Source organism: Ahaetulla prasina, chromosome 2, assembly GCF_028640845.1.
Source record: "Ahaetulla prasina isolate Xishuangbanna chromosome 2, ASM2864084v1, whole genome shotgun sequence".
Lineage (NCBI taxonomy): Eukaryota > Metazoa > Chordata > Lepidosauria > Squamata > Colubridae > Ahaetulla > Ahaetulla prasina.
Window position 1 is genome coordinate 158,401,566 of NC_080540.1, and position 60,948 is coordinate 158,462,513.

The window sequence follows — 60,948 nt, forward strand, 5'->3', positions numbered from 1 at the left end:
CACTAAAGTGGTCTGTTCCCAGCCCAGCAGCAGCCTACGAACTGAATTTAGTAAGATTTCAAAATTATTACAGCATTCCTATTGTACTTGCTGGGTAAGATCCAAGGACCTACTGGGCTTTCTGTTCTCTTTCTCTATTATTTTCTTTCTTTCCTTATCCCTATCTCATTTATTTCTCCTCTCACCACCTCTCCAGCCTCCTTCCTTCCCTTTTTTTCTTCCTCATTTTGGACCTGCCTTATTTTGAAATGTGGCCTCTAGCCAGTATGTGCACACATACTGTACATGCGCAAATGCACAAACATCTACAGTACAAAAGTAATGGAGGAGGAAGCATCTGTTTCATTTGAAGCCGGCAATCGTGGTTTGAAAATGGACACCACAGAGAGCTTTAGTATATGTTTAAATATATTTTTTGTCTAATTCTACTTATTTTTTTTCCCAAAGGATCATCTTAAATCCAAGATTGTCTTCCTTTTAAGTAAATATGATATGTGAAACTTGATGCAATGACTGAATAAGTAAAGCTAAAGATGATTTGCAAAACAATAGCTAAGAATTTAAGTTCATGAGGATGAACTGAGACTTGAGTCAGTTTATTTTTACTTAGAATCATTTTTTGAATGACCTATCAATTAATTCATCATGTGAATTACATTTTCAAAGTACCTAGAATTTGCATTTAAATCCAATTCAAACTATGAATTAGTTCAATCAGTTTACTGCTGATCCATGTTTGTTAGTATTAGTTAATTAAATTTCCCAATAGTCAATTCACTTGCATGTATTCAACTCTAAATTTATTTCCTCCTATATCTGTATCAGCTGCACATTAACATAATGCATCTAATTTACATGCAGTTTCCCTAGTGTATGGATCAATGTGGACTTAGGCATTAAAAAAATTGGATTAAAAAGTTTCATTGAAAATTTAATTAACTTTTTTTAAAAAAAATGCAGAACCAATAAAATTCTTATATTCAATCTCTCTTAAAATACATATTCTGATATCTACCTAGGAATATATGTTTTGATACCTTTTTAAGACAAGAGGTTTTATAGAACAGTAGCAACTGTGAAACAGCTCCAGCTGTCCTAGTAGACCACCCCACATAAGTATGAGCCAGAAGTGTGCTGCAACTACAAAAAAAGCTAATGCAGTTCTAGGTTGCATCAACAGAGGGATAGCTTCAAGATCACATGAAGTGATAGTACTGTTTTATACTGCACTGGTGAGACCAGGGGTGAAATCCAGCAGGTTCTGACAGGTTCTGGAGAACCGGTAGCGGAAATTTTGAGTAGTTCGGAGAACCGGCAAATACCACTTCTGGCTGGCCCCAGAATGGGGTGGGAATGGAGATTTTGCAGTGTCCTTCCCCTGCCATGCCTACCAAGCCACGCCCAAAGAACCAGCAGTAAAAAAAATTGGATTTCACCACTGGGTGAGGCCACACTTGGAATACTGTATCCAGTTTTGGTCACCACTACACAAAAAAGTGCTGAGACTTAGAAAGAACACAGAGAAGAGCAATAAAGATGATTTAGAGTCTGGAATCTAAATCATATGGTTTTCAATTCAGGGAACTAGGTTTGTCTAGTGTTAATGAAGAGAAGGATTAAGGTTGATATGATAGCAGTGGTCCAGTACTTGTGGGGCTGTCACAGAGAGGAAGGGGTCAACCTATTTTTTAAAACAACTGAGGGCAGAATGAGAAGTAAAGGATGGAAGTTCATTAAAGAGAGATCCAACCTAGAACTAAAGAGAAATTTCCTGACAGAACAATTAATCAGTGGATTAATTACCAATGGAGGTTGTGAGTGCTCCATCATTGGAGGTTTTCAAGGAGGGAGTGGACAATCATTTGGCTAGGATGGTATAAGTTCTCCTGCCTTGGGCAGGGGGTAGGGCTAGAAGACCTCCAAGGTCTCTTCCGGCCCTATAATTCTATTCAATTCTTAGTTAGTTGACCAAACCACGCAGCCTACTGACAATAAAACAATGAAACCAAGTAGGCCTGTGATGGCGAACCTATGACACGCGTGCCCAAGGTGGCACACAGAGCCATCATTCTGGGCACATGAGCTGTCGCCCAACTCACTTGCAGCTATGCATGCATGCAACCCCCAGCTGGTGTTCGGGCCTCCGGTGCACATTTGCACAATTCAGGGGACCCAGCTGGTCTTTGAAGCTCTCCTGGGCATGAGCGCGCATTTGCGCATGTGCATGATAGTACTTGCTTGCAGTGTGCACATGCATAGGCACGTTTGTGCACATGAATCATACACAAAAACCACGTTCATGTGCAGATGGTGTGATTGTACGCAAAGCACACGGGGGAGCTGCGTGAAACCTGCACACATTGCAGATGGTGTAATTGCGTGTGCAGCGCATGGGTGAGCCATGTGAAATTCGTGCACATGTTCAGATGGTGTGGTTGAATGCACAGCACATGGGGGCATGTACGAAAGCCGTATGCATGCACAGATGGTGCAGTTGCGTGCGCAGCGCAAGGGGAGGAGCTGTGCGTCAGTGCGGATGGCCTGCCCGCAAAGCACACGAAGCGCATACCTGTTCGGCAGTCAATGAGTAAAAGATTTGCCACCACTGAAGTAGGCCAATCAGTCTGGCTTAACACATAAATTGAAAGGACTTTAATCTTCATAGTCTAGCTCAGGGCTGTCAAACTCATGGCGTCATGTAGTTGTCAGGTGACGTATTGCTACTTTCCCCCCATCGCTAAAATGGGAGTGGGGTGGCCAGCGCGTGATGCATCCAGCCTGTGGCCGGCGGGTTTGACACCCCTGGTAACTGGTGAAGACCTCCAAGGTCTCTTCCAACCCTATTACTCTATTTTCTGTGTTCTACTAGAAAGCATTTCTTATTTCTATTTCAAGGAAGCATATTAAAAACTGTTTGTTTATATTCCAATATGATCTGAGAGTTGCAAGCCAAGCCAGCTCATGTCAGTTTGTATCATATCCAGTCCTTAAGAATTGGATGGAGTATGGATACTGTAGAACATATTCTGTTTTATTAGTGTGACCTATATACATACCAAATCTTCTGTGTGAACCTTCTGGGAGAAAATAGATTGTGGTATGAAGCCTTTTTCTGCAATACATACACCCACTGAATGATTTGGATACAATTCCTTTGAAGCCTGATATATTAATTATAGGGTTTTGTGATGCCCACGGGCATTTATTAATTAATTGTTTTTATCCTTGTTTGTACACCGCCCAAAGTCATTTCTTCGTAAGATGGGCAGGTACATACATTTGATAAATAAATAATAAATCTATATGGTATTCATCAATGATACGCAAGTACTCCCAAGATATTAGTTCTGCCAAACCACTGGAATTAAAAACTTACCTAAGGAACTGAGGTTTTCTTCCATTTGGCCCATGGTCAATTTGGGAGCTGCTGAAAGGAAGACATTCAGGTCATGGAAGTTTAACAGGAAATCCAGCTGAATTGGTATTCAATTTCTATGTCCGAAGAGCTTGTGAATGAGCTGTAGCTTCATCAGCAAAATGTGAAGGGCCACCGGTTCCCTTTCTCTTGAATGAATGCCCTGGGACAGATAATTTAATATTAGTTATGGTCAGTGGTGGGATTCAAGTAATTTAACAACCGGTTCTCTGCCTTAATGATTTCTTCCAACAACCAGTTTGCCAAACTGCTCAGAAAGTTAACAACCGGTTCTCCCGAAGTGGTGCGAACTGGCTGAATCCCACCACTGGTTATGGTTCAGCCAAAGGTTCACGTCCTCCTTCATAAACCTGTGCCATGTAGGTTTCGTAGCTATCTGTAAATTGAAAAATGTCCGTAATAAATGTCATGCCAAATATTTAAATAAAAGCATATTTGAAAAACAAAATCCAAGCATAATTTTCTTTTTTTAAAAAAGCATTGGTATATTTTGGAGCCATCAAGTACTGTGCTCACACATTCAGAAGTTGCAAGTATGAACTCTGCATAGCCTGAGAAATGCAGGACTAGATTGTGTCTAAATGATATCACGTGTTTCCCCGAAAAGAAGACCTGTCTTATATTTTTTTGAACCCAGAAATAAGCGCTTGGCCTTATTTTCGGGGAGGTCTTATTATTTTGGGGTGGGTGGAGCTCCTCTTGCCATCTTACCTGAATTCCAACTCTGTGTTTAAATATATTCAGGGAGGGCTTATTTTTGAGGGGAGGCTTATTTTAGGGCATGCGCTCAAAAGCCTGATTGAGCTTATTATCAGGGGATGTCTTATTTTGGGGGAAACAGGGTACACAGATATCTGATTTCTCAATTAGAGAAACAACATGCAACCATTAAAAATGAGGAAGTCCTGCTTTTAGAAGAATCTATAATCTTTCTCAAGTAGCTTCTACTTTTTTGGGGGGAATCTTACTGAGGAACTATGTTATGAATGGGAAAAAAAGCATCAAGATCCAGTTTGACTCAATTACCTGGGCCAAATGTTTTTTCTTCCAAACTTTCAGGCTCATGCTGGAGCCCATCATCAGAGAACTTCTCTCTCTCTCTCTAGATTTGGTTCCTGGCTGGGTCTGGCTTTTAGTTGTTAATTAGGATGTTGAGGGGAAAAAAAGCACCATTTTATATTTGTTTGTTGTTTGTTTGTTTATATATCAAATTTACAGGCTGCCTATCTCACTCAGAATGTCTAATCTAGTGATTACCTCACATATTCATAAACTCCCAAATCCTAGTCTTAAATACAGCACAAAGTCTGTATTCTATAGCCCACTCCTCTGCCATGATACTGTTCCAGTTCATTAGAAAGAGATTTACACCAGAGAGCAATTAGAGATGGGCAGAAAAGAGTAGACTTAGGGCAAGAAGAAACTCTACTTGAAAGGAAAAGGAAACAAAAGGAGGGAACAAAATAGAACGGAGATGGGATGAAGGAAAGAAATTACCAAATAGGGAAGCATTAAGGTTCATTGAGGAAGTGATTTTTCAAAGCTTTGACTAATGTTTATAAAACTATTGAACAGATTGATTGAATGATTGAATGAATGATAGTGTGCTGTTGAGTATTTTTTTTTTGACTCCTGGTGGTCAGACAGATGTATTTTCTCCATAATAATGCAAATTGATAAATGCAAGAAGCTTTGTAAACAAATTGCCTGAATTTATCCTCTTGTTAAACAATGGTACATTTGATATTATATTTGTTTGCGAAACATGGCTAAACTCATCCCTCCCTGACTCCATTATTTCAGATCGTGATAGCAGAGGAGGTGGATGGCTATCTTTTACAAAAAGTCACTGAATCTAAAAAATATTCAAGTTCCACATAAACTTGCTCTTCCTGAAACTATTGTATGTGACCTGTCCCTTGACATCACACTTCGATTTTTACTATGCTACAGAGCCCCTGACTACGACATCGCTCATGTGAACATGTTAACCACACTACTAACATGGGCTACCTCTTACCCATATCCTCTCATCTTCCTGGGTGACCTTAATCTACCTTTTATTAACTGGATAACAAATGAATGTACAACTGAACCCATCCATACTACTCTATACAATGCCTTTACAAACCTAGGTCTTGAACAACTAGTAACTAACAATACAAGACTCAACAACTGCCTTGATCTCATCTTCTGCAACAACAAAAACTCAATTTATAGACTACAAATAAAAGAACCGTTTTCCAACAGCGATCACAACATGATAGACTTTTGTCTCAATATATGCCCTTACAAAAATCGTCATAAGGGGAGGTTGAATGCCACCACATGTTTATTGGACCCGTGTCCCTCCTGGCTGGTACTGGCCACCCAGGAGGTTACAGGAGGCTGGCTCCAGGGAATTACCGGTGCCTCTTTGACAGAGGGAGTCTTCCCAGCCGCCTTGAAAGAGGCGGTGGTGAGGCCCCACCTTAAGAAGCCTTCCCTGGACCCGGTTATTTTGGTTAATTATCGTCCCATCTCCAACCCCCGCTTTTTGGCGAAGGTTGTTGAGAGTGTGGTGGCATGGCAGTTTCCCCGGTACCTGGAGGAAACTGTTTATCTAGACCCGTGCCAGTCCGGTTTCAGGCCTGGGTACAGCACAGAGATGGCTTTGGTCACATTGGTTGATGATCTCTGGAGGGCACGGGACAGAGGCTGTTCCTCTGTTCTTGTCCTGTTAGATTTGTCAGCGGCATTTGATACCATTGACCATGGTATCTTGCTGCGACGGTTGGGGGGCTTGGGGGTGGGAGGCACTGTTTTGCGGTGGTTCTCCTCCTACCTCTTTGACTGTTCGCAGACGGTGTTGACAGGGGGGCAGAGATCGACCGCTAGGCAACTCACTTGTGGGGTGCCGCAGGGGTCGATTCTCTCGCCTCTCCTGTTCAACATCTATATGAAGCCACTGGGGGAGATCATTCATGGTTTCAGGGTGAGTTGTCAGCTGTACGCTGACAATACTCAGCTGTACATTTCCACCCTGAACCACCCCAACGAAGCCCTTGATGTGATGACTTGGTGTCTTGAGGCTGTTCGGGTCTGGATGGGGACAAACAGACTCCGACTCAACCCATCCAAGACAGAGTGGCTGTGGATACCAGCGTCCCGACACAGTCAGCTTACCCCATTGCTGACTGTGGGGAGCGAATCGTTACCCCCAAGGGAATCGGTGCGCAATTTAGGCATTCTCCTGGACGCACGGCTGTCTTTAGAAGACCATCTGACGGCCATCGCCAGGGGAGCTTTTTATCAGGTCTGCCTGATTCGCCAATTGCGCCCTTTCCTGGATCGGGACTTGTTATGCACAGTCACTCATGCCCTCGTCACTTCCCGTCTGGATTACTGTAATGCTCTCTACATGGGGCTCCCCATGAAGAGCACCCGGAGGCTCCAACTGGTACAGAATGCAGCCGCGCGGGGGATTGAGGGAGCACCTCGTAGCTCCCATGTAACACCTCTCCTGCGCAGGCTGCACTGGTTGCCGGTGTGCTTCAAGGTGTTGGTCATCAACTTTAAAGCGCTCCATTGGCATGGGACCGGGATATTTACGGGACCACCTGCTGCCACCAGTTATCTCCCATCGTCTGGTGCGTCCAGTGCGCTCTCACAGGGAGGGCCTCCTTAGGGTGCCGTCGGCCAACCAATGTCGGCTGGTGGCCCCCAGGGGAAGAGCGTTCTCTATGGGGGGGCCGGCCCTGTGGAACGAGTTGCCGGTGGGACTCCGTCTTCTCCCTGATCTTCGGACCTTTAAACGCGAGCTCAAGACCTTCTTTTTTCACCAAGCGGGGCTGGCCTGATTGATTTTAATATTGTGGGCTTTTAACAGGGGTTTTTATCTTTTGTAATTTTCTTATTTAATATTTTTAATCATACAGCGTTTAAATTAGATTTTTAAACTTGTTATTGTATTTTAAAAATTTTTGGATTATTGTTGTTTTATCTGCTGTACACCGCCCTGAGTCTTCGGAGAAGGGCGGTATAAAAATGTGAAAAAATAAATAAATAATAATGGTATTCCAAACTACAATTTCAAAAAAGCCAACTATGACCTTATAAACATTGACCTCTCATCTCTTGACTGGCAAAATCTATTCTCAACCTGTATCACTACTGAAGACCACTACAGAGTTTTCCTACTTGAAATCAATAGAGTCATTAAACTGTACATACCACAAATCACCACCAAAATCAGAAAAAATAATTTACCCATATCAATAAAAAAGCTCCAATCAAAAAAAAATCCCTCTGGAGAAGAAACAAAAAGGGCTATGTAGCGAATTTCAAAAACCGCTACAAAAATATATGCAACCAAATAAAAATTGAATGCGCCAATTACCACACCAAGCAAGAAGAAGACCTTCTGCGCACAAATTCCAATCGTGCTTTTTATAATTTTGTAAACAACAAACTTAAAGACTCGAGATCTATCCCACCACTAAAAGAATCTAACGGCAAAGAATATAATGATGAAACAGCTAAAGCAAACATCTTTAACACATTCTTTGGCTCAGTCTTTGTTAACAGTAATGGCTCATACCCGACATTCCCCTGTCGTACCAACAATGAGTACAACGACGTAACACAAATAGATTTCACAGAAGATAATGTTGAAAAAGCTCTTCGCAAACTGAAACCATCCCTATCTATTGGACCTGATGGCCTATGTGCATACTTCTTAAAAAAGCTTTCCACTAATATAGAGAATCTCTGAAAAAGCTTTCATGACTAGTTCCCTTCCCAAACTTTGGTCACTAGCCACGGTCATCCCAGTCTTCAAAAAAGGAGACTCAGCCTAGTTGAAAATTATAGACCTATCTCTCTATGTTGCATCACCTGCAAAGTAATGGAATCAATCATCAATCAATCCATTACCCACCACCTAGAAACAAAGAACCTACTCTCTAATAAACAATTTGGTTTCAGAAAAAAAATATCATGTAATTTACAACTTCTCCACTGTAAAAACATATGGACTACAAATCCTGATCAAGGCAAAGCAATAGATGCAATTTACATAGATTTCTGTAAAGTTTTTGGCATCTCAGGACCCCTCCACAATTGGATAACAGCTTTCCTGTCAAACAGACAACAAGTGGTCAAAATTAGCAATGCTCTATCAAATCCTGTTCCTGTCAAAAGTGGCATTCCCCAAGGCAGCGTTCTTGGACCAACACTCTTCATATTATATATTAATGATCTCTGTAACCTTATTACAAGTAATTGTGTTCTCTTTGCTGACGATGTCAAACTATTTAACACCACCAACAATACAGCTACGCTTCAGAAAGACCTTGACTTTGTATCTGAATAGTCTAAAACTTGGCAACTCCAAATCTCAACCAGCAAATGCTCAGTCTTACATATTGGAAAAAAGAACCTAAACACTAAATACAAGCTTGATGGACATTACCTTACTGATGACCCCCCACCCTATTAAAGACCTTGGAATTTTCATATCCAATGATCTAAGTGCCAAAGCCCACTGCAACTACATCACAAAAAAGACTTTAAGAGTTGTAAACCTAATCTTGCGTAGCTTCTTCTCCAAAAACACTACACTACTAACCAGAGCATATAAAACATTTGCTAGACCAATTCTTGAATACAGCTTGACTGTCTGGAACCCATACTACATTTCTGACATCAATACAATTAAACGTGTCCAGAAATATTTTACAAGAAGAGTTCTCCACTCCTCTGAATACAACAAAATACTTTATGCCACCAGACTTGAAATCCTGGGTTTAGAAAATTTAGAACTCCGCCGCCTTCGACATAACCTGAGTTTAACTCATAGAATCATCTATTACAATGTCCTTCTTGTCGAAGACTACTTCAGCTTCAATTGCAACAATACATGAGCACACAATAGATTTAAGCTTAATGTTAACCGCTCCAATCTTGATTGCAGAAAATATGACATCAGTAACAGAGTTGTTAATGCTTGGAATACACTACCTGACTCTGTGGTGTCTTCCCAAAATCCCCAAAGCTTCAACCAAAAATTGTCTACTATTGACCTCACCCCATTCCTAAGAGGTCTGTAAGGGGCGTGCATAAGAGCACAAGCGTGCCTACTGTTCCTGTCCTATTGTTTCCTTTCGTTATATCCAATTAATATAGTTATTACATACTCATGTTTATATATATGCTTATATATTGTTTAGTTATTTCATGCTTATGCTTATATATACTGTGTGACAAAATAAATAAGTAAATAAAATAAAATAATAAGCAGTCCCTAGCTTGGAGTCATTCATGTCTTCCAACAGTGCTCCCATCATCATCTGATACAGTGGGTAGTAATCTTTGATGATTAATAGAGTGATAAATATACCCTGTTTTCCCTAAAATAAGACACCCCCTGATAATAAGCTCAATCGGGCTTTTGAGCACATGGCAATAAGGCCAAGTGTTTATTTCAGGGTTCGAAAAAATATAAGACAGGGTCTTATTTTCGAGGAAACACGGTATTAGACTTCAAACTAGTCCTTCTGATACTCCTTAGAGCAGGGGTCTCCAACCTTTGCAACTTTAAGACTTGTAAACTTCAACTCCCAGAATTCCTCTGGGGGAAAGCTGTCTGAGGAATTCTGGGAAATGGAGTCCACAAGTCTTAAAGTTGCCAAAGTTAAAGATCCCTGCCTTAGAGTATATCTGAAGAGATTTGAATCAGCTTGTTGACTGGGATTACTAGCATATTTTGAAACAAAGGCCGGTGATGCCTGCTTTCAGGTGTCAGAAAACTCAGTTTTGTTTCTGGTGTAGGAGTCTGACATAACTGCCATACTCAGAAAGTCCTCCTCCATAATTTAATTTCCAGCATCAGCATGAGGGAATCATATCGCCCTCCCATTAAGCTTATTTTCATTTCCATGTTTTTAAAAATGGCACTACCATTTGTCTGCAGTTGGTAATTTGCATGTTACTTGCTGCTTTTACTCTTTAACTCTTTGCTGCCTGCTAATAGAATCTAGGGGAGATTTTTAAATACTGCTTTAAAAGACTGTGTTTCTTAGAGGTTAAGAAGATTTAAAGTGAATATTAAGTTGGAAATAAATAAATAAATAATTTTATAGAAGATGGCAGCCAAACAATTAAAGTCTACTGTAACAAAGAGCTCTGGAACTTTATCAGCTGGTGCCTCTCCGGCTCATACAGCAGAGACTAGAACATTGAATTTAGAGGCGTTACAAGAGAACTTAAAAGGCTTTATAGAAGAAAAATTTAAAGTAATAACTGATGAGATGTCTGAAATGAAAGAGCAGATATCAGAAATTCAAGTGGGAAATAAAGAAGTTAAAGAAGGATTTGTAATGGCAGTACGAAGTTTGGCAACGAATGTGATTTTATTGGAAGAGGAGGTTGAAGAAATTAAGCAACATAATTTAAAATTAGAAAATAAAATGGATGAATTTCAAAGTAAAATGGAAAAAACAGAGGATGAAATAGTTTTGATACAATATAGAAATATGGAATTTGCTCTTAGAATTCGAGGTTTGAAAGAAAATAAGGAAGAGAATTTAAGGGAAATTTTTTCTGAAGTATTTGCTGAGATATTAGCAGCTTGTCCAGCAGATGTGGCTTATCAAATTGATAAAATATATCGTGTGAACTCTTGGATAGCAAGGCAAAAAAAGTTGCCAAGGGATGTTGTTATTTATTTTACAAACAGAACAGTGAGAAATCAGAAAAATATATTTTAGAATGGAAAATGTGGATTGATTATATTTAAAATAAGTATCAGATAAAAAAAAATATCGAATAGCATATGAGTAAATTTAGGAAATATTTTGTATTAGATATATTTTTGAAGGAGAGGGGAATTGAGAGTGTGACTAAGTGTGGTGTGACTAGAGATTATAATTTAGGAATTATTTTGGATTATGATTGTTAGTTTTGATACCCTGCATTTTGTTCTGGGAAATCGGGGTGGGGGTGGGGGTAAGGGAGGGAATTGGGGGTTTGGTAGAGAAGGAGTGATGGTTAATGTACAGGGATTATTGAAGAAATATAATTAATGTAGGGTCGGGTCTGCATAGTTACCATTTTAGAACGGTGAGGAGGGAGAAAAGAGAGAGTAGGAGGTAGGAAAGAGGAAAAGAGGAAGGAAGAGGGATAGTAGAGGAGAAGGAAGGTGTAGGGTGGAGGGAGGAGCGGATGTAGATAAGAGAAGGAGAGGAAGGTTTGGAAAGTAAAAGAAGGTAGAAGAGGAAGAGTGTTAAAAGGGTGGTGGTGACTGAGCAAGCCCGACTAATTGTATATAACTGTACATTGGATGAATTATTTGATATGATTGTAAAATAAAACTTTTATAAAAAAATATCGAATAGCATATGAGTAAATTTAGGTATTATTTTGTATTAGATATATTTTTGAAGGAGAGGGGAATTGAGAGTGTGACTAAGTGTGGTGTGACTAGAGATTATAATTTAGGAATTATTTTGGATTATGATTGTTAGTTTTGATACCCTGCATTTTGTTCTGGGAAGTCGGGGTGGGGGTGGGGGTAAGGGAGGGAATTGGGGGTTTGGTAGAGATGGAGTGATGGTTAATGTACAGGGATTATTGAAGAAATATAATTAATGTAGGGTCGGGTCTGCATAGTTACCATTTTAGAACGGTGAGGAGGGAGAAAAGAGAGAGTAGGAGGTAGGAAAGAGGAAAAGAGGAAGGAAGAGGGATAGTAGAGGGAGAAGGAAGGTGTAGGGTGGAGGGAGGAGCGGATGTAGATAAGAGAAGGAGAGGAAGGTTTGGAAAGTAAAAGAAGGTAGAAGAGGGAAGAGTGTTAAAAAGGGTGGTGGTGACTGAGCAAGCCCGACTAATTGTATATAACTGTACATTGGATGAATTATTTGATATGATTGTAAAAATAAAACTTTTTATAAAAAAAAAAAAATGGCACTACCACCATTTTTGACAGACCAGAACTTCTCCAGCAGTAAAATATTGGGTTGTTGTTGTGTTTCCCTGTGGCATATTGGCTTCTCTCTGATTGCAATCTGCCTCAGTTCACAAGAATAGGATAGCACCTAGTTTTGTTTTAAGGGGTGCAACAAACCTGAAATGAATAGGAGTTACTTTTTTTTCTTTCCTCACATGATTATGTCCCTACTTCAGGGGTGCTATTCAGCAGGTTCTGACAGGTTCTGGAGAACCAGTAGCGGAAATTTTGAGTAGTTCGAAGAACTGGCAAATACCACCTCTGGCTGGCCCCAGAGTGGGGTGGGAATGGAGATTTTGCAATATCCTTCCCCCAGGAATGGAGATTTGCAGTATCCTTCCCCTGCCATGGCCACTAAGCCACGCCCACCAAGCCACACCACGCCCACAGAACCGGTAGTAAAAAAATTTGAATTCCACCACTGCCCTACTTCAAGCAGGGGTGTCAAACTCACAGCCCATGTGCTGGCCACGCCCACTCCCGGTTTAGTGAAGAGAAAAAATGTCACGATACGTCAGGCGATGACAACATCTGGCTTATAATGTGTGAAGGTAGCCAACTGTACCAAACAGCTTGTGATGCAATCTGAACAACTGCAATTTATCCATTCTTGCTTATTAAAGTTGTTCATATTGTGAGCATCCACATAGTACATCAACAAAGAGCAGCACAAACAGACTAACATTACAGAGGAGATTGCTTTAGTAGGTGCCAAATTATGTCAGGTGCTCCTGGATGCCAAGTAGCTGATAATTACCCTGGGACAGTTGATAATTAATGTGTGTTGCACTGCTGGCATTCCCAAACTGTTATGACCTCTGAGTTTGACAAGGATGAGGCAGTATCTTCTTTGATCTGAGATGCCAATTTATTTTTAAATTTTTTTTAAAAAAAGGTTGTGTTTTTTTTAAAGCCTTGGTGTCTTAGCCTTGTTACACCACTGCTATCCTGGACACTGGATGCTTGCAGCGTAGAGTTCACTGCAACTCAAGACTCTCCTCTCTTTTGTTTTGTTGGCCAGAGATAGAATATCTGTTTCTTCTGCAGGCATCATAGACACCGTCACTTCTCAATGGAAGAGTATTAGAAACCCAGAGGGGCCCTGGCCAAAGGTGACTTATTGGGCATAAACCCCTATGGCCTTACAAGCAAGGATGAAATGCTCCCGGTTCAGACCGGATCACCCAATCTGGTAGCAATCTTGGCCAGTAGTTCGGAGAACCGGTAGCAATCGTGGTGTGAGGCTCCTCCCACCGGCCCGGCTGTCGTTTCTTCCTGGTTTTAACCAGGAAGTAATTGTTTTGTACCCTCTGTGCATGCGCAGAAAGTTTTACGCATGCGCAGAGGGTATGCGCATGCATGTGATGTGCGCACACGAAGAAGCGCCCCTGCACTTCCGAACCAGTAAGGAAGGTAAGTAGATTTCACCCCTGCTTACAAGAGAGCCCTAACCCTTATAAGATACTAGGCAGGACTGCAGCACATGGAACTCAAGCAAAGTAATTGACAATGACATTTGTTTCTCAATGTCTCAAGCAAATAAGTCCTTACTAAGCGGAGATACTACAGTGGAGTCTTAGAAGTTGTCTGTGCTGCACACTAAGATGTAAGCTATTCTTTTCCAGAAAGCAGAAACCCCTTAGGAGAAGATTTTTTTTCTCCATATGATGTTAACTCACTCGATTTTTTTCTAAGTGAAACTAATAACTCTTAGATCAGGGATAGGCAGCCTGAAACTCTCAGGCTTCATGCAATTTTCTGGGACTGTTTCAATTACAACTCCTGCAGATTTTTTTTTTTTAATCACCCAGTTTCTGCAAAGACTAGTAGGAACCACAGATCTTTCCAGATGCAAAATCTGGGTGGTTGCAGAAAGCACACAATCAGTGCAATGTCGATAAGTAATTTTTAGGGATGTTCCTTTTTTCTACATATTGTAGTAGATGGCAGTCAAAGGCTCTTCTTTTATTTTTCTAATTTTAATGTGCTTATTGCTCCTGCTAAGCCACTGAAATTCTGAACACTGTTAAGAGAAGCAGGCAACAATAACAGAATGATTGAATAACAGACTTGGAAGGGACCTTGGAGGTCTGCTAGTCCAACCCCCTGCTCAGGCAGGAAACGATAGACAAACAGTTGTCCAAACTCTTCTTAAAACTTCCAGTAAGGGAGCACCCACAATTTCTGGAGGCAAGCTATTCCACTGATTCATTGTTCTAACTGTCAGGAAATTTCTCCTTACTTCTAGGTTGCTTCTCTCTTTGATTAGTTTCCATCCATTGCTTCTTGTCCTGCCTTCAGGTGCTTTGCAGAATAGGTTGGCCTGCTCCTCTTTCTGGCAGCCCCTCAAATATGGAACCATGTTGCCATGTCACTCCTAGTGACATGATAGAAGAAAAGACCTATCCTTCCTCCATAACATTCTCAGCTAATTTAGATCCAGGGTCTCCAACCTTGATCCCTTTAAGACTTGTGGACTTCAACTCCCAGAGTTCCTCAGACACCTTTGCTGGCTGAGGGACTCTGGGAGTTGAAGTCCACAAATCTTAAAGGGACCAAGGTTGGAGATCCCTGATTTAGATCACTGAGCAATTTGTGGGGCTTGGGCTTCAAAGAAAGCACTTAAGTGTAAATAACACCGATATGATACCCCAGCCCACCATCCAACATTGCAGGAGGCTCTTTGTCCATCCCTGACCTAAATTAGCAAACTACACCTTAGCGGTTGTGTGTTCTGCAGCCCAATTGTAGGATGGACTTGTTTCGTCATCCTTCTATGGAGAAACACTGTGACTTTTGGCCCGACCTTGGCACCACACAGTGAAACACCGCCGTATCTATCTTGGAGTCAAACATGTACAGGCATGGCCAGGAAGGAGTTTCAGGCTTGAAAGATTTGATGCTATCAGGGGAGCACTTCTTTTTGCTCAATCATGTTCAGTCCTGTATTATTAAGCAGTAGCTGCCTATTAAGCTGGCCAAGGGTGGCTGAGAATGCTCCTATTCGCAGAAGAAAGAGAGATGCCAGTTCCCGTCCAGCCACCATAGATTTGTCATTATGACAAATAGTTCCACGGCTTTTGACCAGAACTGTAGCTCCAGATATAGCTTAATGAAAAGAGGGGTTCCCCCCCCCGCTACCTTAAGGATTCTATTCTGTAATATATTCTGCCTTCTCCTAATAGGCACATGAGGGATGCGATGGCTCTGTGGCTAAGATGCTGAGCTTGTCGATAGAAAGGGCGGCAGTTCAGCAGTTCGAGTCCCTAGTGCTGCATAACGGGGTGAGCAGTTCAATGCACAAACCTAGTTAGTTCAAAAGCATGTAAAAAATGCAAATAGAAAAATAGGGACCACCTTTGGTGGGAAGGTAACAGCATTCTGTGTGCCTTTGGTGTTTAGTCATGCTGGCCACATGACCACGGAGACATCTTCAGACAGCGCTGGCTCTTCGGCTTTGAAACAGAGATGAGCACTGCCCCCTAGAGTTGGGAACGACCAGCACGTATACGCGAGGGGAACCTTTACCTTTATCTTTAATATGCACATATCAATGGTAACAGCAGTGGGTCCAGTCTTGATACGACATCCTTCTACAGGCAGGCCTCAACTTGCAACCATTTGTTTAGTGACCCAAATTACAATGGTGTTACAAAGGTGATTTACAACCAGTCCTCGCACTTATGGCCATTGCAATATCCCTATGGTCATGTAATCAAAATTCGAGTGCTTGGCAAGGGGCATGAATTTGCAGCATTCCGGGAGCACGTGATCACCATCTGTGACCTTCCCTACTGATTTCCAACTAGTAAAAGTCAATGGGGAAAGCTGGATTCACTTAACATTGCATGATTCACTTAAAAACCGCTGTGATTTGCTTAGCACCTGGGGGAAAAAAACGGTTGTAAAGTCAGGCACAGCTCATTTAATAGCCACCTTGCTTAACAGCAGACTTCTTACTTGAGGCACCAACAACCAGGCTCAAATTATTTTTCTTTTATCTTGTGCAAAGGCCAAGCTGTCTGGAAAAGGTTCTAATGCTTGGGAAAGGTGAAAGAGGCCCATCACCAGCAAGGTGGATAGTCTCCGTTCCAGTGGTGATGAAAGCACCATTGGGAGACCTGAAGGATTAGGTTAGGAATAGATTATCATGGAAAGAAATCTATCTATGTGGTTACTAGGTGTCGAAAATGACTTGATGGCACATAATCAATCAGTCAGACAGTCAGTCAATCAATCAATCAGTCAGTCAATCAGTCAATCAGTCAGTCAATCAATCAATCAATCAATCAGTCTTTCAATTAAGCCAATAACAGTTTGAGAGATGTTTTGATATTCAGAAAAAGGCTGGGATGCATTTCTCTTGAACTTTTCATGGAGAAAGTTCTTCCTAATAAGTGGTTTGGGGGATTTCCCTCCTCTGTTGGGAAGGGGCACAGACTTGCAAAAATATGGAATAAATTATTTTTAGCCTGTATTGAAAGTATTCAAGCATGAGATTCTCCCACTTAATATTTGGAAGTGGAATAACTTAGATCAGAGGCAGAGTTTATGAGCCCCAAGGATCCTATTGGGCAGTGTATGGGATTGTGCAGTTCAAAAAGTGGGTGGGATAAGGAGAAAGGTATCAGAAGTGAGGCCAGAAGAAAAGCTAAACTTGATTTAATTGAAATGTAAATAACATTAACTCCATAATTATCCTTTTTTTAAAAAACCTGATCATCTGTTAGTAGACTACATCTCTAAAAGAAGCTGTCTGCAAGGAGTATAAATCCTTCCATTCCCCACCATCCAGTCAGAGCTGAAGAAGCTTCTTGGATATGAGAAGCGAAACATCTTCAAAGAAAAACCAGAAAGTCCAATTGCCTCTTGAAAAAAGCACCTTCTTAGCTGGTGGGATTGCAGCAATCGTATGCTGGCTTGCAAGATAGTTTTTAGTGTGCTTCTGGCCTACTGGTCAAAATGAGTGCAAATTGACCTCATTGTAGGGAATCGTGCACATGGCATGGATGTGACTAAGGTTGGTTCCCTAATGCTTCATAAAAGCTTCAGTTGACCAAGCCCATCAGGAGCAGTGGAGATCAACATTTATAGGGCCATTTGATGATGACTTGGAATTTGAAAGAATGCAACTCGGAATGTAAGAAAAGAGGAAGGATGTAATAAACTTGAATGAAGGTGGACTGCTCTTGTGAACGGGAGTTGATTAATACATGAAGGGAAGGTATAATTATAATTAAAAGAGCTGAAATGGATGTAAAATTGATTGAATTGGTGTCATCTAATGTATTATAGATTCTTCTGAAAGTAGGACTTCCTCATTTATAATAGTTGCATATATATTTTTTAACCAAATGTCTAGGGAGATTCTCAATCATCCAGGTCATGGTTGTCCCAAAGGTGCTTTTTCCAAAAGGCAACTAGACTTTATTGTTTTTTTTCTCTGAAAATGTTTCGCTTCTCATCCCAGAAGCTTTTTCAGTTCCAACCGACTGATTCTCACCTTCCATTCCCCATGAGACAGGTAGAACTGAAAGAGCTTCTGGGATGAGAAGCGAAACATTTTCAGAGAAAAACCCAAGAAAGTCCAGTTGCCTATTGAAAAAAAGCACCTTTAGGATTTTCACTGAATGGTGATAATGATAGAACCAAGAATGAGCTGGGATAAATTGCACAACTGTCAGGGTTCCAAGTAATACATCCACAGCAAGCAAAACTCCGAGGCAGGTAGATTCCTCAAAGTATAGTTTTATTGGATATGTCACATTGGCACAGTTAACCTAATTAAAAGTAAAAGTCGCCCCCCACTTTCCCAAACAATCAGTCACACGGTCCAATCAAAGTGCTTTCCAGTTGCCTGGTAACTTCACTCCTCTCTCTCTGGCCACCTATGGGAATGTCCTTGGTTCCAAGGAGAAAGTCTTTTGTTTTGTCTATAAAACCTCAGGTATCTCTATTCCGCCCCTCCCTATCCCACAGTGGCAACACTGAAGCTTCAAAATGGCTCCAGTCAGGTCAGCTTCAGAGTTGACAGCAACATTGTGAATGAAGCCAATCTCTGGGAAAAATTATGATGTCAAGCAAAGTGAATGGATGAATCTGGGAACAAAGAACAAAAAATACAGGGGAAAAAGTGCCCATTGGGCCACCGGGAATGACAAAAAGGAATGACACTTGTAACTGTCAGTGGGCAACTAAGATACATGGGGTAATTATACATCTCCTTGTCTGTATGCACAAATACGGTGCTAATGAAGAAAAATAGGTTTAATCTGAAATTTATTACGAGGGTTGAGAGAACTAATGAAGGATACAAGAGCGAGGAGAAATTTTGAATGTGGGACAAACAAATTTTTGGTACTATCAAGACAGGACAGTTCCTATCTTGGGGGAAATGGGCATATAGGAAGAGGAAGGGTAGGAGGAAGGGAAAATTTAGAGTGAAAGTAGGATAAATGGATTATAATCTTATACAGGCAGTCCTTGGTTTATGACCACAATTTAGCCCAAAATTTATGTGGCCCAGTGAGATATTTGTTAAGTGAGTTTTGCCCCATTTTACAACTTTTCTTGCCACAGTTGTTAAGTGAATCACCATAGTTGTTAAATTAGCAACACGGTTGTTAAGTGAATCTGGCTTCCCCATTGACTTTGCTTGTCAGAAGGTTACAAAAAGTGATGACATAACCCCAGGACACTGTAACCGTCATAAATACGAGACAGTTGCCAAGCGTCTGAATTTTGATCGCATGACCATGGGGATGCTGCAATGGTCATAAGTGTGAAAAACGATCATAAGTCACTTTTTTCTTGTAACTTTGAACAGTCACTACATATGATTTCTGTAACAGAATTATCTGTGCTTGGAATGCATTACCTGACTCTGTGGTCTCTTCTTATAACCCCAAAAGCTTTAACCAAAATCTATCCACGGTTGACCTCACCACTTTCCTAAGAGGACTCTAAGGGGAGTGCATAAGAGCACAAAGGTGCCTACCGTTCCTGTCCTATTGTTTCTTCCCCTATATATATATATATGTTTATACTACCTTGTTTCTCCTCATATATATGTTTATATATTATATAATCTTCTATGTTATGCTTGTATATATTGTTATGACAAAAATAAATAAATAAAATAAATAAATAAATAAAAAAGAACTGTTGTAAATCGAGGACTGCCTGTATAACATTTACAGATGGGATCTGAAATTCATACGAATGCCAGGGCCACATTACCAATATATATATATATATATATATATATATATATATATATATATATATATATATATATATATATATATATATATATATATATATATATATATATATATATATTAATACTAATCCACAAATAAAAGAATTACGAAAAACAATTCAGTAATGTTTATAGTGAATCATAATTCAACAATTAAATTAAAATTGTTGCTTTTATTCTTGGTGGTTTCATAAAAGCAAGAATGTATTGCCTCCCATAAAACCCTAATATATTTTATAGCTGTGGGTTCTCGAGGGAAACAAAAACTAAACTGAGGCATGTTTGATATTTCCTGGTTGCTTTTACAAAAGGCAACTGGACTGTTTTGTTTTGTTTTTCCTTGAGGAAGAAGAAGAAAACGTTTTGCTTCTCATCCAAGAAACTTTATCAGTTGTAAGCTTCTTGGATGAGAAGCGAAACATTTCTTCTTATAATAATAACAGTAACAGAGTTGGAAGGGACCTTGGAGGTCATCTAGTCCAACCCCCTGCTCACCCAGGAGACCTGTACTAGGGATTCAAACCGCCAAACTGCTGGCCTGTCTGATCAACAAGCTCAGTGTCTTAGCCACTGAGCCACCTAGTCATTCTTTCTCAAGGAAAAAAACTAGTCCAATTGCCTTTTGAAAAAGCACCTTTATTTATTTATTTATTTATTTATTTATTTATTTATTTATTTATTTATTATTTACATTTTTATACCGCCCTTCTCTGAAGACTCAGGGCGGTGTACAGCAGATAAAACAACAATAATCCAGAAATTTTTTTAAAATACAGTACCAAATTTAAAAATCTAATTTAAATGCCGTATGTTAAAAATAGTTAAATAAGAAAATTAAAAAAAGATAAAAACCCCTGTTAAAAGCCCACTAAAACCCCACAATATTTAAAATCAATCAGGCCAGCCCCGCTTGGTGAAAAAAGAAAGTCTTGAGCTCGCGCTTAAAGGTCTGAAGATCAGGGAGAAGACGGAGTCCCACCGGCAGCTCGTTCCACAGGGCAGGGCCCCCCACAGAGAACGCTCTTCCCCTGGAGGCCGCCAGCCGACATTGGTTGGCCGACGGCACCCTAAGGAGGCCCTCCCTGTGGGAGCGCACTGGACGCACCGGACGATGGGAGGTAACTGGCGGCACCAGGCGGTCCCGTAGATATCCCGGTCCCATTCCATGGAGCGCTTTAAAGGTGATGACCAACACCTTGAAGCGCACCCGGAAGACCACCAGCAACCAGTGCAGCCTGCGCAGGAGAGGTGTTACATGGGAGCTACACGGTGCTCCCTCAATCCCCCGCGCAGCCGCATTCTGTACCAGTTGGAGCCTCCAGGTGCTCTTCAAGGGGAGCCCCATGTAGAGAGCATTGCAGTAATTCAGACAGGAAATGACGAGGGCATGAGTGACTGTGTATAATGAGTCCTGGTCCAGACAAGGGCACAATTGGCGAATCAGGCGAACCTGATAAAAAGCTCCCCTGGCGACGGCTGTCAAATGGTCTTCTAAAGACAGCCATGCGTCCAGGAGAACGCCTAAATTGTGCACCGATTCCCTGGGGGCTAACAATTTGCCCCCCACAGTCAGCAATGGGGTAACTTGACTGTGCCGGGACGCTGGCATCCACAGCCACTCCGTCTTGGATGGGTTGAGTCGGAGTCTGTTCATCCCCATCCAGACCCAAACGGCCTCAAGACACCGAGTCATCACATCGAGGGCTTCGTTGGGGTGGTTTGGGGTGGAAATGTACAGCTGAGTATCGTCAGCGTACAGCTGACAACTCACCCCGAAACCACGGATGATCTCCCCAGCGGCTTCATATAAATGTTGAACAGGAGAGGCGAGAGAATCAACCCCTGTGGCACCCCACAAGTGAGTTGCCTAGCGGTCGATCTCTGTCCCCCTGTCAACACCGTCTGCGAACGGTCAGAGAGGTAGGAGGAGAACCACCGCAAAACGGTGCCTCCCACCCCCAAACCCCCCAACCGTCACAGCAAGATACCATGGTCGATGGTATCAAATGCCGCTGACAAATCTAACAGGACAAGAACAGAGGAACAGCCTCTGTCCCGTGCCCTCCAGAGATCATCAACCAACGCGACCAAAGCTGTCTCTGTGCTGTACCCAGGCCTGAAGCCGGACTGACACGGGTCTAGATAAACAGCTTCCTCCAGGTACCAGGGAAGCTGCCAAGCCACCACACTCTCGACAACCTTCGCCAAAAAGCGGAGGTTGGAGACGGGACGATAATTAGCCAAAATAGCTGGGTCCAGGGAAGACTTCTTAAGGAGGGGCCTCACCACCGCCTCTTTCAAGGCGGCTGGGAAGACTCCCTCCATCAAAGAAGCACTGGTAATTCTCTGGAGCCAGCCTCGTGTAACCTCCTGAGTGGCCAGTACCAGCCAGGAGGGACACGGGTCCAATAAACATGTGGTGGTATTCAGCCTCCCCAGTATCCTGTCCATGTCATCGGGAGTCACAGAGTCGAACTCAGCCCAAACAATATTCTCAAGACTTTGAGATAACTATGACCTGGATGACTAAGAATCTCCAGAGACATTCTCCTGGTTGCAAGCCCCAACTTGTGTATTATTGTATTTTTCAGCCACTTTCAGGTTCTTCATATACACCTTGGTTCCAGCACAATCATGCCTGTGCACAAGATCTGATCTTCTAACATAGATGTCCCTGTCTAAAAACATGAACAGAGAACAGAAAAGGCAGCCAGTCAGTAAAGAAAAGACCAAGATAGAAAAATCAAGGCAAGACCATAATGGAAAGCAGGGATCTCCAAAGAATAGAATAGAATAGAATAGAATAGAATAGAATAGAATAGAATAGAATAGAATAGAATAGAATAGAATAGAATAGAATTTTTATTGGCCAAGTGTGATTGGACGCACAAGGAATTTGTCTTGGCAAACAGAAATGGAAAACTCAGTGTGCTTGACTCTGCCTGCCCAACGTAACCCAACAGTGCATTTAAATGAAGATTAAAATAGGCAGAGAAACTGCAGAATGATGTTGATTGAAAAAACGTGGTTCTGGAAATGGGAGAAGAGAGTTCGATAGCCCTTGAGCAGAGTAAATGGGATTAAAAATTTAAGCCATGAAAATGAGATGAGGGAAGATCTTAAGACCTTGGAAAATTGCTTAGAAACTGACATGGGAGTGATCATGTTATATTTAAGTGTGGAATTGAAGCAAAAGCTGGTATCCCACCCACCCACCCCACAAAAGATGAAAAAATAGAAATGTTGGAAGAGGGCTGCAAAACGGAAAGGTTGCAGATACAGAATGACAAAGTGGAGAAATGTTAAATTTGATGTGATTGGCTGAGGAGTGGCTATGCAACTTTTTAAAAACATGTAGGTGAAGTCCACATCTGTGTTGATGATGGGAAGAAAAATCATTATCTTTCTGAATGAGAGGAAAAATAGCGAAGAGTGAAAGGAAAAAAAAAAGATGAATTTCTTAAGTATGCTTGGGAAGGTGTTTGGTTGAATTCTGATCCAAGTAATAAAGAGTAAAATTTGAGAAATTGCAATCTGGCCTTATGCTAGGATAGGCAGTTTAGATTTCTATTTTTCAGCAGGTTAGTAAAGAATGCATGAACATATTTTGAGCGGTGTGGTGGCCTAGTGATGAAGATGCTCACCTCCCACTCGGAAGGTCGAGAGTTCAATCCTCGGTAACGGCAGATATTTCTCTCCTAGGGCGCAAAGAAAAAATATCACACTCAACACCATCCAGTTGTGCCTTGACTCTATCATGAATTAAAGGATTAAGGGTCATAAAAGGGAATTCAGTAAAGAATGCATGAATGCAAGAAATAAATGAATAGGCTTGAATTATGGAATGTTCTGTACAAATATGAAATAAAAATTTGGATGCCAAATGTGATTGGGCTAATATATGATGGAAGAAAAGCATGTGTGAGAATAACTAGAATGTTTAATGAATGATTTAGCACAGAACAGAATACAAGACAGGGTAAGTTATGACTCCTTGGTTGTTATATGTATTAATGGAATGTTTGTGGTGACATTAAAATTTGGCTGGGGTCATGTGGATTTTATATGCTGATAATGCCATGTTGTTGGCTGAGAATATGATTGACTTTCAGCAAATATTAAATAGATTATAATATTCTTAGTGTAGATCTGAAAAATAATGTACAAGAAGCAAGGTAATTGTGTTTCACAGGAAAAATGGAGAGAATGTGATAACAAATTATACATAAATGATAAAAAAATCAAAACAAGTTATCTTTTTTGTACCTTTGTAATACCTTTAATAAGTATTAAAGGTAAATTATTAAATTAACCAGAGGGCCTCTGGTGGCTCAGGCTATTAAGACAGTCTGTTATTAACACAGCTGCTTGCAATTACTGCAAGTTCAAGTCCCACCAGGCCCAAGGTTGACTCAGCCTTCCATCCTTTATAAGGTAGGTAAAATGAGGACCCAGATTGTTGGGGGCAATAAGTTGACTTTGTATATAATATACAAATGGATGAAGACTATTGCTTAACACAGTGTAAGCCGCCCTGAGTCTTCGGAGAAGGGTGGGATATAAATACAAATAAAAAAAAAAGTACCGATAATAAAAAGATGGTGAACTGGATGGAGACATTTCAAAATTATATTAATGGTAGTAGGAAAGTATTAGTAGTCTATACTCTACTGTTTGTCACCAGAAATTAAAACGGCATTGCATAAGAGTATGCCTTGCCCATTTTGTCATATGGAATAGAGAGTTGAATACATTAGGAGAAATGTAAGAAAAGTTCAATGCATAGAAATAGGTTACCTAATAAGTCTACACAATAAAACATACAGAGATAGAGTTAACAAAAATGGTCAGAAAAATGTGCTGCTTACATACTTGAGTCAGAGATAACAATGCAAGTATGTAATTGTGTCATTTCTATCAAAATTCTATTATGTACGTGTCATCATTTTGTGGTTTGTTATGGATGCTGCTGAGGGGAAAGACAGATGTCACGTAGAGTTGACAAGATCTTCAAAATGATAAATGTTAAAAAGGAGTAGGAGAAAATTGGCCTCCTGTGAACTTTTTCTACTCATGCTTGGAGGTTCTGCAGAATTTTCTGAAACACAGAACTACCCTTCTTCTCTTCTGTTTTCCTAGTACCATTTGGGCTGTATAAATATGACAACATCTATCCCTTTAAATCTGGAAGTACAGGAACAGCATGTCCCCACTGGATGTGTTTAATCCCTCTCATCAAAGGTGACACTTTAGAAGGGAAGATCTATCTTCAAAACAGAAATTCATGCAAGGTATCTTTTTCTAGGCCATTGGTGCAGGAACTTTGTGGTTGAGAAAGAAATGAGACCTTTGAGATGCACACGAGCAATTGAGTTTCACAGTACTTGAGAGGATACTAGTCAAAGCTCAGCTCCTGGTCAAATTGTTCTTCAAGTTTAAACATTCATCAATTAACATAAACATCCATAATTTGCCCACCCAGATAATGGCTACTCTGAAAATGTGCAGGGCCTATGGGGAAAGGTGTGAAAAGCAAGTGCACACTTGTAATGTGTGCAGTTATGAAAGACTAGTTAAGAAAGACATTTTAATAGATCTGGTTCTGAACAGGACGTGTTACATTTTTCATTTTGTTTTCCCACTTTTAGCTTCTCCCTGAGATTAGAAGACCACCAAGGTCCCTCTCTTAATTATGTTGGGAAGAGTTAATGGTAAAAGGAAACCAGGCCACCAAAGAACACAGTGACTGGACACCATCAAAGTGGACACCAGCCAGAGTATAGAAAAACTCGAAGAGGTAGTGGAGAGATTCTGGTCCATAGAATTGCTAAGTGCCAGACACGACTGAATGGATAACATCATCTTCATCCATCATTATGATGATCAGCATCATCAATTCATTATTACCCTTAACAGCAAATGTTAAATAATATGAGAATTAGCAGAAGGCAGAAATACCTACAGTAGAATTCTAAAGAAGAATTCAGAAAAAAATAATTGCTACCAACCTACCTTCCATTGAGGACCTATATACTGCACGAATCAAGAAGAGGGCCGTGAAAATATTTACAGATCCCTCACATCCAGGACATAAACTGTTTCAACTCCTACCCTCAAAAGGACGCTATAGAGCACTGCACACCAGAATAACAAGACACAAGAACAGTTTTTTCCCGAAGGCCATCACTCTGCTAAACAATTAATTCCCTCAACACTGTCAAACTATTTACTAAATCTGCACTACTATTAATCTTCTCATCGTTCCCATCACCAATCTCTTTCCACTTATGACTGTATGACTGTAACTTTGTTGCTGGCAATCCTTATGATTTATATTGATATATTGACCATCAATTGTGTTGTAAATGTTGTACCTTGATGAACGTATCTTTTCTTTTATGTACACTGAGAGCATATGCACCAAGACAAATTCCTTGTGTGTCCAATCACACTTGGCCAATAAAATTCTATTCTATTCTATTCTATTCTATTCTATTCTATTCTATTCTATTCTATTCTATTCTATTCTATTCTATTAAGTTCCATAAGTGAAATATGGTCTTGATTTTTTAAAAAATATATTCAGGTCAGATAGCTTGAAGCTTTCCAAATATTCCCCCACTGGTTGAATTAAATTACTAGTAGAATGTCATCCCTTGATCAGAGGAGAAAGTTGGGGGTTGGATGGAATTGCTTGGGATTATTAATTTGCTTAGCATACTTGCAGTATAAGGCTATCGGACTCTGGTCACCATAAAACATTGAAAATATCAGGAACATTTTAACAACACAAAGAATTATATGTATTCAGAAGGGAAGACCACATGGAAAGTAGCATGAACAATCAAATAAAGAGGTTTGCTTTCTCCATTGCAACATGCCTGGGGAAAAAGCCAGAATATAGATCATATTGTGCACATTTTTTCCAGCTTTTCTAATGATGCATTATGTTGGCTGCGCTTGTTTCTATGCAAGCTTGGGAAATGTTTCTTATAAAGATCTCTGCTCCTTGCAAGTTGTGCCCAGGCAGGCAAGGATCATTATTTAAATACATAATATTTCAGGTGCAAGACATTTTTGCCCTGAAGTTTCTTTGCAATTAAGGAAACTTTTATTACTTGTTGTGGTTTAGCAGAGTATTTAGTATTGCTTGAATAGAAGCTGGAAACATTTAGGTGAAGATGGTTTTCCAAACCACCCCAAAGTCCTAAAATCACCCTTGAAAACAACTTGTTATTTAAATTGAACTTGTTGATAGTATTTCTTAAACCAAGGTGCCCACATTGTAGTGTTACACGCAATCTTCTTAGATGGCCATAGCTCTAGATAAAAGATTGTACAGCTCCAATTATGCTGTAGCCCTAAGAAAATCATGGTGTCACTCAATTGGCTCAATTTCTGAGCCGTTTACATGGATTCGTAGAAAATCAGTCATTCTCACCTTGATGCTCTTCAAGTATTTAGCCTAAGACTCGTCTCTGAACATTGTGTGTGGTAGTGGCAGCTTCTGGAAATTGCAGGTGAACACATCCAAAGAAACTAACGTTAGGAAAAACTGGCATGGAGTTGCAGCACGGTTAATTCTTCTTTTGTAGATTCCTCATGACACCATTTATGTGATTCATAATAAATACACACATACACAAATACACAAAATGGTCTTAAGAGGTTCCCCTCTAAAATGAACTTTTGAAGAGTTTTCTAGAGCCGAACGTTTCCTTAGAACTCTCTCTATGCAATCTTGCTGATTGGCTCCGAAGACTTCAACAAACTTCTGCAGAGCATCACACACCCAGATCTGTGTCTTGTTCTTTATGTGCAACAGTATTTGTTGGCACAGAGGAAGGTATCCTCAGTTGTACCCCCCTTGCATTAATCTTTGGTTGTGTACCATAGCTTAAAGCTCTTTGAAGAAAGCAAACATGATAATGGTGAACATGAAAGGAATGCAAATAAGCTGGTATTGCAAGGCAAGCAATTTGGACAAATTAAAGTTATCGGATAGGTGTGTTGCACTTGATGTTGGGCCGTTACTGTAGAACTCATTGCTTGAAGGCAAGCCAAGCCCTTGAATATCTGCCTTCCTCTTCTCATTCCCATGCAGCCAAGCCCAAGATTTCAAATGCATATAAGGAGACATCTCCCATTTCCACATCACAGGGGGGCTCTTGGTCTCCTCTAATCTCTACTCTTCTGTTTCTGCTTCACAACCTTGCCGTTCTCCCTCTCACAGACGCACCATGAACCGGCAATTCAGTTCCAGATCATTTTCAGCGGGGGGAAGGAGAAACTACTCAGTCTCCAACAGCGGCTTCCGAGTGGGCAACAGCTCGACCTCTGTCATCGGAGGAGTGGGATCTTTTGGTGGTGGCTTTGGCAGCAGAAGTCTCTACAACACTGGAGGAAGCAAGAGGATTTCTATGGGCCTAGCTTCCGGTGGTGGTGGAGGAGCTCACTTTGCAAGAAGCTTGGGTGGTGGTCTGGGATATAGCAGTTATAACACAGGATATGGAGGTTTTGGTGGCGGGGTAGCCCTTGGCGGTGGCATTGGCCTAGGTAGTCATGTTGGAGGCTTTGGTGGCGGTGGTGGAGGATATGCACTTTCAGGCTCAATGCCTTGCCCACCACCTGGGCGAATCCACAACGTTATCGTGAATAAGAACTTACTGACTCCTCTGCACGTGGAGGTGGATCCTGAGATTCAGAGGGTCCGGGTGCAAGAGAGGGAACAGATTAAGACCCTCAACAACAAGTTTGCCTCTTTCATTGACAAGGTAAGATGGAGGGCAGGGAGAACGTTGTATTACACAAAGAAACACTAGGAAGATGTGAGGGGTTCAAGACTATTCTGAAAATAAGAAAAAAAAGGAGTTTTTCTTTTAGAACCTGGAGATAGAATGCTGCTGCTCAGGATTTGTATAGCTTATGAAAATCTGATTTCATAAAGATGACAAAGAGACTGAAACTATAATGATGAGAGTTTCTGCTGTTTTAATCCTAGGGCAACGTTCCTCAATCAGGTTTCCTTCATGTATTTTGGGCAGTAATTTCTATTCATCCCTTTGTCTATGTTGGCTGGGAATGATGACATTCGTAATCGAAACCTACCTGGAGAGCACCAGATGGTGGGAAGCTACACTTGAGAAAAGAACTAGTAACTTTATTTAAACTGTACATTTAAATTAAGCCCTAGGAAGAAATTATTAGGTTGTTTCAGTAATGAAGTTAACTATAAATGTGAAAGTTTTATAGTTTTCCTTGGAAATTGCCAAAGAAGGTTGGTCAGACATTTGTAATGATACTAGATTAAAAGATATTTTGTCAGGGAATACATGGTCATTTAAGATGTATGGACTTCAACACCCAGAATTCCTTAGTTAACTCCCAGGATTCTGGGAGTTGAAGTCTACATATCTTAAAGTTGCTGAGGTTGAGATACACTGATCTAAAGATTAGTGTCTGGTATAGTATCCACCCCCACAATACTTGTTAAATTCATTGCTGGCTTCACTTAGTATATATGGCAGCTTCTTTCAAATAAAATGTTATAGTGACATTGATATAAATCTAGTAAATAAACCTGCTTAATTCCTGAAAAGCTAATTGTCTCCAGAATGAATAGGTTGATCATCACTATTTCAAAGAACTGGATTTTCTTTGCAATGTGTGTCTAAACATAGCTTGAAATGGCATCTTTTTTCATAAGAGGAAAGCTGAATTTTAGTGACGCAAACCTGCAACGTTTTTGAGACAGAGATTACTTTCTACATGTAAAAGAAATATAAAAGCTTTTAAAGAAAGGCTGCATTGCATGCATTTCAGCTGGGGTGGAAGCAAACTATTGTGACTTTTTAAAAGATTTTTAGAATTTGAAAGTTAAAATGCAGAACTGTTGAAATTGGTGGAATTTAGGGGTGAGAGAAGTAGGCATGCTACATTTTATTGCACATTTTGGATTAATTTGATAGCAGTAATTTGAAGACTCATTTGGTTAATATAAATGGTTCTTGTAAGGAATTATGCAGTTAATAATATATTCCTAATAACATATACAACTTCATTCTTCGGTGATTCTCAATCACAGGTTTGTTATGAACCACGTGCATGTGAAAATCATGTTTCATGTTTGTCTTCATAACGTCTTTTATGCAACATTTATTGCTAGTATTTACAAACTACTTCCCCACAGTATTATTATTATGATGTAATAGAAATAAATAAAAATAAACTTGGTGTAGTGACTAAGAGGCATCATGCTAGATATTGGGAAGCCTTGAATTTTAGTCCTGTCTTGGGTATGAAAGTAGCTAAGTGACCCGGAGCTCATTATCTGTTTCTTAGCCCTTGGACAACAGCAACCGGAAAATTGCAGGGATTAGTCTAGGCAGTCACCATGACTCAAGTTTGTCTTGAAATGCGCACACGTGCACACGATATAGAACATATTTAAAAATTAAATTGCTTTAATGACCTACACTTTGCAAACTGGAATCAAGTGTCCTACATGAAGGAGCTTTCAAAATATGCTATTCCTTCCCTTAGCCCTGCATTAAAATGGAACAGGTCAGGAAGGGCTGTGTGTACAATACAATGTTCTGAAAATGTAGTCTAGCCCTATGCAAATCTAATTAATATTTTGAGCTTTTCCTCATTGGGTTTTCTATATAGCTGTCTTCTAAACCAGGGGTCTCCAACCTTAGCAACTTTAAGGCTTGTGGACTTCAACTCCCAGAATTCCTCAGCCAGCTTTGCTGGCTGAGGAACTCTGGAAGTTGAAGTCCACAAGCCTTAAAGTTGCCAAGGTTGGAGACCCCTGTTCTAAACCTTTGTATCAATCAATATAATCTACAGGGGCATACCGCAGTAACAGCTAAACAGCTGTATATCATCCCTTCATTAAATCTATACTTGACACGTGCCTAGTAAATTTTCTGCCAAGCACTCATTCATTGCGTTCCTAAAAAAACCTGGCAGATGTCTTTGTGCAAGTCATGGTATGGTATAGAATTATAGAGTTGGATGAGGTTATTTAGATCAAGTCCATTCGTCTGCCTATTGCAGAAATCCAAATTTATTATGAAGAATATGTCTGAAGGTTACCATTCTGGAGGGAGCTTGGGGGTAGGGAACCCTGTGTGCCTGGTGAATTTAACCCTTCCCTGTCTAATGATCTTTTCGCTTCACTTCAACACAGTTCAGTTTTGTTTCCCCTTCTTTTTCCTTTTCTTTCTCAGTCCAGTTACCTTTTCCCCATTGCTGAATTACTCAATTGTCAAACCATTCTTATTGTCATAGGTCTTCCCCCACCCAATTCATGACTTACTTTCTTATACTTTAAATCAATTTTTTTTCATGTTCTGCATTCTGAGTTGATGGATAATAGGTCCTGATCTTCTCCAATTACATTTCTTCAGGTACTTGTACAATATTAATCTATTCTATCTCAGCCCTCTGTTCACAAGATTAAATGCAACCCATTCCTTCATTCCCCTTACAGAATAAAAGAGTTGGAAGGGACCTTGGAGTTCTTCTAGTCCAACCCCCTGCTCAGACAGAACACCCTATACCATTTAAGACAAATGATTGTCCAATCTCTTCTTAAAAACTTCCAATGTTGGAGCATTCACAATTTCTTGAGGCAAGTTGTGCCACTGGTTAATTGTTCTAACTGTCAGGAAATTTCTCCTTAGTCCTAAGTTGCTCCTCTCCTTGATTAGTTTCCACCCATTGCTTCTTGTTTTACCCTCAGGTGCTTTGGAGAATAGCTTGACTCCCTCTTCTTTGTGGCAACCCCTGAGATATTGGAACATTTCTATCATGTCAACCCCTTCTTTTCATTAAGCTAGACATACCCAATTCCAGCAACCGTTCTTTATATGCATTCTTTCCAGAGTCTCAACATCTTTTTTACATTGTGGCGATCAAAGCTGGATGCATAAGATACAATTCTCTTAATAAGATCTCATTTATAGCGGCCTCGTCACTCTTATTGCCTTCCTTGAATCTGTTTCAAATTGTCTGAATCCTTCTTAATGGCTGCTGTCCATAACTGGATACAACAGTCACCCTTGAATCTCACCTGTACAGCATATATTTATTAGAAATAATGACAATGTTTTTAAATCGTTCAAATTCCATTTGAGGGAAATCTTTCATTTATACACAATTCTTGTTTCAGCCTTTTGAGGTGCTTCCACTGTTGAGGAACAAGATGATGGAGACAATATTCTCTATTGGGATTTTCATATTGAGGATAAAGTGAATGAAAATGCATACCAAGTGCTGCCAATCATATGTAGTTTTGTATTTCCAAGTAGCAGTATATATCTCTCACTGCTGAGTTCTCAATGAATAGTTCTGAAGAAAAAAGATAAATGCAACTATTATTGAAAAATATCGCTTGGAAACCCATTCTGGATTTGCATATATCAAAATGTATATATATTGTCCTTGTGAACTGGTCGTGCTTAATCCACGATGATCTAAAATGTGGCTTCAGAGTTTCCTGAGAAATTACTTCCTTACTTTCCACAAAGGATGCTCTGTCCTTTCACTCAGGATGAACCAGAATTTAGGTGGGGCAGACTTATCTGCTTCACTTTCTCTAGCTTATGATTTTTAAAAAATGTTTAATGCATCCTGTTTCCGCATCAGTCCATCAAAATTAATACACACTTGTGTATTACAGTATAAGCATGTTTGCACTTAGTTTCTGCAAACAGGACCCATTTTTGTAAAGCAAAAAAATGTTTGTTTATTTTGCTTCTTCCTCTCCCGTTCCTTCTCCCTCTTTCTCTTACCTTTGAATAGCCAAACAGGAGAAATGCAAAGGCTGTAGTTCAGTTTATTACTATGGAATAAATTTATTTATTTTATTTTATTAAGTTTGTCCATCATGTACTAGATAACAGGTATAAGTATAAACGTGGACATAAACGAAGGAAATGAATAAAAAATAAATGGGGGCAGTAGGCATGCTGGTGCGCTTATGCACACCCCCTTTATGGACCGCTTAGGAATGAGGTGAGGTCCACAGTAGACAGTTTAAGGTTGAAACTGTGGTGTGTGTGTGTGTTAGCGGATGTAACAAAGGAGTCAGGTAGATCATTCTAGGCATTGACCACTCTGTTGCTGAAGGCAAAACTGATAGAATTTGTTCACAATTTCTTCAGTACGTTTAACTTCTAATTTACCTCACAGCTGAGTATCTAATGGGCTGTTTGATTTTTCCAGTTATTTATCCGTACTTGTGTGTTTTCAAGAGTGCTGCTTTCTGATCCCAAATTTCCCTGTTAAGAGACATGTGGCTTTTCCTTCTGGCTAACTAAGAAATATAATATTTTCCCATGCGAAATCCAAAGGTTTATGGGCACCGTGTACAGTATCATCTGGCAACTACACTACATTCTGGTGCCAAGTTTGAAAACCATTATCTCGTTAATTATTACGACATCCCTCAAAGCTAAGTTCCTTATTATCTATTAGCCTTGTTTCAGAGAGCTGCTCTGATGAGATAAATAGTCAATTGCCCAAGGCCACCCAGGAAATCTGGCAGAATCACAACGAACATTTTGTTCTCACAGTTTAAAAGCCTGAATTCTGGAGAGGGTGGAGGAGGGGAGAACATGTCAATTAGAGCATTGGATGACTATAAAGATATGTTATTCTTTAATCCACATTAGTAAATACTCCCTTTCAAATAATAAGCCATTCTAATTTTATTCTAAGAGGTTTTAAATATGAATAAGAAAGGTAAGAGCTACTTTGATCTTTCATCTTTTTTTTTTCTTTCCCAAATTTATTCCGAGTACATCTTCATTAAACATGGTTTTCCATATTTATTCAGCACCAATCCAACCTTAAAGTACAATTGAAAAACTTTCCTATGCTTTGGCTACTGAGTGGATTTATTAAAGGAGCCACATCTTTAGTGTGACTTTTAAAGCAGCCACATCCCCCACCCCTTTTAGTCTGGGTAGAAGTTGGGGGGGTGGAAATCATAGCTGATTTAATGAATTGGGGAGGGGTATAGGTTTGCTTTTGAAGCCCTTCTGAATAATTTTTGAAGCACGTGCAGCTCCAAAGCATAACGTACCCCAAACACAACTTCTTTAGATTTACTTTAAAGGTTTATAGATTTTGTAGCAAAATAATAAGCTTTTGTCTGTTAATTATGTCAGATCATAGGATAAAACGAAGTGATTTCAGACAGTGTACAAGCTACTTGTTTGCTTTTATAGGAATTATGGTTTTCTGACTAAAGTGAAGTAAAAATACAAACAAAAAATGAACATTGATAAACCTGTTTTAAAATCTTTAAAAATGAATGAAAAGCAGCAAAGGCAATTCTAAAATACCCAGTGCCACTAAAAATGTAGGGATCATATGAGGTTTCCACTACTGGAAACAAAACACACTATAGGTGTAAAATGCAACATCCTATTTATTTATTTATTTTTAAAAAAAGGATACTTGCATCTTCAATCAATTTTAATTAACCAATGATTTACAATTTCGCAATGCGACCATAAGTATCTATGTGCACTTATGTAAAATATTGATGCTGTGAATTTGTGTGTGAAAATTCATTTCAACACTGTTTGGATTTTTAAAATTAGAGACAGGATGGATGGTGGGTTAAGGAAGGATGTTTTCCTTCCGGAGGACAAAACAGTTAAAAGAATTAATCAATGAAATGGCTTCCCTTCAGAAGTTGTGGGTGCTCCATCACTGGAGGTTTTTAAGAAGAGATTGGACAACCATTTGTCTGAAATGGTATTGGGTTTCCTGCTTGAGCAGGAGTTTGGACTAGTCCAGGGGTCTCCAACCTTGGTCCCTTTAAGACTTGTGGACTTCAACTCCCAGAGTCCCTCAGCCAGCAAAGCTGGCTGAGGAACTCTGGGAGTTGAAGTCCACAAGTCTTAAAGGGACCAAGGTTGGAGACCCCTGGACTAGAAGACCTCCAAGGTCCCTTCCACCTCTGTTATTCTATCTCAGAAGCGACTTGGAGAATATTGTCACATGAGGAAATCAGCAGGGATTCAGTGGGGCCTTTCCACCTAATCTGATAAAGAATGATGAAAGAATTGCATTGGCATCAGGGAAATCCATGTTTAGCTTCCAGCTTTAGCCATGGAAGTTAACTTGGTATCTTAGTCCAGTCATTTTCTCTGAGCCCTGCCTATTTTATGCCTTATTGCAGGGAATAGTGGAAGAGAGAGGGCTATATAGACAGGATAAGAACTAATCTGCAAAATGAACATATGGATTTTAGCCAATTCTTCAGGAAAGATAACAAGGTCCCTCTTCTCTCTCTCTCTCCTTTCCTTGTCGGGTTTTAGGTGCGATTCCTTGAGCAACAGAATAAAGTCCTGGAAACCAAATGGGATCTTCTGTACCAACAAGGATCTCCAGCACTAAGGGACAATCTTGAACCTATTTATGAGGCTTACATTGAAACTCTTCGAAGGCAGCTTGACAGCCTCAACAATGATAAAAACCATTTCGACATAGAACTGAAGAACACACAAGAGCTTGTGGAAGATTTCAAGAACAAGTAAGTAAAAGTGAAGAGAAGAAGTAAAAGATGTTGGGTGGATGATGTTGGGTGGATGACATGGACTTCTGTCAAGAAGCCAAAGCAGTGTGTGATGTCTTCCTCCCAATTACTGCAGCTGCTCTTGCGTTATTTTTTTTCACCATAGTTTCATGATTTGCTTTCCCTTCTCATTATTTGGAGCTGAGCAGTCTTTTTTCAATTTGTACGTAGTTAATTTGCCATGTATGGTCCTGCGCATAGCATCTGGCCAGGTATAATAGTCTCATATGGCAGAGGTCTCCAACCTTGGCAACTTTATGACTTGTGGACTTCAACTCCCAGAGTTCCTCAGCCAGCATGCCAAGGTTGGAGACCCCGTCATATGGTATAGAACTTCTGCTGATACTTAGGGCAAGTATGAGCCTCGGTGGCGCAGTGGTTAGAGTACAGTACTGCAGGCTACTTCTGCTGGCTGCCAGCTGCCTGCAATTTGGCAGTTCAAATCTCACCAGGCTCACCAGGTTGACTCAGCCTTCCAACCTTCCGAGGTGGGTAAAATGAGGACCCAAAATTGTTGGGGGCAATAGGCTGACTCTGTAAACTGCTTAAAGAGGGCTGTAAAGCACTGTAAAGTGGTATATAAGTCTAAGTGCTATTGCTATTGCTAATGATCTCCTGGTTTCATTTACCATAGAAAATGGTCATAAAGTTATATATTCAGTAAGGCTTGTAAAGATTTTGAATACATCTGAACAAGAGGTTGAATAAAGCTAATATTACCAGTACTAGTAATAATTTATTCCTGTTGCAGATATGAGGATGAAATTAACAAACGGACAGCTTGTGAAAATGATTTTGTGGTGCTCAAAAAGGTAAATGGTCCATATTAACATATTGACACATGGAAATGTAAAGCTGCAATCATATTTTTTATTTCTTATACATCCCCACTCATAAACATTTGCTCTTACACATCTATCTGCAGTGCTAATGTTAATAGTTTTACATGCCTGACATTCACAATTGCCACATTACCTGTGTTAAATCCAATGCCAACATTTTTGAACCGTCAACATGCCATTTAGTTTAGGACAGAGATGCAGATTGTTGCTATTAGCACATTTTTTCAAAACTCTCTTGCAAAAGTTCACATATCTATGTTGGTTTTTAACCTCGGTGTTTTTATTTTCTAAAAGTTCAGCTTAATTATAGGGATGTATTCTTGCAATGTCTGCCATAGTTGATATCACTAGAGATTGTGAATGAGTGTGGGGTAATGGTTAAGTTATTGGGCTAAAAGTGAGGAGAGCCAGGTTGCAGTCCACCCACAGCCATTCAAGCTCACAAGATAAATTCGGGCCTTTGGCTCTCTAGCAACCTAATCTACCATATAGGCTGATTCTTGTGTGGAATGCTAAGAAGCTCAAGCACTATAAATGCCGGCTTGAGCTCCAGAAAGCAAGCTCTTCATCGAACAAATAAATAAGTAATACTTTGTTCTATATTATATACCAGGTATATTACTTGCACAGAATATTGCTTCCTTAAAAAGCCTTAAAGCAGGAATTTCTGTGTTAAAGCTCTGACCCCATCATTGCCTGCTCTGTCCAGATTATGATAGTATTCATGTTTCTTCCTAAGGATGTGGACGGCTCATATATGCACAAGATTGATCTGGGATCCAAGTCTGACTCCTTGACTCAGCATATCCAGTTCTTAAGAGCACTCTTTGATGCGGTAAGGGTCATTTCTGCCTTATTATACCTATTAGCACCTAAAACAAATTCATTTTCCAATATGTGACCAATAAAAGCATTTTAAACGCATGTAAGGCATCCCTGCTAGAGCAATGCATGCCATCCAACGTATAGCTTTCTGACTGTGTTTTACTGCCTGCATAAACCTGTCTTTTACCTGTTATAAAAGCTGTCCTAAGACCTATGAATTCATTAACCCTGAATAAAGGTAAAGATAAAGGTTCCTGTCGTGTCCCACTCCTCCGCTGACGGCTGCGGGGAAAGCGAGCGAGACACAACAGTTCCCCTCGCACATATGTGCTAGTTGTTCCCGACTCTAAGGGGCGCTGTTTCAAAGCCGAAGAGCCAGCATTGTCCGAAGACGTCTCTGTGGTCATGTGGTCGACATGACTAAATACCAAAGGCGCACAGAACACTGTTACCTTCCCACCCTATTTTTCTACTTTGCATTTTTTACATGCTTTCGAAATGCCAGGTTGGCAGAATCTGGGACAAGTAACGGGAGCTCACCCCCTTTACGCGGCTCTAGGGATTCGAACTGTTGAACTGCCCAACCTTTCGATCGACAAGCTCAGAGTCTTAGCCACTGAGCCACTGCATCCCTGCTAACCCTAAATAGCTCCTTTCAAATCAATTATTATTTTAGTCCTAGGTAAAATAAAGCCATCCTTATCAGATTGTTTGGTGTGGGGTGAGCTCAGAAGAGACCTTTTTATGTTGCAAGGATACCTGAAAAGGTGGGCATCTTAATGGGCTTTCAGAAAGAGATTCACATCTCCTATGCCATGTGAGGCCAACAAGCATCACATCTTTTCCCCATGGAACTAAATGGCGGTTGTTGTTGGCACTTTTACTTTGAAAGCTATGAACAAAGTGACACTGAGAATTCCAAATCATACCGTTTCCCCCCAAAAATAAGACCAGGTCTTATATTAATTTTTGCTCCAAAAGATGCATTAGGACTTATTTTCTGGTTAGGTCTTATTTTGGGAAAAATACGGTACTAAATGCATCCATCTGGCTGTCAATCTTAACTGGGGCTTCTTTTGGGGGAAGAGCTTATATTACAAGAATCCTGAAAAATCATGCTAGGACTTATTTTCCAGTTGGGTCTTATTTTTGGGTAAACAGAAATCCCATCTGTAAAGGATTTCAAACTTTGGCAGTTCTGCTTTGATAGAGGATCTGGAATTTTTATTTGAAAGTCATTCATATAATTATGTTCCTGTGAGCTCCTTTCAATGTAGACACATGTCTAACAAGTTAATCTAAAGGCATGAATACACTCTGTCATGGTTCCACATCAGGGCTTTTCCCTTAATGATTGCGTTGTTTGCAACCCCCACAGGAGCTGGCTCAGCTGCACTCGCAGGTTAAGGAGACAAATGTTATTCTGCAAATGGACAACAACCGAGATCTGGATCTTGACAGCATCATTGCTGAAGTCAAAGCTCAGTATGAAGACATTGCCAATCGGAGCAGAGCTGAGGCCGAGGCATGGTACCAAACTAAGGTGAGGATCTTTGGCAAAAACAGATGCAATTTCAACTCAACTTGAATGACAAAAAAGTCCCCTCAATTATAAAGCAAATCTCTGAGGGGTTTCAATATTTACACTGGAACGAAACTGAATCCAATGCTATCTGAAGCTCCTGAATTAAGAACTGCTAAAATCTGAAAGAACCAATGAGCAGTTTGTCCAGAAAGTTAGTCTTTTGAAAGAAAACCAAACAACAGTCTTTAAGGCAGCCCCTGTAAGAGGTTAACAAGATCACTATATCATATCATACATTTTAAAGATCTAATCTATTCTACAAGATACAGGGAGCACTATCTTTACGTCATACACATAGGGCATATTACACCCAAAAATTTGGTGAATGACCACTATTAATAATTAGTTATCACCATCCCTTCCATTTGTATTTCATTTTTTTAAAACGTAACCTTTCCCATCTTGGGTATATTTATGAGATGTTTCAGCAATTAGAAAATATTGTATGGCATGGCATCCAATGTACTATACCTTGCCCTTTTGCCTCAAGTGGAAAAGTGATTAGAGGACTGGAGGCTAAAACATATGAAGAACGGTTGCAGGAACTGGGTATGTCTAGTTTAATAAAAAGAAGGACTAGGGGAGACATGATAGCTGTGTTCCAATATCTCAGGGGTTGCCACAAAGAAGAGGGAGTCGGGCTGTTCTCCAAAGCACCTGAGGGTAGAACAAGAAGCAATGGGTGGAAACTGATCAAGGAAAGAAGCAACTTAGAACTAAGGAGAAATTTCCTGACAGTTAGAACAATTAATAAGTGGAACGACTTGCCTGCAGAAGTTGTGAATGCTCCAACACTGGAAATTTTTAAGAAAATGTTGGATAACCATCTGACTGAGATGGTGTAGGGTTCCTGCCTAGGCAGGGGGTTGGACTAGAAGGCCTCCAAGGTCCCTTCCAACTCTGTTGTTATGTTATGTTATGTTAGTTTCTGCTCATTTTTTAAGTGGGCTCTTTTGACTTTGAGAGTCTTCCAGCTTCCTGGACTGGTTCCGAAGAATCTGCTTTTGCCCTGAGAGCACATCTGCATAAAAATTTATATTCAGCATATGCATTCCTTTATTGAAAATATATTTCTGTTCCTGTAGCTAAATTTTGACTCTTTGTCTATAGAAAAACTAGACCTTTCTGTACCAATGTACAGCTAATGCAATTCAAAATTTTCTTTTTCAAGTACTTTGAATGCTCAACTTTCCCCCCCATACTTTTCCAACCAATACCAACTATTTTATGCATGTGAATAAAGGACATTTTGTGAATAGGACTTTTTAAAGATGCACAAGATGATCATTACGTTCCCTTTTGACTTTCAGTTCCAAGAATTGCAAAGTACAGCTTTCAAACATGGAGATGACTTGAAATCAACCAAAGATGAGATTGCAGATCTGAGCCGGATTGTCCAAAGACTTCGCTCCGAAATTGAAAATTTGAAGAAAATAGTAAGGCATATCTTTTTTCCCCCCTTTTTCTCCTCCCCTCTCTTTATTTCTTTTTCTAAGGAGAAATTAATTGCTTTATGATGGTCAAAGATTCAGCTGCCTAGGTTCACCCCTCCCCCTTAAATAGGATTTATGCAATTCATAAGATATTTCAGTAATTCCTTAGATTCTTTCTTATTTAGTTTTTAAAAACTTTCTATGGTTCTTGGGGAGAAAGGGCGATGGAGCATCTTCCATTTAGGTGGCTGATGGCTTCTCCAGATTTCCTTAGTTCCATTTGTAATTGCTTTCAAAACGTATCTTCAAGGCTGCTAAGGGTTTCAGCTTCAGAATCCCATATCCACTTTCACTGGCCACTGGTTTGGTATTCTCTTATTTTCCCACCTAAATGCTTTCACTTCATCCAGTTCATATACAAACCCCTGGGGGACAGGGGGAAGACATATTTTAACTGGAGTAAAAATAACAAGACCATAAAATTTTTAAAGAAACAGTGGCTTACTATGAATAAAGCGCAAGAAACAAAGCAGATACCTTACACCCAACAGCAACAGAAAGAAATGAATTCCCTTAACTAGTGATGGAATTCTTTCTCCAAAGTCTTACGTTCTTCTCTAAGAAACAAATAAAAGTAAAGATGGGAGCTGGAAAGAATACTCAGTTAATGTTGGTGCTTCAACTAAAAAGTCCCTGCCGCTTTGAATTAATGAATTAATTGATTAATTTGTATTGGCAATTTTATTTATTTATTTATTTATTTATTTATTAAATTTTTATACCGCCCTTCTCCCGAAGGACTCAGGGCGGTTCACAGCCAGATAAAACAATAAATAAATACATAGTAAAAACAATAATTAAAAAACTTATTAAATATAGGCCCAAATTAAAATAAATTTAAAACAATAAAACCCATTAAATGAAATTTAAAATCCAATATTAAAACTTCTAAAAATTCTATGCCAGTCCTGCGCGAATAAATAGATATGTCTTCAGCTCGCGGCGAAAGGTCCGAAGGTCGGGAAGTTGACGGAGTCCTGGGGGAAATTCGTTCCAGAGGGTGGGAACCCCCACAGAGAAGGCCCTGACCCTGGGGGCAGCCAGCCGACATTGCTTGGCTGACGGCACCCTGAGGAGTCCCTCTCTGTGAGAGCACACGGGTCGGTTGCATCCCTGTACACAAAAAGTGATATCTACCGGAACATTTCTTTCTTTCTTTCTTTCTTTCTTTCTTTCTTTCTTTCTTTCTTTCTTTCTTTCTTTCTTTCTTTCTTTCTTTCTTTCTCAGATTTCCAACCTGCAGTCCACCTTAGCGGAAGCTGAACAACGTGGGGAGTTAGCCCTGAAAGATGCTCGGACAAAGTTGCTTGACCTCCAGGCTGCCCTATCAACGGCAAAGGACGAGCTGGCTCGCCTGCTGCGGGATTATCAAGAACTGATGAATGTGAAGCTGGCCCTGGATGTTGAGATTGCTACATACAGGACCCTGCTAGAGGGAGAAGAGTGCCGGTAAGTACTGACCAGGATATCAGACTCTTTTGCCTATTTTCATGTGCCAAAGACCAACTGCCAAGATTTGAGTTTTGAAGGTGGCTGTCTATTCTGGTCAGATACAGAATAGACCACAAGACCACTTAGTGCAAAAGACATGGCTGGGGACTTGGACAATCCCTTGAGCCAATAATGTCGGTAGAATTTTTTTTTTAAAAAAAAAGAACCAATAATGCATAGTTCCAGAGCAAATTATTTGGAATAGCAGAAAGAGAAATATGTTGATACAAAACTAAAGCCAAGAAGGAGATAGCTTAAATGCTACTATAGGACTGGTTAGAAAACCATGATTTATGGAAATACTACTGTACAGAGCTGTGTGGTTGAATCTCATTATCCCGAGAATATCCAGCTCATAGTTAATAACCTGATGCTCTGGCCCTGAATGATAAATTTTGCAGGATTCAGGAAAGACTCCTTGAAGCAGTGGTGAAGTTTAATTTTTTTTACTACCGGGCGTGGCTTGGTGGGCATGGCAGGGGAAGGATATTGTAAAATCCCCATTCCCTCCCCAATCCTCAGGGAAGGATATTGCAAAATCTCCATTCCCACCCCAATCTGGGGCCAGCCAGAGGTGGTATTTGCTGCTTCTCTGAACTACTCAAAATTTCCACTACCAGTTCTCCAAACTACTCAAAATTTCCGCTACCGGTTCTCCAGAACCTGTCAGAACCTGCTGGATTTCACCCCTGTCTTGAAGCTATTTTGAAGCAGATTTGATGCTATTATGAAAGCCCTGAAAATGCTGGGATCTATAGAATTTTCTGGACAGTAAAATTTGTTCTTTGTTTCAACGCTTTCTTTTTCTTTTCTCTCTTAGGATGTCTGGCGAGTTTGAAACCCCTGTCAATATCTGTAAGTACACAATCTAGCATTGAGTTAAATTAGAGAGTGCCTTCATCATCTTGAGTGGCCAAGTCTGATTCCCTGTATCATTTTCCAATCCACAGCTGTGATCAGCAGTTCGAGCACCGTGAGTGGTGCAGCAGGAGGAGGATACGGTGTCGGTGGGGGATCTGGCTACGGAGCTGGAGGAGGAGCAGGCTATAGTATCGGTGGAGGAACCAGTGGATTAAGCCTTGGTGGTGGCGGCGGCGGTCACAGCCACATTAGCGTTGGAGGAGGAAAAGTGAGCCGATTTAGTAGCGGGGGCAGCTTAAGTGGATCTGGAAGCATCACAGGGGGCGGATACACCTACGGTGGGGGGAGTTCAAGCATGAAGATCGTATCGTCCTCAAGCTCCTCGAGCAAGAGAATAATCAGCTAAGGTTTCCAAAAGCAGAGGTCACTTCCTGCTTCAAGAAACAGAAGAATCTCTTGTTATCACATACCCCCACCAACACAACATACAGTACTTTCTGAAAATCTAGTGTGCCCACAATTTCCCATACTTTCTCTACATTGATCATACAATCCTCTATGTTTACAGGGTAAATGGCCTGTTGGGATGGCGCTTGTAAGCCTAAGTTATGATTAGGAGGTTGATCTACTATCGCAACCCTTCCAGGATCCAGGTGGATGATCACATACTTGGAAACTTCCTCTCTCTTTTGCTTTCTAAAAGGATGTATGTATGCATGTACAAGACCAGTGTGTGAGGGCTTCGGGCCCAGTTTTCTCCCTGGCATGCTACTTTTTCCATGAACAGGCATGTTTTCTGATCAATGACAGGAGCATTTCAATCATGTAATCATCCACCTGCAGGCTCAGAAGTGGCCCATCCCAGAAAGGCAGAAAATGCACGTTGATGTGATTGTTCTGATTATATGTCTTTCACCACATCTGTCTCTTTACATGCTCTGCTGAATAGACCATTGTAATTTCCCTGCACCCTCCCTTTGTTGGGTTAGTGCTTCTGTGAATGGAATGGTGCTTCCCATATTGCCTTCCTCCATGTGGTCAGCTGTACTGTTGCATAATTCTGTAGGAAGCAGGAAACATAGCTTGTCTCTTGGCTTCTCTGCTTCGGTGGCTTTGCATAAGCCCACCTTGTCACAAAGAGAATACACTGAATTGCAGATGAAGAACAGGAGCACCAAACCAGACATCTTACTTTTATAAGCTGTGTTTAAGGGATCACTTTATTGTACATCCTGTTTTTAAATTCTAATGTACAGTAGTTCATGTGACTATACCATCCTCTAATGTTGTTAACGAAAAGCAAAATGCAAGCCTTCCGGCAATTTCCTCATTCACAGTGCAATTCACGGAATAATCTCTTGTCAATAAAGTCTTGTGCTGAAATAAATACTGTCATTTTTTTACATTAGCTCAAAACCCTCTCTTTTGTTTTGTAGCTCAAATCATGGCACTGCTTCAACCTGTGATTTAGAACCAAATGTGACTTTTGAGCCTAATTTCACTTGGGATTCCCAGTTCTGATGCCTGGTAACATCTATCCCATTTATCCCATTCCTGCAGCTTCTGCTTACCAGAGAAAAATAAGAATTAGAAAAACAATAAAAGGAAGAGAGAGGACAGGTAGTGCCAGAAAGGCCAAAATGGGATACACTTGACTTCTGCTCTACCTATTAATTTCTGCAGTGCTTTTCTCCATTAGCCAACGTCCCTCAAGAGATGGTCTCTGAGGGAACTTGGCCCTGGACAAAAATAAAATTGCCTATCTTCGCAACCATCCCAATAATTATCCAGGGAAAGCTCATAAAACAGGCCCAAAGCTAAACTCAAGATAGATCAGTTTGGGAGTTGTCACCTTCCAGCCTCGTGTATTTGTGCTTTCAAACTGCCCTCGTGGCAGGAAGGGGAGAAAAAATAAAATAAAAATAAAAGCTTTGCTTGAAACTTTGTCCCCTCTTCTCCCTTTCAAATATACTATGAGAAAAGTCAGGGTTTTATTATTTTGCATTACCTTTTTACAAATGAAGGAGCCTATAATTAGTTCTTCATGCTTTTAGACACACCATGAGTATCCAAGGCTATTGCTTTCAAGAGAAGTAGAAACACTGGAGCATTGGCTTTGTTTTTGTGGAGGACATAAGCCGTTCTTTTGGCAAACTTTTTTTTTTTATTTGCATTTATATCCCGCCCTTTTCCGAAGACTCAGGGCGGCTTACACTATGTCAAGCAATAGTCTTCATCCATTTGTATATTATATACAAAGTCAATTTATTGCCCCCAACAATCTGGGTCCTCATTTTACCTACCTTATAAAGGATGGAAGGCTGAGTCAACCTTGGGCCTGGTGGGGCTTGAACCTGCAGTAATTGCAAACAGCTGCTGTTAATAACAGACTGCATTAGTCTGTTGAGCCACCAGAGGCCCAACTTCACTATTTCTGGTCAATTCACCTTTGCAAGTTTTTGAAGCACAATCAAGGTTGTAGAATCTGTTTACCAGCAACAAAAGCAACAGGACCAGATCCATATCAGGCAGGTGCCTACTCATTCTAACAGCTACAGCAGGACAGTGGTGGGTTGCTACTGGTTCTCTCCGATTCGGGAGAGCCGGTAGTGGAAATCCTGATGTATGAGCGAATTTGTTTGCTCCACCCATCAATTGGGCCCTCCCACCTGCCCCCGCGCTATACCTACCTTTATTCCTTTGTTTTTAGCCCAGCTGTAAGGCGCAGTAGAGTGGATTGCCGTGCCTCTGCTGTATTTGTATTAAATGTGCTTGCATGAAACGAACCCGTGGTAAAATCAGTTAGAACCCACCACTGCAACAGGACCATCGATATCTAAGCAAACATTCCTGGGATTACCTATTTTGAAATTACGATGCAAACATAATTCAACATTGATGCAAACATAACTCAACATTCTTTGGGAATTATTGTGTTCTCAGGATTCAGTGAATACTGTGGAGGAATGCAGACATTCTCTCTTCATATATATTGACTCTAATTACCTACATCCTTACCCACATTTTAAAGCAATAGAAGCTGTTTTTCCCTAGCAATGTATTCAAATGAGTAAATATATCTGTTGCGGAGATGCCCAAGGGGTGCGACTAAAAAAAATAAATTAATATGGTACTTGTGACGATGCACTTGTAGCCAACCAACTTGATTTTTTAAAATCTGTGTCACATGTAGAACACACAAACACGATTGTACTGTTGCTGTCACCACCTTGATTTTAAAACCATATTTTGGGAACGCTCCTGGTCTGTTGCAGTAGCTGTTTGCTTGACTGTGTCTACTTCTGTATGCAGATGGAAGTATTTCCCCCCCACCCTATTCTGATGCTGGTGGTATGTAAAAAAATAAATAAATACACAAAGTCTTTGTATATTTCCTTACATCTCTTGGAGAGTTCTAACATTTCCGGCGTCTTCAATAAAACTGCCTTGTGTACAAACTTTTCCTCCCATGTCCTGCTTCTTTAATACTAGCTGCAGGAGCAATTTGTATCTGCAAACTTTTTAAAGCCTTGAATTAACAACCAGCCCTTGCTCTGTTGAGAGGGGCTGGCCTTCCTTGAGCTGAGGCTGTGATATCTGGTCCTCAGTGTCTATGGAGCTCAGGAGTCCACACCTCCAGGGGCAACTTTGGTGCCGGGTCTAAACAAGATGGCCAATCAGTGCCAGGCTTGCCAGGGGGCTAGGGGGGATTTAACTGGAATGCCTCCTATCCTCCATTCTTTGAATTAAAACATGGGGTTGGACTAGAAGACCTCCAACTCTGTTATTCTATGAAATATGATTTCTCTTTTTCTTTTCTTTAGAAAATGACATTGTTTTGAGTCAGAGTACGACTATTTTTTTAAAAAAAATTTGTCACAACATTATATACAAGCACATACAATGAAAGGAAACAATAGGACAGGAACGGTAGGCCCTTTTGTGCACTTATGCACGCCCCTTAATTTTTAAAATTTGTAAGGGGCAATGGAGAATAAGGTGATTGAGCCTTTTATTTTCTTCACAGAGGTTAACCCTGTGGTCAGATCTATTTCATCAACTTATACTTAAAAAAAAAATCATTTGGCTAATCTTCCTCTAAAGGATTCAGACTCTGAATTTCAGAGTACCATATTAATACAGTTTTATTTGATGGCCAGGTTGCCAAATGCTCCCCCATCCCTACCACTCTTGGCTTAGAGATTTCTCTTGATTCCCTACGGAGAAAAAACCTTCAGCTAGGGGTGAAATCCAGCAGGTTCTGACAGGTTCTGGAGAACTGGTAGTGGAAATTTTGAGTAGTTCAGAGAACCAGTAGCGGAAATTTTGAGTAGTTCAGAGAACCGGCAAATACCACCTCTGGCTGGCCCCAGAGTGGGGTGGGAATGGAGATTTTGCAATATCCTTCCCCTGCCATGCCTACCAAGCCATGCCCACAGAACCAGTAAAAAAAAATTGGATTTCACTACTGCCTTCAGACATTCAACAAATACAAGCACAACTCTTTCAGTCTCCCCCCCCCCCACAATATTTCCATTAGATAACAAAGATCTGAGGGAAAGTTCTAATTATGTGCAACTATGTACAGGATGGATGACTAAGAATCTCCATAGATATTTAGCTATGCACTTTGGGATGAACATCCTTCAAATGGTGCGGGAGCATGAACAGATTTCCAGAAAAATTGCAGACTACAGGAACCATTTGCGCTTCAGTTTGAGATGCAGACAACACAGACTCATCCCTAACAGCCTGTATCTGTGTTCAACAGTGAAGGGTTACAGGACAGAAAACATCCTACAGCCAAGAAGGCTCCACACACATTTGCACTACTCTGGTGATCCTGAGGACACAGATAAACCTCCAAGTGGCCTCAACTCTAACAGACCAGCTGTCTGCAAGGAATATGAATCCTTCCATTCCCCACCACCATCCAGTCAGAACTGAAGAAGCTTCTTCGATGAGGAGTGAAATGTCTTCAAAGAAAAAAACAAGGAAGTCCAGTTGCCTCCTGAAAAAGCACCTTTGGGATTCAAACTTCCCAATTCATTTCCAAAGATCAGGGTGGAGAGTGCAGCAATGTGCTTTCATGTACTCTTTCATGACTCCACTGCACGAAGACTAGAAAATAATACCAAATTAGATATCTCTGCAATCAGATGTGGATCAAATCGAATCTGTACTACTTACACATCCAAACTCTTCAAAGCAACATTTTCTGTCATATATATACTCTTCACAATATATACAAAAGAAACTTCTCGTGCTCAGTTTTTGGGAATATTTAATCAAAAATAACTAGACTGCGGTTACCTTCCCACCAAAGGTGGTCCCTATTTTTTCTACTTGCATTTTTTATGTGCTTTCGAACTGCTAGGTTGGCAGAAGCTGGTACAAGTAATGGGAGCTCACCCTGTTACATGGCAGCACTAGGGATTTGAACCGTTGAACTGCCGACCTTTCGATTGACAAGCTCAGCGGCTGAGCCACTGCGTCCGAAAGCAGTTCGAAAGCACGTAAAAAATGCAAGTAGAAAATAGGGACCACCTTTGGCGGGAAGGTATTAGCATTCCGTGTACCTTTGGCATTGAGTCATGCCGGCCACATGACCACAGAGATGTCTTCGGACAGTGCTGGCTTTTCGGCTTTGAAACGGAGATGTGCACTGTCCCCTAGGGTCGGGAATGACTAGAATGTATGTGTGAGGAAAACCTTTACCTTTAACTAGACTGCATCCCAGTTATATTCAGTTGTAGACTTCTCGATTGGTTGGGCTATGTTGAAACAAAATGCTCTGAAAAGCAGTTCCAAACTCAATCTATCTCAGAGGAAAGGCATCTGTGCAAAGATGGCCTTTACTTCTTTGTAAATCAAGAGAGGCGTCTCTGTCAACTGATTGGAGGGTAGCAAACCATAATTTGATCTCTTACCATTACTCTTAACCAGGGGTGAAATGCTCCCGGATTAGATCAGATCGCGTGATCCGGTAGCGATCGTGGCCGGTAGTTTGGTGATCTGGTAGTGATGGTGGAGCAATCCGGGTGGAGCCCACCCACCCGGATATCAATACTTCCTGGTTTTCACCAGGAAGTAATGTGTTTTTTATCTTCCGTGCATGCGCAGAAGGTCTGTGTGTGCATGTGATGCGTGCACACGTGTACGGCGCTTGCACTTCCAGACCGATAAGGAAGGTAAGAGATTTTGCCCTTGCTCTTAACTATCAAGAAAACGAAAGTACGCACAACATGGGGGAGATTCTTTTTCAGATTCTGTAGGAAAGATCACAGCAAACTAACTACTGTTTATCTTAAATGGGGAAAAGGGGTGGGGAGAAGGTTAAGATACCATTTGCTTTGTCAACTGAAGCATGAAGATGTCTCGGACAAACTCTATTTCCATCTTTTTTTTCCCTTTTTTAAAAATTCAAGAGTTAAAATACAAATTCACAAAAAACAAAAAGAACAGAACAAAAGTGCATTAAAAAATAAAATAAAATACAAATATATCCTCCTAGTTCAGGGGTATCAAACTCAATTTCATGGAGGGCCACATCAATGTTGTTTTTGACCTTTGGGGCCAGATTGGGTGTTGCCAGCTCAACGTCACTCAAGTGGGAGGAGCTTGTGGTGGCCCAAGAACTCTGCCAGCGAAAATGGGCTCCTAAGCCCTCACGAATTCCGTTTTCAGTAGCAGAGGCACCATGGGACAGCCCTTTGCTGTTTCCAGGGGAGCCCTGTGAGCCAGTTATAAGCACCCTGCCCTGGCCCCCGGGCCTTGAGTTTGACACCCTTGCCCTAGTTGAATACTAATAAGTATATTATAGTATTAGCAACTTTCCCCTTTTTTGAAACAGGTCTACAATATATAAGTTTCTACAACTCTATTTACCCAAACAATTTGACCTATCATCTATCTACTATAAAAAGAAATAGTTAACAGGTAAGTCCAACCAGGGAAACTAACTTCAAAACCCATCAGTTCTTATTTTATTTGGCTTCCCTAACAGCTGCAGAAAGCATATGGTTATGTTTTAAAGATTTATTAGAGTTACATTCCTGCCTCTAAATAACCCAGAATGAATAGGCATAATGGAGTCATAAATCCAAAATAGTGGTCTGAATAATCTGCAGTCTTAAAGTACATTTCTCATTATTTGTCATCCTTATTTCCACATATTGTTGTTGTTATTAGTAGCAAAGACGTGTCCAAACCATCGTGACCGCATGGACAACGTTCCTCCAGGCCTTCCTGTCCTCTACCATCCTCTGGAGTCCATTTAAGCTCACGTGGACTGCTTCAGTGACTATCCAACCACCTCATTCTCTGTCATCCCACATATTACCATTATTCAAATCCTGGTATACCAACTGAAATTTAATGCACCCCAGAATGCCCAGGACGATAGTTGGAATCTTTACATTTTGAGAGAATCATCTAAAATGAAAGAAGACCCTTATTTTCTGGACAGCAAACAGCATTTGTCAACAAATAGAAATAAATCTCACACCTTTCCTAAATAACTTCATGCCCAATATTAAAAAATGGTGCAGCAATGTCACTTCCTGGGGTCACTATGCACCTGCATACTGTAATAGCACTCCTTTACTAAATTCAAGATATTGAGCTAATGAAATGAACTCCTTCAAGAAGACTTGGAATTACAGTTTTCATCTGCGAAATTGTAATTTGAGAGAGAATGTCCATGTTCTTCCCTCAGCAGATCCATGGCAGAGGATCAATTATTTAGAAGACATTAACTCCCACCCCACATTTGCTTCTCCAAAACATCAACAATTGGGAGGAACAGGACAGTGATTCAGGTTCTCCATCTTATCTTGGTAATGTATAAAGATCTTCTACCTCAGGATCACAACAGTAGAACTCCCTGGATTGGCTATGTGACAAGGGAATTGCAGCCTTGTACACCAACATTCGCAGTGAAAGGTGAGAATAGATCTTCTTCCCAGTTCTGAAAATTGAGTTCTGTACTCCCGTTTTTTAAATACTCCACGCAATATCGAACAGTTGTACGAGAAGTGCGTTTATCATCATATATTTGGAAAAGCCCAATAATAGAGAGACAGATATTTTAAACTGTTTTCTTTCCCATTTTGTTCCCGAAACTAGCTTTTTCCATCCTTTGGAATTCTATTCATTGATGGTTGCATTCAAGCGGTTAATGTCGCATCTCCTTTCGCCTTTGTTATGTTAAAAGCTCAGTCCAAGAAAGAAGGAAAATAACAAAAAAGAGACCCAGCCTGAGGCTTACAGACTAAGTAAACTCCAATATCTGTTTTGTATATCCTGACAAAGCTTCTTGTGGTTGGATTATCTGACTGTCTTATTTTAAACATGTCAGGTCCCATTCTAAATGTCATCATTATTTGCTGAGATCCATAAATGGCCCTTTGCTGGCCCTAATTTCTCAAAATGAGATTTAATGATATATACAGGGTAGCATATTCATGCTATATAAAATTTTTATTATATAAATTACATTAAATGTTAAAATTGGCTGCCATGTTCTTTTAACACTTACTTGTTTGTGTTAAACACCTGTATGACCTTCAAATAATCCCGCCTGGATTATTGCAATGCTCTCTACATGGGGCTCCCCTTGAGATGCACTCGGAGGCTTCAGTTGGTCCAGAATGCAGCTGCGCGGGTGATAGAGGGAGTCACGCGTAGCTCACATGTGACACCTCTCCTGCGCAGACTGCACTGGCTTCCTGTTGCCTTTCGGGTGCATTTCAAGGTCTTGGTAACCACCTTTAAAGCGCTCCATGGCTTGGGACCTGGGTACTTACGGGACCGCCTTCTGTTACCTCATGCCTCCCACCGACCCGTACGCTCCCACAGAGAGGGCCTTCTCAGGGTGCCGTCCGCCAGACAATGTCGGCTGGCGGCCCCAGAGGAAGATCCTTCTGTGGGGCCCCCACTCTTTGGAACGAACTCCCCTGGTTTACGCTAAATTTCTGACCTTCGACTTTTCGCGAACTGAAAACATATTTGTTTGTTCGTGCGGGGCTTTCTTAAATTGTTGAATTTTAAATCTTAAATTTTCTCTCTAGTTTTAATTGGGGTTTTTAGATTCATAATTCTTAATTATTTCGGCCATACTGTATAATAATAAGTTTTTTAATTTGTATTTTAACTGTATATTGTTCTTTTTTATCCTGGCTGTACACCGCCCTGAGTCCTTCGGGAGAAGGGCGGTTTATAAATCCAATAAATAATAATAATAATAATAAACAGTGTAACATTTTCTCTGAAAAATATTAATTAATAATGCATATTGTGATTGACCAATGGACACTAATTTTTGGTAAGCTTGTTTATTGCGTAAGTGTGTGTGAGAAAAATGTTTTGCTGACTTTATTGATATTCTAGGACTTGATTCAAAGGTGATGGAAAGTACAAGATTGTCAAGCTACATTAAAGTGAACTAAGAACACTGTGTATCCCTGATGGCCACAAAACCATGGATTGCTTGACTATGGCTTGCTGAACAATCCATAGTTTCGGTTTGCATGTTATTCTAAACTACAAGGGAGGATTTACAAACCACAATGACTGGGTTCACAAACTATATTTAGTCAATATTCAGATACATTTGACAGTCTTCAAATAATAGAATGTAATCAGCTAAGTAGATAATAAGTTAATACTTGTTGAAAAAAAGATGAAGGAAAAATTCAAACGGATATTCTTGAGAATATTATTGCAAGAAATAAACTTTAGACCAGAATGATTTCTGAGCCAAAGTCTTTTTGGCAGGAAACAAGAGGAAATCTGGAGTTATAAAAAGCACATTAGTTATTTAAAGAAGGAAATGACAGGAGCCAGTACAAACAGATAATACCTTATTTGATGAAAATCGTGTAATCTAATATTACATTATGTGATACCATTGAACTATAGTTTAGGGTGGATCAAATAGCCAGCTTCCTGTTCTTATTTCATCTTTGAAGATGTTGAAAGAGGATATCCAGTGGAAATCAATTGTGATGCGGCCAAGTGTATACATAGTTAAGCAGAGACTCCTTCTTTTGAGGAATTTTTTTAAAAAGGGCAGGAAGCAGAGGTAGTATTCAGCAGGTTCTGACCAGTTCTGGAGAACCAGTAGTGGAAATTTTGAGTAGTTCGGAGAACCGGCAAATACCACCTCTGGATGGCCCCACCCCCATTTATTATCTGCCTCCCGAGTCCCAGCTGATCAGGAGGAAATGGAGTTTTTACAATAGCCTTCCTCTGCCATGCCCCACCAAGCCACACCTACAGACCCGGAAGTAAAAAATCTTGAATCCCACCACTGGCAGGAAGGATATAAAAGCTCTTCCTTATTGTCATCCAATTCACTTTAGCTTTTTCTGAAAGGAACACAAAGAATGTCAGGTTTCCAAGAGATGAAAAAAAGAAATAGGCAAATTCCATCTTCCAAAACAAATTTATTTTATTTAGGTAGGCATCAAATTGGCAAAGACTGTTGTAATTCTGGATCTGACACAAACCGGAATTACACCTCATAATATTGAAAATTAGAAACATCCCATAAAAATCACATTCCCTAATGAAAGCAAAATCAACATTGCCTGATGTCATCAAGCTCCACCTACAGCTCTCAGCAAGAACTCTCCCACTGCATTTATCTAATCAAAGGGAAAAGTAGAAGTCTTCTTTCTTGAAGATCCATCATCCAAGGCAAGCAGGGGTGGATGGGTGGGTTTCATCTGTCTTAATTGGGAGACAAGTTGTGGATTCTGTCCTTATGGATCTCCAGCAAAATTGCTGTAATGTCACCCTCCACAAAACAAAAATGCAAGGAAGAAATGGGTAGTTTCACTCGACAGAATCCTTCAGGAAGGGAATAGACTCAATGGATGTTCGCTTCCATGAAAACAAAATAACTTTATATAATATATATATATATATATATATATATATATATATATATATATATATATATATATATATATATATATATATATATGATTAGAATAGATTTCTTCCGCTTTTCTAAATACAGTGACCAGTGGCATGAAGGAAGATGTGGCAAAAACAATTAATAGTACTGTTACCTATAGATAAAGTTGGCCTCAGATTATGACACAGAAATAATTTGGCATTCTCTTCTTATGGAGTGATTTTCAAATTCCCAGATGACATCATCATCGCCACCACCATCATCATCTAGACTATATATACATAAACAAATAGGTCCCAGCGACGAAAATTGACACCGAACTCAGGATAACATACGACGCCACCACTGATCTTCCTCACCAGATTCAAAGCCAAACCCATCCCACAGACAAAACACAACCACCATCCAGAAGCTGGACCATGCTGGCACCACCGGCTGCTGTGCCCCCCTCCGATCCCCACATAAAGCAAGCTGACACATGCCAGGAACACATGACAAGACCTCGGACTCAGAGCCAAACCAAAACCCGGGATGCTGCATCACAGCCATCTGCTCAGGACATCACATCACAGAACTCCAGAGGCCACAACACCAAAGCTCAGGACATTACAACACAACCTACCACCCAGGATGTTACAGCATAAGACTCAGGAGGTCACATTCCCAGAACTCAGGATGTTTTCACATGGCCCATTAACCAGGTCGTTACAACAAAAAAGACTAATGGGCACACAATTAGGACCACACCCACACAGGATGCTACAAAACAGCTGACTAATCTGCAAACACCCACTCCATCTATCAATCAAGATGCAACCACACAGCCAACCAACCTGCTTACAGCAACACTCCCCACCTGTATTTATAGAGAGACGGCAGCTCCGACCACGCTTTGCTTGCACAAGCACGAAGCCGAAAGCACCAGCCTGAAGATGATGAGTGAGACCTCATCGAATTGTCAACAAGATACTTTCAACCTTACACAGGAAAAGACCCGAATATGCCAAGACCTACATAAACAAATATATACATACATACCAAAACATGCCAAGACCTACATAAACAAATATATACATACATACCAAAACATGCATAAACACCACAGGAACCAAGGTATAAAATTACATAAAAGGGGGGAAAACCCTTCAGTAGGCTTTAGCAGGCCTTGAAGAAGTTTGTCTATGACACCAATAGCACTTAGACTTATATACTGCTTCACAGTGCTTTACAGCCCTCTTTAAACGGTTTACAGAGTCAGCCTATAGCCAACAATCTGGGTCCTTATTTTACCCACCTCAGAAGGATGGAAGGTTGAGTTCAACTTTGAGCCTGGTGAGCTTTGAACTGCTGGATTAGTCTGCAGTATTGCATTCTAACCACTGCACCATCACGGCTCATGATCAGCTCCCTACCATCAAAAGAGCCTTTTCTTATAGTCTTCTATCACAGCGGTCTCCAACCCCCAGGATGTGGCCCACTACTGGGCCTTGAGCTATTTGGAACCAGGCTGCGGAAGTGGCAGGTGAGCATGTACACATGCTTCCCTACTTGCACAAGCAGCAAGCGAGCACATTCTCATGCTCTCCATTTGCTTGAGCAGCGGGCATCATCCCCTCTCCCTCCCCTCCAGTCCACAAAGCCAGAAACATTGGGAAACTCTGGTCTACCTCATCTTCCTTTGTAAGACATCCCGATATGGAGAATCTCATCACCTGGCTAGGAAAAACCACTTTTTGAAGTAACTTGCCCTTAAGGCAGGATATAAAGTTTATCATCACACCAAACACATATGGAACAGTGGTGGGTTTCTACCGGTTCATCTCGGTTCGAGTGAACCGATAGTGGCAGTGGCGGGAGGCTCCGCCCACCCATCCGGACGTCAACATGGACGCTCTGCACATGCGCAGAAGCACCTCACAGTTCTGAACTGGTAGCAAAGGTAAGTGAAAAGTGAATTGATATGGAAGGATGTCAAACATTGGCATAATATAAGTGCATAATATGACATTCTTTGGAACAATCTTTTTTTTAGTTGAAGACGATTTTCAGAAGGTGTACAGGACATTGCAGTGAACTAAATTTATTATAAGTGTGTGATTGATCTATTAGGACAAACCAACGACTGACAAAAGGCTCATTTCTCTCACCTCACTGACACAGATATATAGGCAGTTTGCAGCTGCAAACCAGAACACATTTATTTACTCCCAAGGAAGCATGAAACTGGATTTACCATGAGAGTAAAATGCAGAAGATTCTACATTGCCTATAGAATTATATAAGGAGAGTATAAAATTAAGTCACCCGTTTTGAAGTCTCTAGTCAGATAAATGTCTGCATTTATTGGGCTGGGTTACAAATATTGTCAAATAAATAGACTTAGGCTTGAAAGATGGAAAGAAATACACATTTTTGGACTGTTCTTTATCTGCTAGTCCTGGCAATATTTCAACTGAGATACATAACATTCTCCCAGCTATTTTCCCCTCTTTCCCAGCTATGCATAGCAATTAGGAGTGGGTATCGATATTTTACAAAATTGCTCTAACTTTGGCTGGATACATGGTGGGCTACTTGGTTGGGGAGGGGGAACATCCAGCAGCATATTGAGTAGGTTTCCTGGTGACTGGCAGTTGTATATTTTCATTTCAAATCCACTTAAAAAAACCTGAAACCCTGGAGGGAAAAATACCTCACTCTAAAAAAGTCTTAAGTCATAGTTTATCTGCAGCTTTCCATTTTTTAAAAAAAATAAATGAACTTTAAAAAGATTTATTAAAACTTTTAATAATTTAAAAAAAAGTTTTAAAAAGAGGATTATATATATCTGTAATAACACCAATCCAAAATAAAGAAACCAGATAAAAAAAGGACAAAAATACATCTATTTTAAAAAAAAATAGAAAGACGCTTCCATTTTCCTTTGCAGCAACTACAAGTATAGTTACAGAAAAGGTTACAAAAAAAGAAAGGCTTATACTTTTTCCTTCTAATCATCAAATCATAAATGAACTTTTTTCCTGTTTCATGAAAAGGTCTACAAGGGATTTCTAGTCAGCCATAAGTATAGATATATTTTTTTCTAATCAAGAAAGTCAGTTTAGCTAACTTTCTATCATTTTCGATCAAGTTCTATCATTTTCACTAACTATTACTTTTGGACCCTTCAACTTATAAGCAATGGTGGGATTCAAGTAATTTAACAACTGGTTCTCTGCCCGAATGATTTCTTCCAACAACCAGTTTACCAAACTGCTCAGAAAGATAACAACCGGTTCTCCCGAAATGGTGCGAACTGGCTGAATCCCACCACTGCTTATAAGCACATAGTAATCCAGAAATGAGAAGTTCAGTGAACAGAACTTCATTACATCCTTGTGGAATTCAATTATATTTTCAGTATGCAATGAAGTAAAAGTCTAAGCCTTTCCATCATCCAAAAAGATAGTCATTCGAACATGGGCAATCAGTAGATCTGTCAGTAATGATGCAAACATAATTACATTTATATAAATGAAAACTATACTTCTGAAAACAGAGAAGTGTGGAAAGTGTGTTTCGAATAACCGATGATTTAATTTTTAAAAGAGTCTTTTATATGCTTTGCCGTTGCTCTAGAAAGAAATGGTCATGGGATTGTCAAATTTCTCTCTCTCCAATAACCTGCACGTGAAATTAATCTGCTGTCACAGACTTTTAAACACTCCCCTTACAATAAATCCATGTTGCCAATCAGTAGTGGGTTCCACTTACCTTTGCTACTGGTTCGGAACCAGGAGCAAGCCTGTGCGTGTGCTTGCTTTGCTTGCGCGCAGTGCTTCTGCGCATGCACAGAACCTTCTGTGTATGTGCAGAGTGTCTATGATGACATTCGGGTGGATGGGCGGAGCATTCCGCTGCCACCACTACCGGTTCATCTGAACCGGGGCGAACCAGTAGAAACCCACCACTGTTGCCAATAGAGATCATCGTCATCATCATTGTCATCATCATCATAGTATTAATATTCAGCTTGAATTCCTGCATACATAAATTTAATCCCTCCTTTGTATATTCGCCTTCCTTTCTCCCCATCTTTGGTTATCTTGTATTTTATTGTAATTTTATTGTGATTTTATATATTGATTCATTTATTTATGGCTTCATTTTAGTGTTTAAAGCTACACAAGCTACCTCTTGTGATGAGATGGGCAGCAAAATTTAATAAATAATAATGATAATAATACCTGGAGGATACAGTGTTTAGTTTGCTGACTTTGTTGATCTCGGGAGACCCCAAGAATCACCTTTAGCCATGAAATCTCTTTGAGGATTCTCTTTAAGGATTCCCTTACTTTAATCTTTCTTTCAGTCTAACCTAGCAAAGCTATAAAGATGAAAGGAAGAAGGAAGCTATGTACCTGCCTTGAGCTCCTGGAAGAAAAGTGGATATAAATTTAACAAATTAACATTAAGATCTACAATGGGGGAAAGGCACAACCCACATTTTAGTGGTTTTCTGGTGAACTTGTTTAATGATGATGATAATGATGATGATTGCCATTCAAAGAATCTCCAAAAGCAAGTTAATCCTCCAAGAACAATATGGTGCTGCTCTTTGGAGATGACCTTGAAGTATTCCAGGGATTCTACACAGCAGTCAATCATTTGTTGTGGTTAGCCTACCATGAGCTGAAGTGGACTGGTGTGTTCAAAGTGACATAACATAGAAAATGTATTCTGGACATGGAGTAGAAATGTACCCAGAATGGGACTTTAATTGGGGACAATATCATCCATTTTGGTCCTCCAAAAATGGTGGTCAGGCAATGCTGGTAATGAGCAACCAGACACTCAGGATCTACTCTCTCAAATATCAATTTCATGTGATGTGAAAATATTTTTGTTAAAAAGTGGTGGACATCCAAATCATTGCCTGAGGTAGTGTTACATCACCTGGAACCTGCAAAAGTTGGCCATCAAAGCTACAGTGTTTACTACTTGAAGCATCTTTGGTAAGATGTGAAACAAACCACGTTTCGGTGGTTGATATCCTGGATCACGGGAGACATGGACAATGGGATCATTTTAAAACGTAGGTGAAAACTACTGCACAGTATTTGGACAAGGTGTCAGCCTCTGCCTATGATGCTTGCTTGCTATTGGCTGCCATTGTAACAGGAGGGGGGAGGTTTTGCTGGTATATGGGGGGAGGGAAGCGAGCGAGTGGAGACGTCTCGAGAAAAAGGGAGGAAACTTCTCACGGGCTTCAAACAGCTGTGGAAGGAGCTGATAGCTGTCAAGGTCAACTGTTCCGGCATATCAGATAGATGGGGGCCATCTGAAGAAGAGCCCCACATGACACCTTGGGGAGATGTGGATTGGACATTCAACTTGGATCCTTGGGGGAAGGGATTTGGGATTGCTTTCAATATCCAATTTTCGCACCTATTGCTTCAGACCTTGCTTTTCTTTCGCTGCATTCAGTTCATACTCAGTAAAAGTACCTTTCTCTACAAACATGGAGTTTTTCTTTCTTGAGTTTTGAACGGAGGCACGCCTGACACAAGGTAATTCATTAACATGACTAGGTCATTGTGCCTCCTTCGGATCCCAGCTGGAAACATTTTAAATACAGCACTTAAATCAGTTTTATTTCAGTCTACTTTTAACTAAAGACTGGCTTCATTCTCTGAATCCTTCCTGTATAAGCAAGCATGGAAATATGTAGGACATGACTTTTGTTGCTGCTGTTGTTGTTGTTGTGACGGAAGGAGACAACCGTGATAGATTTTAATAATTGCTGGATGGCAGCATCCATTTTCTAAAATAAAAAAGTCCAAGGCCAACCATACATTTATGCATAAGCATGAGACTACCCTTTACCCAACTACAAGGTAGTCTCTCCCTACTAAAATGAGAGTCTGGAAACTCTACTAGCCATAAACAGTATAATATTGCAGAGGATGTTGGTTCCTCCTCCAATAAGTTGGTGAGCCTGGCAGTTCTTCTCCATTGCAAACAAATTAACCCATGCAGGCATGAAGGATTAACATGGCAAATGAGCCCTTGTCTGCAGACATTGAGGAAAACGAATGCTGCCTGGGGCAGCCCAGAAGGGAAATATCCTTTAATAGTGGGGAGTTGCCTGAAACAAGGTGTGATAGAATCGCAGAACAACTTCCTCCGGTTGCCCCACAGATGCTGGACTTGGTGGCTCCAAAGCAGGACATGTGCCTTGAAAAAAAATAATGGCTGGGGAAGCAGCACCCGGCCCCTCATGGAAAATCACCCCTCCAAAACCAAAACAAGATATACTTCTTCTGAAACAATGATAAGGAAAGAAATTACACAAGGTCTTGTGCCTTAAATACTACCAGATTTTGCATCGTGGAGCTACTCTTCTTATGAAAAGAGATTGACATGAAAAAGAAAAATCCGCACTACAAATTTGTCACCACAAATAAATAAATATGGTTGACTCCATACAGATTTAAACACAGATGGGGCTCTGCACAGGTGGAGAAAACTGTATAGTTCTGAGACTGATTTTTTTTTTTTTTATGTGCCATCAAGTTGGTGTAATTTCTTAATGGCCAGATAAATTGATTTTTGCCACGATGTTGCTTCCCTAACCTTTGGTATGTTGATTGCCATTGTAATTGAGTCCATCCAAATTGCTGCTGGTCATCCTCTTCTTCTCTTTTCTTTGGCCTTTCCCAACTTGAGAACTTTCTCCAAAGACCTAAGTCAGGGGTCAGCAACCTGTGGCTCTGGAGCCGCATGTGGCTCTTTCATCTCTCTGTTGCGGCTCCCTGTTGCTGGTCGGCTCCACAATTGATAGGGCTTTCAGTTAGGACAAGTAGAGGAAAAAGGACACCGAACTAGGAGGAGACTCTATGGTGGGGGAACGGGACTTCCGGTCGGCTCTAGAATTGAACGGAGGTTCCTGGTTAGGATCTTTGTGGCCCTTTGAGTGTTTAAGGTTGCCAACCCCTGAGCTAAGTGCTCAAATATTGTACCCAAAGTAGGATAATTTGAGCATGATCTTTTGTGCCTTGAGTCAGAACTCTGGGAGTTAATTGGTTTCATGATCCATTTGTTTCTTTTCTTGACTGACTGTGGTATTCTCAGAACTCTATTCCATTCCAAAGTTCAAAAAGCATTGATACTCTTCCTACCCTCCTTCTTCAAAGACCAAAACCAAATTTTACTTCCATAGAGCCACAGGGAATAATACCATGGCTTGCATTGTTTTCATGTTTGCAGGTCATAGCATCTGAACATCTTTTCCAAGGCCTTCATGACTGCCCTACCAAGTGCTAGTCTGTGATGCAATATTTCTTGACCACTTGTTCTTTTACTATTGATGGTGATCCTAAAAGGCAGATATTGTTTGTGAATTTTGGTAAATTGTTGTCAAAGATAAGACCCAACCCAAATCTTCATCCATTTTGTGATTAAAGAAGTGTCCTTTTCCCTGTCCTACAATTAACACAATGCAACAATATTTCTTTTCATTCTACATTCTGCATACAGTAAGATATGTAATGAAAGTGGAAAAATACGCACACATATATGTTTGCCATGTACCACATACTGGGGACTTTTCTCTAAATATTTCACTTTGCAAAGTGATTTTTGTGGAAAAACTGTGGAAAAATCAC

General features: G+C 40.4%; 1 protein-coding gene across 1 annotated transcript; it reads left to right on the forward strand.

Annotated features, from left to right (window-relative positions):
- The first annotated feature begins 27,798 nt into the window (after window positions 1-27,798).
- Window positions 27,799-43,765, forward strand: LOC131192193 (keratin, type II cytoskeletal 6A-like). The gene is made up of 9 exons (XM_058171121.1): window positions 27,799-28,457; window positions 35,025-35,239; window positions 36,033-36,093; window positions 36,863-36,958; window positions 38,327-38,491; window positions 39,844-39,969; window positions 41,255-41,475; window positions 42,338-42,372; window positions 42,468-43,765. The coding sequence occupies exons 1-9, from the start codon at window positions 27,924-27,926 to the stop codon at window positions 42,782-42,784; spliced, it is 1,770 nt and encodes a 589-aa protein (XP_058027104.1). The 5' UTR covers window positions 27,799-27,923; the 3' UTR covers window positions 42,785-43,765.
- The last annotated feature ends 17,183 nt before the right edge of the window (window positions 43,766-60,948 follow it).

What these genes read in the sequence shown, in the direction of transcription:
- LOC131192193 (XM_058171121.1), top strand. Translation starts at nt 27,924, where the DNA reads ATGAACCGGCAATTCAGTTCCAGATCATTTTCAGCGGGGGGAAGGAGA. An exon ending in TTGCCTCTTTCATTGACAAG is followed by an intron (nt 28,458 to 35,024) that starts GTAAGATGGAGG and finishes GTCGGGTTTTAG; the next exon opens with GTGCGATTCCTTGAGCAACA. An exon ending in TGAAACCCCTGTCAATATCT is followed by an intron (nt 42,373 to 42,467) that starts GTAAGTACACAA and finishes TCCAATCCACAG; the next exon opens with CTGTGATCAGCAGTTCGAGC.